Here is a 60,948-nt window from a genome sequence, read left to right on the forward strand (position 1 = left end):
TGAGATGACGAGGGAATAGCCCACACCTGTCCATGAAATAGCTTTTGAGTTGATAGTCCCATTACTTTTGGCCCCTTAAAAAGTGGGAGGCACATATTGAAACTGTTGTAATTCCTACATCGTTCACCCGATTTAGATGTAATTACCCTCAAATTAAATCTGAAAGTCTGCAGTTAAAGCACATTTTGTTTGTTTCATTTCAAAACCATTGTGGTGGTGAATAGAGGCCAAAATCTGAAAATTCTGTCAATGTCCCAATATTTATGGACCTGACTGTAAGTCTCAGTCCTTGCACATTCAGCTGCACGGCTGTACATCAGGGGAAGTGCTGATACCAGCATTAGCATAAGTCTCAGGGCCTGATTCAGAGCCGGACGCTATTTGCGGACGTTCGTTACAAAAAAGGGGCCGGCTATTTAAATTGAGCGCTCGCTCATTGCGGTTTGTTGACGCCTCTATGTCTGAGCGAGCGAACAAAAAATGCGCTCGCTATTTTGTAAAGACGCCCCTTTGCTGTTCACATCACACGTCATCTCCGGTATTTATTTGATTAATCGGGTACATCGAAAGGCATCTGAACTGCTCGCAGTGCTTGTGGTAGGTTTTTCCTACCGCTATCACTGCGAGTTCAGGTTAAAAGACAACCAAGTGACATGGTCGATGACGCTCCTTTACTAATTATGCACTCCCATTAAACGCCCTTTTTACCGATAGGCACGCCTGCGTTCGGATCTCCACTCCCCCGTTTTCAAGCACCTTCCCGTTACCACCCACAAACGGTACATTCTGTCAATCAAATTAGCAGCCCCTCGCTGTTTTGCGAGCGCACGATTTCCGACCGCAATGACTGGATTGCACATGCGCATTACGACTCATACGCATGCGCAGTTGTGCGGACATCGCTCATAGCGAACAAGCGGCCGCTTACGAGCGGCTCTGAATCAGGCCCTCAGTCCTTACACATTCAGCTGCACGGCTTTACACCAGGGAAAGGGCCCATACCAGCATTAGCATAAGTCTCAGTCCTTGCACATTCAGCTGCACAGCTGTACACCAGGGGAAGGGCCAATATCAGCATTAGCATATATCTCAGTCCTTGCACATTCAGCTGCACGGCTGTACATCAGGGGAAGGGCCGATACCAGCATTAGAATAAGTCTCAGGACCTGATTCAGAGCCGGACGCTCTGACCAGAGCGCTCGCTCTGAATCAGGGCCCTCCTACCTCAACTTGGAGCGGCCTCTTGGACGCTCGCATAGCTGTGGGTTAAGACCCACAGCTATAGCGAGCGTCCATGATGATGGTCGCGATGGTCAAGACCATCGCGACCATCGGGCTTGCGACGAGACCTGCCGCAAGCCCAGGAGTGCTTTTGGCTCTATCAGAGACAAAAGCACTCCCACTGACATTACTAGTGATGTCAGTGGGGCCGTATCCAGACGGAAGGCATTCCCATGGGAACGCCTCCATCTGGGCAGCAACGGCCCCGGCACGCCCACCTTTGGTGGGCATGCTGTCAGTCACCATCAACAGCACGCCCCCTTTGGTGCGAGACCCATAGCGACAGCCAAGGGGTCTCGCACATGCGCACGACGGAGCTCGCTCCGTCGTGCGCATGCGCATTAGGGCACCATCGACCCGCTTGCGAGCGTCCTGCGCTCGCGAGCGGGTCTGAATTAGGCCCATAGTCCTTGCACATTCAGCTGCACGGCTCTACACCAGGGGAAAGGCCAATACCAGCATTAGCATAAGTCTCAAGGCCTGATTCAGACCCGGTCGCAAGCGCTGAGCGCTCGCAACCGGGTCGATGGTGGCCCACAGCGCATGCACACTACAGAGCCGGCTCCGTCGTGCGCATGCGCGAGACCCGGCTAGCGACGGGCAATCCGTCGCTCCGGGTCTCGCACCAAAGGGGGCGAGCTGTCGATGTTGAGTGACAGCTCTCCCCCTTTGGTGGGCAGGCCGGGGGGGTGGCTGCCCAAACGGAGGCATTCCCATGAGAACGCCTGCCATGTGGGGGCGGCCCCACTGACATCACAAGTGATGTCATCACAAGTGATGTCAGTGGAGAGCTTCCGGCTCTGTTAGAGCCGAAAGCTCTCTGGGGCTTGCGATGAACGAGACCATACCACAAGGGTCTCGTCGCAAGCCCGATGGTCGCAATGGTCTTGACCATCGCAACCATCATCATGGCCGCTCGCTGTAGCTGTGGGTGGTCACCCACAGCTATGCGAGCGGCCAAGAGGCCGCTCCAAAAAAAAATAAAAGCCCGGCCCTGATTCAGAGCGAGCGGCTCTGAATCAGGCCCTCAGTCCTTGCACATTCAGCTGCACGGCTCTAGACCAGGGGATGGGCCAATACCAGCATTAGCATAAGTCTCAGTCCTTGCACATTCAGCTGCACAGCTCTACACCTGGGGAAGGGCTGATACCAGCATTAGCAGAAGTCTCGGTCCTTGCACATTCAGCTGCACGGCTCTACACCTGGGGAAGGGCTGATACCAGCATTAGCAGAAGTCTCGGTCCTTGCACATTCAGCTGCACGGCTCTACAGTAAAATGGACAGCAACAGTAAACTTCAAACCTGCACAACTTTGGCTGTTTAAATTGGATTCACTTTATCCAGGTAGATCAAAGTAATGTCAGATGTGACTAATTATGAGGACATAATTATCACCCTCTTCACGCCTTCTTAGACCGGGTTTAGCCGCGTAAAACTGCTAAACCCGTCTAAAGTCCTGGTTAGGGCGCCCTAATCACAGGATACTCACACATTTTTGCTTGCACCCTCCAGAAGGTCAGCTCAGACGGAGCAACAATTTAATTGCTCCATCGGGCGCCTAAAAAAAATAGTTGCCGGCTCCCTGTCCAATAAAAAAAACATTTGAAATATATTATTATATCACATTGAATTTCATAAAGATTTTCTAGTGCAACATCATCCACACAGTTATGTACATGACTTTCTTTTAGATTTCAATACTAGTGTAAAGAAACTGTTGCAGTACCAAAATTAGCCACAGTAGGGCGCACTATACCAAAAGTATAATCAGTACAGAGGCCTATTATTTCTTGCAATTTACCCCTGAAAACTATCATTTCTTATCACATATTAAGAAATAAGAAATTATTTTTCAGGGGTATGTATTAAAAATGTCCTTCAGGGATAGGCTCCGATAGCATAGTCTGGGCCTGATTCACTACGGATCGCAATGCAAACTCAGCACCACATAAGGACGCTCACTTTACCATACGCACATCCGCAATACTTAGCAGGATAGCGAAACCATCGGTACAACAGAGTACCATTGGACCCATACGCACAAGCCCTGACCTTACTCGGAAATTGCTAACAGCCACGCACGCTTTGCAGTGGATAATTTATGCACGCCCCTGAAACAGCGTGCGAACAGTGTTCGGCCAACCCATCCCCCCGTCACGACCCATAAACGGCACTTCCTGTCAATCACTCTGCGATGGGTCTACGTAGTCATTGCCATCGCAGTCCCGATCGCAGTAGCTAGTTCACGCACTCCGATGCATACGAAGAACGCAAAAATCGGCTGATTGTGTGCGTATTAGCAACTGCGTTCCTTGCTGAATTAGGTCCCCCTATCACTTTACTTCAAGGCTCAGACCCGGCATTCTAACTGCGCACTTGCAGCCTCTGGAGTGCCCATGTGCAAGGGGCAGTGTAACCCGTAAGCGACAATGGCTGACACCGTCTAAAGAAGAAAACCTCGGAAAACTACTTTTTTCTGAGGTTTCCCCGTAAAAACAGTTTTAATAAATAGGAATCACACTAAGGATTCATTTTGCCAAGGATTAAAGTGTATATATTTTTTTTTAAATACATTTCTAATCCCTTAGAATTACAGTATCAGTGGCTCGGTAAACAAGCGTGCAGTACCACAGAGAAAATGGCCTTTTTTTTTGTGTCTTAGACCCACACTTATTTATTAAAAATTAAAAATGTATCAAAAAAAGATCCCAATATACAGTGATCATACAGAAACGATCAGGGTTACTTCTATGCAAATGTTTGTTCTTGCAGAGAATCGCACAAAATTGCGATTCAAGATGGCAGCATCTGTGGGCGGGGTTAATAGTATGGACCAATGACAAAACATTTAGCAGGAGGAGCTTGTGTGAGCGGACAATGTATAATTAGGGAGGCAATCCCCAGCTTATAGGTAAGCGAACAACCTTGAAATCTCTGTTTAGTCAGAGAGGCTGGAAACCCAAACTTGTCCTTATACTTTCAAAGGAGATAAACCAGCAAATGCTTAACAAGTTTCTGTGTTTAATCAGATGTTCCAGAACAAACAGGGACCGGTTTTACACTATTACCCCTGCTCCCAGTGGTGATGTGAGTAGCCCTAGTGCCATCAGCACAGGGCTGGCTCTCCCTGCAGCCACAGTGTCCCCCTTGAGATACAAACAAGTGAAGGTAACCAGGTTAGAGCGCAGTTCTGCGGACCATATTTTATGTGTACGGTCATGGAGATTAATTTTACACTTTTACATTTATGGGCATAATTTTACCAACGTAATAAAAACAACAAAGTTCAAGCACCCATAAGAGGCACATTTAATACAGTTCCCATTTCCCCAAACACACGACTCATTTGAGCCATAAATCAGGGTAAATGGATCAGTACTTTAGCAGGAAAGTTTAGTTCCATGGTCTGTATATTGGACTTTGATGGATGTGTTCCTGTTTCCGGAGATCTCGCCTGCCCTCTAACGCAGCCTCAGACTGATCGTGTATGGCTTTGTTTCCAAAGACTATACACTCGATTTTTGCCTGCACCTCACAACTAAACAGAAACATAGGCACACTTGTAGGGAGTGGGGGCCTGAATTGTAGTAATAACGAAGTATATTAAATTGAAGGCAATGAAAATTCCCTTACAGCAGATGTATTTACCTGTCCTGACACATGAAATTAAAGCTGTACACATAAAATCAATCTGTTTACCTGAATAGCATACAAGAGGCTGTGGACTGAATGAGTATCAAGGAGAAGGCAGCCTATTAGCTTACCAGGAACTAGCGATGTCCCAAATGTTAAGAGCTGATAGGCTCTATGCAGATTGTCTGTGGGTGGTGGGAGGAGTGCAATGAGTAAGGCTGCCTGGCAATGCATGATGGGCATTGTAGTTTCCCGCTGGCACCTCTGTGGGATGACGACTCTTGCTGTAAGCACCATGTATAATCAATGTGTTCAGTGCCAGATTTCATAAATACTATTTATGTTTGTCCATATAAGCACCTACATCACAAGAGCCCACAGCCATGGAAAGGTAACACCCTCCCTTACTTCCCGCGCCAGGATAAAACTCAGTAAATAAAGCCACCCATTACATTTATATGCAATGTATCAATTATATACTCATCCCTGCCCATTGTCATTATATATATTTATACATACAGTGCATCCGGAAAGTATTTACAGCGTGTAGAATTTTGAGGACAAAAATGAATTTATTCCATTTTGGAATAAGGCTGTAACATAAAATGTGGAAAGAGTGAAGTGCTGTAAATACTTTCCGGATGCATATATATCAGCACTATTGGGGTTGGGGTCACAGAGGATCTTGCCTAGAGGCATCAGAATGTTAATGTGTTCTTTTATATCATATCTGACCTACATGTGTGATTTATGTTTTTTCCTATACACATACAATACACCCAGGTGGATACACACAGCTGCATGTATACAAGAGAGCAACCTCATGAAGGGCGAGCAAGGCTTTCTGCGTCTGTGAGAGGTCTCAAGCTAAAGGCTGATATGATACTCGGCTCCATTCCACACAGGTTACCCCGGGTCACATCTTACGGAAGATCAAACACTTGTTATTTGCTGGCATGTCCACCTGTAATACAGCAAAGAGCCTGGGGTCAGTGGCACAAAGGTGTGAGTGTCACAATATGGGAGGCAGACATTGGTTAGCAGTGGTCATGTGATGAGGGAGGGAGAGTCTGCCGTCTCATTCGGCGAATTCCAAAGTACAGTACTAAAATGCTATTGTGTCTGTCAATGCGAGTCAGGGGAAGCAACATTAATTGTTACACAGGGTTATGCAGCTTTTCCCTGGTAGACGATTAATCTTAAATGGTGAAGTGTCAGGGTGTTTAGATCATCAGCGTTGACATTGCCATTACCATCCTCTCCAGCGTCAGCCCGCAGGTCGTTGCCAGCTCCTGCAATTGTGAGGTGTCCCAGATTCCCCATTCTGGATTACTGCAAAGCAAAGACACATCTCAGCCTGTGCAGTGTACATACAGTAGCACTAGGAGTATGTAAGGAGGGGAACGATGGGTGTGAAAGGTTAGAGTTCCCTATAATCTATCAGTATAGAGAGCAGAGGATATAGAACCGAGATGGCACATAAGCCTCAGTCATTAGATAATGATAAAGTGATAGGCTGCATCTTGGTGAGAATTGGTTCAGCCTACAACACAACAGTGTACAGGCGCATTTAATTCAGTAACATTGTAGCAGAGGGATAGGACCAGTATGTGGAGTAAGATATCAGAGCAGGAATAACCAAGACTGAAGATTGGAAATGATAAAGTAGAGCTGCATGTGTTCCGATGTTCCAGGGACAATCCTGGTTTTGCTACCGGAAAGGGATAATAGTGGAGGAACATTATCTCAGGGTCAGCAAAGGGACCTAGTATGAGGTATTATTGGTGTAACAGTAGAGGGGTAGCACAAGGATGTAGTGTGAGGTATTATTGGAGTAGTAGCTGAGGGGTAACAATGGAATTTAGCATAAGATATTATTGGAAAAGCAGCAGCAGAATAGCAATGGGATCTAGCATGAGATATTATTGGAGTAACAGCAGGAGGGTACCACTGGGATCTAGTATGAGCTATTGGAGTAACAGCAGAGGGTTAGCACTGGAATCTAGTATGAGGTGTTATTGGAGTAACAGAGTAACAGTAGAAAGGCACCACTGGGAACTGATAAGTGACATTATAGGAGTAACAGCAGTGGGTTAGCACTGGGATCTTGTATGATGTATTACTGAAGTACCAGCAGATGGATAACACTTGAATCTAGTATGAGCTATTATTGGAGTAACAGTAGAGATGTACCACTAGGATCTAGTATGTAGTATTATTGGAGTAACAGCAGAGGATCAGCACTGGGATATTATTGGAGTAACAGCAGGAGGGTAGCACTGGGATCTTGTATGAGGTATTAGTGGAGTAACAGCAAGGGGGGTAGCATTGGGACCTTGTATGACAGGGCTTGACAAATCCAAGGGGCCAGGTCGCCATGGCTACCAGATTTTGCTGCCTGGCTACCAGATTTTGCAGTGAGGAAGGAAGCAGATCCTCATCAGCTCCCGTGGAGATTCGTGCCTATAGTATTGCGGCGTTCATTTCATGCACAGGAGTGCATGTGCTGAGTGTCGCCTGCGGTGACTGCTGTACCCGTGTCTGTTCTGGCCTGCGCTTACGACTCCTCTCCAGCCTGGTGGGTGTAGAAGGTACCACCTGGCTAGCGGTTCAAAACCGCGACAGCGGAAGCCCGGCAGAGGTGAATATCCCGAATGCTAAATAAGGTAAGTACTGCTAACCCTAACCCCCCCCCCAGTGCCTAACCCAAACCCCCCCCGTCCCCGCAGCCTATCCCTAGGTCTCCCGCGGGGGGTGCCTAACCCTAAGCCCCCCTTCCCCTAGCCTACACCTAACCCTCCCGGGGGGTGCCTAACCCTAATTCCCCCTGGGAGCCCTAAAACCTAACCAACACACTCCCTCCTCCCCCCGCACGCGCGCGTGAGGCTGTCCGCACCCGGCTTGCCTTTGTTCGGTCTGCCGGCGTAGGTCTAATTACAGGCGTCGAGTTTTCGACGCCTGTCTTTAGTACCTTGCCGGGATTTGACAGTCGGGAAGCCGGCAGTCTGGATTTAGACCGTCGGCTTCCTACATCCCATCCTGGCCTGCTCTGACCCATGCTGTCTGTCTCAGTCTACGCTGATCCTCCTGTACGTCACGGCTGTCTACTGTCTCCTATCTCTGGCTAAATAGAGCTCTCCGGTAATAGGGTCTATGCATGGCCAGGGATTACAGAGCAGCTTCAGAGAGATAGTACTGTGACCACAAGGGGAGGGGGGTTCTGTTGTAGTTTCTGGCACCATTGTTTTATATGAAACGTGGTCCGTTATTACTGGAGGGTGGGGGGTGAAGCAGAGGAGCTGTGCAGAGCAGTGAGGGGGCCTCCATGTTACTATATCCATTCAACTGTAACCATTTTGTGGATTAGTATAGTGTGTATAACAGTTGCATAACACAAAGAGCTGTGCTCCTCACTCACTCCTGTAATTTTTTTGGGGGGGCAGTGATCTGGCTCCTACACTTTCATCCTGGCTCCTAGATTTTAGAAAAATTTGTTAAGCCCTGTTGTATGAGGTATTATTGGAGGAACAGAAGAGCTATAGCACTGGGACCTAGCATGACGTATTATTGGAGTAACAGCAGGGGGGTAGCACTGGGATATAGTATGAGCTATTATTTGAGTAACAGTAGAGAGGTACCACTGGGACCTAGCATGAAGTATTATTGGAGTAACAGCAGAGGGGTAGCACTGGGACCTAGCATGAAGTATTATTGGAGTAACAGCAGAGGGTTAGGACTGGGACCTAGTATGAAGTATTATTGGAGTAACAGCAGAGGGTTAGGACTGGGACCTAGCATGAAGTATTATTGGAGTAACAGCAGAGGGTTAGGACTGGGACCTAGCATGAAGTATTATTGGAGTAGAAGCAGAGGGTTAACACTGGGATTTGCAATGGAGCATTAATGTAATGGATGTGTACAGTAGTATTGGCATATGGTATGAAGTATCATGAGGAATAGCAGAGCATATACACTAATTAATACCTGTTTTTCAAACTCTGGTGAAAATCAATATTACTCTGGGGGGTCAGGACGCCATTTACAGAGTATGGCTGTGAAGAAAACAAGTAGAATGAATCCATGATTAGGGCATTCTGAATGCAGACTTCACTGGATTATCAAGCTCAATTCAGCCTTTTATCTGCCTTATTTTAGGATTAATATATTCGGTCTGACAATATAAACTACGATGCGGTTTACAAGTGGAGATTATTTAACATTAGCTTATTTCTTAGATGATAAGTGCTAGTTTTTGGGACTGCTGAAGGTAATTTGCTTCTCTTTAAAATTAAACTAGGATTTCTTTCAAAAAGGAAAATATGAGAAATCCACTTTTTAGTAATAGGGTAGGCATTCGGTATGAAAAGCTGGCTGCCGCATGATCTGCAGTTCGATTCCCGGCAGCGGCAGCCTGACAAAATAGCAGAGCACGGCAGCGGAAGCCCGACAGCGCTGGAAATCCCGATTGTCTCTAAGTATAAACTAACCTAACCAGTCCCCCTAACCCTCCTTAGGGGTGCCTAACCCTAACCTCCCCCCTCTAAGTGCCTAACCCTAAGCACCCCTCTTCCCCGCTGCCTATACCTAAGTACCCCGGGGGGGTGCCTAACCCTAAGTCCCCCCCTGGGTGCTGGGTAAGTATAAACTAACCTAACCAACCCCCCTAACCCTCCTTAGGGGTGCCTAACCCTAACCTCCCCCCTCTAAGTGCCTAACCCTAACCCCCTCTTCCCCGCTGCCTAAACCTAAGTCCCCCCTGGGTGCCCAACCCTATGTCCCCCCCAGGTGCCCTAAACCTAACCTCCCCCCCCCCCAGCAGCTGTCCATTCGCGGCGTTGGGAAAATGACAGGCGTCTAGATTTTAGACACCTGTCATTTAACCCTAGGCGGGATAGAGGATTCGGGCAGCTTGCGGTCGGGATTGCGGCCGCCGGCTTCCTAAACGTATCCCCATAGGCAGGCCAGATAGGCTCTCCTGACGAGTGATGGCCATCGACGATTCATAACCATCGATGGTTTATGGCCGATGTTGAATGCTTTTGCCATCGATGGGGGAGAACCAGATGATTTCCCTCCATCAATGTCTAAGCATAACCAAATGCTTTTTGTTTGTTTTTTACATAGTGCCAGGACTCGGAGCATAGTCAGTCACAAAACAGGGATGACAATCAGTTGGTGAAACCATCGATGGTCATCCATTCAATAGATTGCAGCCATCAATGGCTACTTGCTATTTTGTCATCAATGGTAACACCACAGATGTCCATCCCTACTCCTGACTCTCCTATCTATTATACATAGATGACGAAACTCACTGCAGCATGGAAAGAATTTAGGGCTAGGAAGAGCCGTCTTACCCCATAGGTGAGGAGCACACCGCCAGGCTGTAGGACTTGTCCAGCCCCATTAAACAGACCCTGTTGGCATAAATAGAAGGAAGTGAGAACAGATGACTGATACAGAAAAAGGGGACAATCAGATAAGTTTGAATGGATGCAGAGGATTACTACACAGTAGTACTGTAAAACTAAGATGGAATAGATGAGATGATAAAAAAAAAAAGTGATTTGATGTCCGATTAAAGTTATCAGGCAATTACAGTATCTTACTGGAACCACAAATATAGCACTACAAAATACGTGGCTCTTTTCAAATGTCCCCAAATCATCTCCTGACCGATCCATGTGATTTTAAATTGATGGTGCCACAAAGATCTATAGATGTTATTCTCAACTGCAAAGCACCAGCATTATCATTTGAAGAGCCTACCGTGATCTCAGCATAGACGATTACAAAGTTAGATGTCAGCAGCAATTTATAAGGTGCGTTGGCTACCTGGCTACAATTGTACAGGAATAAGAGCACTGGGATTAGGGGGAGGACACACTGAGTTCTACAGCTAACACTCATAGAATGTACGAGACTCTAAGGACAACTGTGTACCTTGGTGTTCTAATAAGTGAACTCGTGTCTGACGAGCGATTGATTATATGCTGCAACGTAATGCAAATCACTGGCCATGATGTCACTGGTCCAATAGGAACAGGGACTACAGGAACAAATGGCTTAAAACGGAATAGGTATGTGGCAATAAAGATACCCATATGGCCAGTAAGATATTGAAAAGAGTTTAGAGGTGGTTGGCTTCCTATATTTATGAATGATGCATAGATACAGGAACAGAAGATAGGGGTCAGAAAGTTTACAATGCTCACTGAGCCACTGGCTGCATGCTTGCAGGCAAATACCAGAAACATACACAATTATTGCACCCTAATAAAGAAGGCTAAGGGACACATTCAGAGTTCTGCTTACAACTCCGGAAGGTGCGTTTCTGTAATTTAATAGCTCCGGGCACTTTATCTGGAACATCAGACTCTGCTAATTGAATCTGCCCCTAGCAATTGTTGGTGCGAATAAAAACTGCTAATAAAAATATTTGTGACCTGGGTACAGCTGGGCTCAGAGATGTGAATCATGTTGATGCAGACAACCATTTGCAGCGAGTTAGGCTCGAGGCCCCACGTCTTCCAGCTCTGGGAGGCGTCCAAAGTGCGGGGCTGCTCCACATTTACAAGAGACCCTTTCTGGATGTATTCAGAGATACTGTGGGGAAGTGACAAGGCAGACAAGTTCACAAGCACAATTATGCTACAGTATTTATCCTTCATACAGCCGTATTCAATTTGAGCCGAGCCGCGATACTTTTTCGCGGCCCGGACTTTTCGCCTACTTTGCCTGTTTTGTAGGCGGAAAAGTATCACGCGCGTGCCCGCTTTACCCCGTATTCAATTTGAAAGTACGCGAAAACGGGACCCAGCGAAACTTGAACAGGTGGAAAGTACTGTCAGATTTGTGGAAATCAGCCTAACACCCCCCAAAAGATGCTCTGACATAGGGGTTCCCTATGGTACCCCCTGATTTGGCTTGCTGAAGGTATTTGGTGTTTTTAAACGGGCTCAATAGCTGCTAAATAGCATTTTTCTATATGTGGTGCAGAATAGTATTCAGGAGTATTTTTTCTTCAAATAACTTATCCCAGCAAATTTGGGGTACTTGAAAATGGGGGTTAGCATATTTGAAAGTTGCTAAAGTGAAGTTAAAAAAATCGTGAAAAAATCCACCTGCCGCAAGCTCCTGCAATCCAAAAAACACTTAGGGCATACTTGGGGACCCCCCCCAGAGTCAACTTCGCTAGTTTTTAACTTTGTACCCCAACATTTATTTTTTTTTGCCCCCTTTTTCAAAGTCATATTTTGGGGTGTCCTTAAGTGTTTTTAAAAAAAAGTTTGAAAGTTTACCTTTGGGGGACTGTCTGAAGGCTGCATGAGGGTTCCCGCAACGTTGCACCCCAAAACCCCAATTCTGCACTTTTTTCCGCCTGCTATTCATAGGCAAAACTTTTTCGCCTAGTACATTGCATTGACTTTCCACCTAGGTGGAAAGTCTTTCAAATTGAATACGGGGTAAAAGCAAAACAGGCAAAAATTACGTCATCGGCGAAAAAGTATCGTGGATCCGGACTTTTCACCTCAAATTGAATACAGCTCATAGTCTATGTTCTAACCCGGCCTGTAAACTATTCTAATGCAAATTGTCAAGTCTTTCGATATATAGGTTTGTCCGTGATTGAGCAAACAGCCATTTAATTTTTAGATATTAAGGAGGGGTAGGGATACATAGGTTTCAGGCAATGTGCTGCACAGCAGTAAGTAAGTCTGGCATTGCTTACCACAGAAGTTAAGAACAAAGTAGCTGCACGTAGTAAAATACTCAATGTTGGTAGCTAATATTACTTTAAACGTCACTCAGATGTCCGCATACAAAATCCCCTTTTAATTCTAATGACGTTTGGTCACAGTAATTGCCCGGGCAATGCTGGGTACTACAGCTAGTGTTCTAAAGTAGTAAAAAGTTGTTAGATTGTTGTGACTTTTGGAGCACTGGCAACACTGTAAATATACAGGGAAAAAAAAGCTCCACTGAAGGGGTTCCACTAGCTGACACTTCTTTAATCATATCATAATCACCTATGGACCCATCATTCATCACTATGTGCTAATGAAGGTGTATGGTTATGCGTACACAAACGGAACGGGATCGATCTCATTTCGTATGGGATTATGGAGAGATAGAAATCCATCCTAGTAGTACAGATGACGTCATTGTACATCTATGGAAGGGGATCTCTTCCCATCAGGGGTGTATCTACCCATTGGCCAGGATGGCACTCACCAGGGGCGCCGATCAAAGGGGGGGCGCCGCCCGGCAGTGCCACCAGTAGCCAAGGGGTGGACAAGTCCCTCGGCCCCACAAGTGTAGGGCAGACCGCAGTGAGAGCGGTCTGCCCTACACAGTTTACAAACAGACAGCCGCCAGCGGCGGCTGTGTGTTTGTAATAGCAGCCAGCCAATGAGAGTCATACAGACTCTCATTAGCTGCTGCGTCGTCTGCGGAGGGAGCCGGCTGGAGCTCACTCATGAGCTCCGTGTTCCGGCTCCCCCCACAGCATGTGACGGGAGAGATGTCATACGTCATGACGTCTTTCCCATGCAGGAGAAGAGCGGGCTGGGACTTGGACAGCGGCGGTCACGTCAGGAGCAGGGACCAGGTAAGTTGAATTTTTTTTTTTTGTGTGTGTGTGTAAGCAGGGGGGAGGGGCACTGAAACAGGGGGTGTCCGCTACTGGGGCACTTTATGGGGGGGGTGCCCGCTACTGTATTGGGGTGGCCACTACTGGGGGCAATTTATGGGGGGTGGCCACTACTGGGGGAAATTTATGGGGGGTGGCCACTACTGGGGGCACTGTATGGGTTGGCCACTACTGGGGGCACTGTATAGGGGGTCTACAACTGGGGGCACTGTATAGGGGACTACTACTGGGGGGCACTGTTTTGGGGGGGCTACTACTGGGGGCACTGTTTTGGGGGGGCTACTACTGTGGGCACTGTTTTGGGGGGACTACTACTGGGGGCACTGTATAGGGGGGACTACTACTGGGTACTATTACTGGGGCACTGTATAGGGGGGACTACTACTGGGTACTATTACTGGGGGCACTGTATAGGGGAGTACTACTGGGGTCTACTACTGTTGGGACTGTATAGGGGTGACTACTACTGGGGCAATGCAGCATAGGGGGGATTACTACTGTGGGCACTGTATAGGGGGGGGCTACTACTGGAGGCAATGCAGCATAGGGGGGATTACTACTGGGGGCACTGGTTAAGTGGGGTAGGGGGGCGCCAGTAAGTACATTGCCTGGGGCACTTGGATCCCTAGATACACCCCAGCTTCCCATAAGTAGTAGTCATGTTGTAATGGAGCTAAAGGGCAACCGCCGGCTGACCAGGGCATGCTGGGACTTGTAGTTTGCGCACAGCCGGCGTCACGTGGCGCTGCCCCCTGTCACGTGACTCCCCAACTCGGTACCGGTCACATGACTCACCTCCTAAGGCAGAGCTGGTCCAGCTCAGACGGCAGCCAGCGCACGTTGGACAGAGCTCGGGCGAAGTGGGCAGCGTGTTGCCCGGTGCCGGAGGCCAACTCCAGCACACGCACTAGCGGGGCCGTCGGGCTTATGTACTGGCGCAGGACGCCGAGGATCGGCTCCTTGTTCCTGTCCGCGGCAGCCGCCACCAGCATCTTCCCCAGGCTCGTAGTGCCGCCTCCCAGCCTGCTGTGCGCCAGATTCAGTAATGGCGGAACTAACACTCCCACAATCCCCTAGCACAGGCCTTAAGCCGCCCTGCCTCTCAATAATCCTCATCACAGAGTGACATCATGTTACACTTCCTATATGATGCTGCTGATGCACAAGACAGTGACACTGAGTGACAATGCTAGCTGTAATGCGGCTCAGAGGCGGGGGGTCATTCCTCTACCTTAGCATTTGCACAGTCACCGACTTACAGGGGGGTATAGATGAGAATACTGACTGTAGGACCCATTACATAGAGAGTGTTATAAATGTATAGTGTGCCCTTTAGTCTAGGTAAAAAAGGCATCACTGTGTGGCCTATCTCATATGTCTTAATCCAGTGGTTCACAAACTATTTTGAACCACGGACCCTAGAGTATCAGCAATGTTTTCACGGCACCCCTAAGCCAAAAATTTGTTCTTCAGAAAAAATGTAGTAAAGTGAAGTAAATTGTGCTCCTGTCATCCTTAGGTTCAGTTATGTAGTTGTGGACAGGTTTGCGCTTTTGTTTGGCCACATATTTACATTAAATTGACCATAAATAATTTGATTTGGTGCTGGACCACCAACCTGAGGCACCCCTGCAAGTGTCCTGAGGCATCCCAGGGTGCCACGGCGCACGGTTTGGGAACCACTGTATTAACCCAAGCTCTATGTAACATTAAATGTAGATTAGACTCTGATTTGCTCTAAACAAACTCTATGGGGTATATTTACTAAAGTGAGTGTTTTAGAAGTGGAGATGTTGCCCATAGCAACCAATCAGATTCTATTTAACTAGCACCTTCTAGAAGATAATAGAATCTGATTTAAAAAAACTGACAGTAAATCTACCTAGATTAATCAACATGCCTTAAGAAAGCTCTAATATTGCTGTCCCAAATTATGTATTTACCGCAACCCTCTGGGGATACAACAGTATAATACTTTCTCAAAGGTATCAGGAGAATGTAGGCAAGTTGGCCACACAGATCCAGTTGTTGGGTAATCAATAATCAGGTTGACTGGCAGGCTGTAATTATATATATAGAGAGAGATCCCTTCTAGGTGCGGTACTCACTGCAAAAACAATATCAATAGATACAGTGTATTGACTATTTTTGTTGTGAGTGCTGCACCTGGAAGGGATCTACAATTGTGAGGGCACCGGGCATATTGATTCAACTACTGTGAGTGCCGGATCTACTTTGACTTCAATGTGAGGGCATTGGGCAGCAGCTATTTGAAGTAATTGGGAGTGCCAGACCCTGGACATATATATATATATATCAATCTATTTGATTATGCGGATATGTTCGCCTAATTAACTGTGAACTTGTGACATTGTAGAGGCACAAAGTGTACAGTATATGCCTGCAGAGACCTCCCCTACCTAGGAATACACCTCTCACACTGACTCACTTTTGGTCCATCCTCCATTTTTCATACAGCTCTTGCCTGCACTACGAGATGGAGTTCATGAGAGGGACAAATATATTGCATAAAAATGATAAATATCTGTCCACAATTCAAGCACAGCTGCAGAGAATATTGGATTGGTTGGTCTCAGTCCAACAACTATGTAGTAAGATCAGCTTAACTAACACGTTAACGCTCATTCTGCTCCATTTTGGGTCCAGATGCCTTTGTTTAGCATCATTTAATGTGGACAGATTGCGGTCAGGAGGTTGACACTATGTGGACAGTGAATATTTCAATATGACAATGCCAGCGAATGTGCCGCAAATATTTCATGATAAATAGGCCCCTTAGCCTATCAGATTTTGGGCCTGATTCAGAGGTGCACACAAAAAGCCAATGTTTTTCAGTCTGTGTATGCGTCTATGAGTCGCACTGCGCATGGGTCCTGATGGTTACCGCCGAAAGCCACAGAACGCAGAGGCAATTTCTGTGGGTGGTAACGAGTGGCTATTCAGATGCCGGCGTGTACAGCGACTTTCACCACAGTTGCACTGATTTCAGTGGCCATGTACAGACGGACATTCTACACCACCAAAGGGCTGGTGTGACTGATGTGTGGCTGATGGTGCGTTTTAATACTCAAAGTGTCGGACTAGCGAGGCAGCCGGTGGGCATCTCTGTTCCAAGCCCATTGACTGAAACATTAGCATAAAGACACAGTCACAATGCGGAAAAAGACGCTGTCGTGGCTGCATTAGCGAGCACCTCTGATTCGGGCCACCTGCGTGCTGCTACTTCCATACTCACAAAGAGGCCATGAAAGAAGAAAACCCTGAGCCTGGGGTGCATATTGGTGCTGCAGCAGTGCCCCCAGAGACTCTGGCCACCATTGTGGAAGCTGCTGGCCTTATTACTATGACCCTGCCTCCTTGTTAAGGGGCAATTACTGTGTTAGTGATAGCAGATTATAGATTTGCATAGTACATATATAGTATCCCACTACCTGTTCTTCACATTCCCTAATGTATTATAGTGGGCACATAAATAGATTCAATACAACTTAGTCTGTGGAACTGAAGTATCACCTAATTAGCAATTGGCTGGAACTGTATTAATAAATCAGCCTCTGTAATGCTCCCGAGGCTTAGCTTTAGTGAGTGTGAAACCATCTGATCTTGCTCAATACACAGAGGCCTGTCCTCACATATACTCTAGGTGGGGAAAGGTACAAATGAAACATAGACAAATAGCATATGTAATACACAATGAAAGAGTGAATACTCTTGGCAACTTGTATGTTTCTGTTCTCTTATAGAACATGTTGCAAAATGCTCAATAAACAAGAAAGATAAAAGGCTTAAAAATATGTGCCCCTTTTCCACCAAAAATCCTGGGTCTGACCTGGGATTTACCCCATTTCCATTGCGCCATCGACCCGGGAATATCCTGGGTTGACACCATTCACACTGCACCCGGGTGCAGTGCCAGCGTCTGGCGATGATGTCATAACCAAGCGCCGGAAACTCCAGCTCTACTCTGAATGCCGGAGCGGGCCGGCGACAGGGGAGGGAGTCCTTAAAGCGGGGATGGGGTAATAACTGGAACAGTCCGACTACACGGGGAGGCTGTAATCTCTCCCGGTGACAGCTGTCACACAGCCTCCTGAATGACAATCACCATGTGGGAAATGGATCCCACGTAAAACCCTGCTTGAGACCCGGGATTTTTTCCTATGACCCTTTTCCACTGAGCCGCTACCCGGGTTGACATGGCAATAACCCAGGTATTTTGGCCAGGGGAAAAGGGGTATTAGCTGCCAATTCAGTTATTGTTGCTTGTATAATATAATTGTAGCTTTTCTTTTTATTATACACGTATTAAGAAATAAATAATTTCAGAGTGACGTGGAATAGCCCCGGGAAGAAGCTCCCTGAGCTATTCAATTGACAGCACTGTTAAGTCCGACTACAGAATTTCGGCTCACACTCTCCTGTGAGTGTGAGCAGAAATCCGACTTAAGTGCCGGGCGCGATGCTGTTTTCCGGCTTAGCGCGGTGCTAACAGCCTATGAAACCTGCAAGTGACACTGTTTATATAAAGAGCGTTTGCCACTGGCACAGATAGTCTGCTGCAACTTTAGAATTTACTTCCTTTTTTTGTTTTAAAACCGGATTTAGCTCCTGACTTGTTGCATCCCAAGATGTGATTTTTATTTATTCATTTATCAGTTTTTATGTTGTTACTATTAACTAGTAACAACATAAAGGAACCCGGCATATACTAGGTGACATCAGGTCTGCATGCTCCGCCCCCCAATCTGGCCACTGCTCCGTCCACCCCCTGCACTGTTCTGCCCCCTCCCCACTGTATATACTTATCCCTTCCTGGTGCAGAGCGGTCCTCAGGCCCGTTCTGCACCAGGTCCCGTTGCTCGCTGCAGTGGCAGCCTTTGGAGGGCGTTGTACAAGAGATGATTATATCAATTATATTATTGTTTAATTTTAACAGTTGATAAACCAAAATGCCTTGTACAAAGATTATACACTTGGGGGGGAGAGTCTTCCTATAGACCAGTCTCTGATTTCCCAATAGGCTTGTGCAACGGGGTGCCACTGCTGAGGGTGGCACAGCAGACCACGGCCCCCCTTTCTTCTGTGGATCAGAGCAGTTTCTGATGTATTTTTAAATGTACCAGTAGGGGGTCATGGGCGGCAATTTGTGTGTGCAGAGAAGTTGGGGCCAACTGCTGGGGGGCAGCATAGCTTTATCTTCGGGACCAGCCACAGCCATCCATGACCGACGTGAAGGGGGGGGTAGACGGCATGCGGGATGCTGACGGTCTAAATACCGGCGCCAAAATCCTGACAGCATAGGGATCCCAAAGGTAAGCATCGCCAGCTAGGGGAGTGTTAGGGTGTGGGGTTAGGGTTAGCCACTAGGGGGAGGTTTAGGGTTAGGCACGGGGGAGGGAGGGTTAGTATTAGGGTGCGAGGAGGGGGTGGTTAGGTTTAGGCACTGGGAGGGAGTAGGGTGCGGGAAGAGGGAGGTTAGGCTTAGGCACTAGGGGTGAGGTTAGGTTTAGGCACTGGGGAGCGAGGGTTACGGTTAGACTTACCTTGTTTCCTGATGGGAGTCGGAATTCTGACTGTCAGTATTCTGATCAGCGGCATCCTGACCACCGGCAATCCATACCCAACCCATAGACAGACCCACCTGTGTATATGCAGAGACGCCCAGTAGCTGTGACAGGTGGAGCTGAATAAACACAGCCAGCTCTGGCTCCACCCGTCATGACTGCCATGGACAGCTGCATCTGTTCCTAAAGCCTCCGGGACCGAGCAGATAGGCCCAACCTCTCCGTACACACAAGTTGGCGTCCATAACATTCCCTCCCCCCATCTCCCAGCTTTTACTGCTGCATAAAAAAGCAACAGCCACTGCTGTGATGCTATGGGGGGCTGGGGCGGCCTGACTGTATGTGACCCATTGGTAATTTATTAATTCATAATTACTTTTTCATTATTTCTACTCTTATCTTAATTTTATTACTGTGAAAATCATTGAAGAATAGGAAATGTGGGAACTTGTATTAAAAAATGAAAAGATGAATCCAATAGATATTTGTGTCTGAAGATGGCGCTATAACAGTGCATATAGGAACGCTACATACATGAAAATATAAATGGGTTGGGTACAGGATGCTGGCGGTCAGAATCCCGATGTCTGGATCCCGACAAGGTTAGGATACCAACATCTGTCATTAGGTATCCTAAACCTAAGCCTCCCCCCTAGTGCCTAAACCTAACCTCCCCCCTAGTGCCTAAACCTAACCCTCCCCCCCCTAGTGTCTAAACCTAACCTCCCCCCTCCGTAGCCTAAACCTAACCCTCCCCCCCTAGTGCCTAAACCTAACCTCCCCCCTCCGCAGCCTAAACCTAACCCCCCTAGTGCCTAAACCTAACCCTTCCCCCTAGTGTCTAAACCTAACCTCCCCCCTCCATAGCCTAAACCTAACCTCCCCCCTCCGTAGCCTAAACCTAACCTCCCCCCTCCGTAGCCTAAACCTAACTTCCCCCCCTCCATAGCCTAAACCTAACCCTTCTCTCTAGTGCCTAAACCTAACCTCCTCCCTCCGCAGCCCTAACCTAACCCTTCCCCCCCAGTGCCTAAACCTAACCCCCCCAGAATTTGGATCTCCCGCATCCCGCCCACTTCCTAGTTTATAAATACCCTTCTCTCTAGTGCCTAAGCCTAACCTCCTCCCTCCATAGCCTAAACCTAACCTCCCCCCTCCGTAGCCTAAACCTAACCCTCCCCCCTAGTGCCTAAACCTAACCTCCACCCTCCGTAGCCTAAACCTAACATCCCCCCTCTGTAGCCTAAACCTAACCCTCCCCCCTAGTGCCTAAACTCCCCCCTCCGCAGCCTTAACCTAACCCTTCCCCCCCAGTGCCTAAACTTAACCCTCCCCCCCAGAATTTGGATCTCCCACATCCCGCCCACTTCCTAGTTTATAAATACCGTGAATCGCGGCTCCGTATGGAGAGTTCGGGGCTATATGATGTGAAAATGGTATAGTAACCCGGCCCCGCCCCCCAAAGTGGCCAGCTGTGTCTGTTCTTCGGGCATCTCCAGGGGAGCAGATAATAAAAGTGAGAAAGTATGACCCTTCCCCTAACTGCACTACTTACCGTTGAGACCTCAGCGGTCGGGTTGCTGGCGCCGGGATTCTGAAAGGTGTCGGGATTCCGGCGTCGGCATTCAAGAAGCGTAGTGTCGGTATTATAACTACATCCCATATAAATACTGGCACACTTCCTCTACGTTACAGTGGTAGCCAAATCATATTATAGGCAGGTGCAAGGTATTCGCATGCCAAGTGTAATTTTTTAGACCTTCTCACCCTTTATACTAATGGTGCATACACACGATCAGATTTTTCCTTCAGATATGAACGATAACGATTTAAAAATCGTTCAGTCGTTCAAATCGTTCAAAACTTTGGTCAAATCGTTCAAATCGTTCAAATCGTTCAATCGTTCAGTCGTTCATCTGACAAATCTGACCGTGTGTATGCTCCATAAGGCTGGTTTTTTTACCAGGAAAAATTACCAAGCAGAAACATCCACAGTGCAGTTTAAAACAATATTAGATTAATAATACAAGTGAAAAATATTTCCTGTGCAGTAAAAAAAATCCCAATACATCTAAGTACAAGATAAGTACAAGATAGTCTGCTTTGCCAACTATTGCCTAAAACTACTCCTAGCCTAACCCTAACCGTCCCCTCACCCTAACCTTAAAAATGTTGAAAAACCATTAAAAAAATCAACCATTTTATTGTCAACCATTTTTGTGCCGCCCATGTGAATCCATCAACCTTTTAACACTGTCAACCTGCATGTCAACCAGTTGGTGCCGACCCATTGATTATCGACTTTCACATTGTCGATCTTCTATCTGGATACCTGTGAGAACACAGGTAAATAAGTTTCTGTGGGCATCAAAATAATGCTTACTGAAAACTAGTAAAAATGCATTATTGATTAGGTTTATGTTAACTTGAAGTCAAAATTAAGTTCTTCTCATTTAAAATACTTTTTCGTTGTGTCTGACGTACTGTAATAGCACTATATATATACGGTATCCGGTTATCTACAGTAAAACGGTCGACAATGTCTAGGTAGAGACCAGATGTTAGACAGACAATAGGTCAACAGCGACAAAAGGTCAACACACTAAAGGTTGACATGTAAGAAGGTTGACATGTACAAATGGTTGACATGAACAAAAGGTCGACACAAAAAAAAACTGGTCAACGCATTTTTATTTTATTTTTAGGGTTAGGCACTTACCAGAGGGTTAGGCACTTACCCTGACGGTTAGGGTTAGGCACTAGAAGGGACGGTTAAGGTCAGGCACCTACTCCGACAGTTAGGGTTAGGCACCAAGGGGAGGATTAGGGTTAGAAAAAGAAAACCTATGTCGACCATTTTTTTGTCGATCTTTTGTTCATGTCGACCATTTGTACCTGGCGACCTTACATGTCGACATTTAGTGTGTCGACCTTTTGTCACTGTCAACCTATTGTCTGTCTAAAGCCACGTATCTACTTGCCGATTAAAATGAGTGATTGAACATAACGATATCGTTTTTGACATCAATCATCGCCTGAACATGTTGGTCGCTCTGCCGATAATGACAGATTGACCATGTTCAGGGATGAGGGAGGGTGCCTGCACTGAACGATATATCGTTCAGTGTAGGCACTGCAGGGGAAGAGTAACGACTGTACGATTACAATCTTGTAATCGTACTGTCGTTACACTATCTGCTAGTGCAGTGGTTCCCAAACTGTGCCATAGCACCCTGGGGTGTCTTGCAGGGGGGTCTCAGGTTGGTGGTCCAGCACCAAATCAAATTATTTATGGTCAATGTAATTTAAATATGTGTACAAATAGAAGTGCAAATCTGTCCAGCACCACATAACTGAACCTAAGGATGACAGGTAAGAGCAATTTACTTCACTACATTTTTTTCTGAATTTCTCAATAAAAAACATTCGGCTTAGGGGTGCTGTGATTCAAAAATGTTTGGGAACCACTGTTCTAGTGAATACGCACCTTAACATCTGGTGTCTACCTAGGGAATCAGTATGATTTACCTAACCCCCCCTTCCCCGCCGCCTAAACCTAAGTCCCCCGGGGGGGTGCCTAACCCTAACCCCCCCTTCCCCTAGCCTAACCCTAACCTCCGGGGGGGTGCCTAACCTTAAGTCCCCCCCGGGAGCCCTAACCCCACCCCCCGCCCCCCACGGCGGCGCCCGGCATCCCTTCGATCGGGATGCAGGGCACTGGTCTCCCGGCGTAGGTAAAATGACAGGCATCAGGATTTCGACGCCTATCATTTAACCCTTGCTGGGATTAAGCAGTCGGGAAGCCGGCTGTCGGCATTGCGTCCGCCGGCTTCCCCTACCTAGACATCGTCTATCTTTTACTGTAGATCTATTAATCCACAACCATATATACTGTAAGCAAAGGAGAGACATCACATTATTGCCTGCAGACAGAGACACTTGATAATGTGATCCTGAGAAGACTTTTGTGTCAGACGTATTGTGTCTGGCATAGGGAATATCCTCTACCTCTAAATTCCTGGATGATCTGAACTGTTATTGACTTTTCTGTCCCAGAGGGACAGAAAGGAAGTCCCAGAATTCCCAAACACTGTGTGCAAAGCACCCTGGGAAACAGACCTACATTTCCAAGGACGTCCTTCACCAAAGGTCATATAAGACGTGTCCTGTATTGTCTACATGAAAATTGTTAATGTGATATTTCCCACAATCCTTTCAGAGTATTTTTTGGCAAATGTATTTTTACAAACTTACAATGATACACCAATGCATATATTTAGGAAATAAAGTGTTAAATTAAAGAAATCTATATGTTTTATTGTTTCTTTTAGTGTCACATACCCGATATCATCATTTCCCCGGGAATATTATTATCACTAGTCATTTCACTTTTGTGCAGACTAGAACATGTTATCATTGGATTGGTAACGCATCCTTTTTATTTAAAGAAATTCAACATAGTGTATCTTGTTTGCTTGTCCAAACAAATGGGGATCATATGTCTTCATAACTTTTAGCCTTCAGCCGGTGTCATGTTTATCCCATTTCACATCATTAATTCCATTCCTACTAATGTTTAACCAAATGTGAATAGATCCATCACCGCCTATGTACTATAGGCCTGGTTCAACACCGATCGCAACCACAACAGCGTACGCAGATCGATCATTGGAGCAGTGCACGTGCGTGAGTTAGCTTTACGATTGCTCACGCAGAATGAAAGCCATCGTAGAGTGAGAGACAGGCTGTGAGCGTTTGGGGGTGGTGACGGGGGAGTGGACGGAGAGGCGCAGGCGTGTCTGTCCATTTGAACGACGTTGCATGGACGTGTGCGTAAATTAGCCACTGAGACGGCTTGAGTACTCACTGCATTTCTGTGGCAGGTCAGACCTGCTGTAAATGTGCGTGAGGGGCCAATGTTCCCAATCTATACGCAGGATGTATACGCAGGACTGCAAGGTATTCCGGATGTGAGATAGCGGTAGTGGGCATCTCTATGCTGGCTGTGCGATGGCTTTGTGATTGCATTCAATAACATTTTCGCAGCAGATCTCCGTGCGATTACAGAGCTGCGATCGCAATAGCGATCCGTTCTGAATCAGACCCTATGTTTGTATCATTTACGTAACGTTATGGCTGTAGTTACTGTGGTGGAAATTTCCTCATTTTCTTTTTAGTCTTCAGAATTTGAAGTCAGGTAAAAAACATCTAATAATTCACTTATAGCATGGTCGCCAAATGTAGCAATGATGGCGACTGCTCGCCCGCAGTAGTACTTACAAAGTGAATGAAAGAAAACAAAAAACTTCTATGTATTTGGTTAAAATGATTTCAACATTGGAAGTAATTTACTAATATAGGTGCAAAAGCGCTGTAATCTGCAGCCACCAATCAGCAATTAGCTTCGGTTGATCTAATACAAGGTATATCCTAAAAGGAAATGTCTGGTTGCTATGTGTTAGTATATATAGCACCTGGCCTATGTTCCATTATTTGTAGCTCCCAAACTTTCAGGGTAAAGGGTTGGGGAAAATTGGACACACCCTTTAATCTGTGCTCCTATTCTTCCAACACCACCAACAAATCGTATACATCCTCTGCAGTAAGTAATCAATGTAGAGTGTTGTAGTGAGCAGCAACAAGAGGAAAGTGACTATATTTGTGCATCTCCAGTGAGCACCTCCCAACTCTTCCCATTGGAGAATCAGTACAAGTGTGCACGATTGCAGTTGAGTGTGGACAAAATGCCGCATCAAAGCAGCTGTGAATAGCACATACTTTGATAGTTCAAATATGTGCAAGAGCTAAAAATTAATTAATATTTCATGACAGTGGATAACAGATTAAGGGGCAAACTATCATTTATCACCATCCTCTCAGGCTATGCTCTCCCTATAGGGACAGAACAGCTAAGCTAAGGTTTTCTGGAGCTTGGTAAATTGGCACAGACTGCAATTTTCACTGTCAATAACGGGGACTGCGAACTTGTGTGGAGATAGCTTGGGTTGGATTGCAGATTGTAGGAATACTAAAAAAAAACGCTTTAAGTTCTATCGGAGAAAATTGTTATATAAAAGATGTATTCGTTTTAGTAATAGTAATGGCAAATTGGCAATAAATAAATAAATGCACCCAGAAGTTACTGGGATGGGTACGGGATGCCAGCGCTCGGTCAGAATACCGACAGGGTTAGGATACCGACATCTGTCGGTCAGCATGCAGCGCCATACATATTGATGAAGGACGGAACAAGTGATCGTTCCGTCGTTCGTTAAAACGTGTAATGTGTACCAGCAATCATGCGATGTCCAGGCTGAAGGCAAATCGCCCTGAACATCAGGTACTGTTTACCCACCCTAACACAGTACCCTACCTGGCTGGCTGCTGTGCTTCCCTGAGATCCGGGGCCCCTGCAGCTCTGCCTCTCCCTCTGGCCTCTGCTGCTGCTGGTGTGTGGTAGCAAGCCTGGCAGTGGCACTGTGCAGAGGGTGATGTGCATGCTGGGGCAAGCCTCGGGCCCAGGGGCAAACGCAGTATTTTCTTGGATGGGTCTCATATATATATATATATATATATATTATACACACACATATAAGCCATTATAAAGAAACCAATACTGTCCTCAGAAAGCCAGAACACATCTCTATACATACGTGCTGTGCCTGTAATGGGCTTCCAGTCTGATGCTGTCTCTGACCTTGACTATTAACAAGCTCAGGGCCAGCTGTCATAGCAAAACAAATGTTTTTTGCAAGTCCTCATTTAACCCTTTACGGAATACTTAAAAAGGGGATTGAATTAATGGGGATTTAATTAACTAACAAATAAGATTCCCCAAAGCTAACATTTACACTAGGATGTAACAGGAGCATAATGTAAAGGACAAGTTTTTGGAAACGTCCCAAAAAAATTATACAAAATTTTTTTTTTTAGGATTATAAGCAGGTTCTATACTGTTACAACAGTGATCAGTTGTAGACAATAATATGGATGGTTCAGTCAGTAGCATGAGTCCCAGGCCTATAAGGAGGCCCTAAAGTTACCCATTCAAACTCAGTAGTGCAAGTATGACCTTTAAGTGAGATTTAGGGACCTTGGAGTTATAGGCTGTGTAGACTCTTGTGGATTTTTTATTTATTTTTTACTGTGTATTGTAAATATACATAAAACATAATGCCGGATGTATCTATTAATATATCTGGGATGGGGGGGGTCTTATTTTGTGTTCCAATTCAAACATGAATAATGAGTATATTAGTGTTACAGATTGGGGGCACAGTGTGCATTGTGGGTCTATTTTTAACTTATACGTTACTGAGGCCAGCAGGGCCATAGCTAAAACGACGTTGTCTATGGCAACTAAGCGCTACATCTCAGTACAAGACATGTGGGCAATGCTTGTCTTACACTGAATACAGAAGTCATACATTATATGAACCAGAGGAGGCATTCATGCTCAAATATCTCTACCTCAGCCTTGAATATAGGGGCAATTCAGAACAAAATTAGTGCATGTATATTTTTTAATCCATAAGGAGCATGGGTGTAATAACTACCATAGGTGCAGGGGGAGCAGCTGCTATTGGGCCCGGAGCTGAGGGGGGGCCATCTTCCTTGTCAAAGTTACAGGTGCTATATATATTTTTCACCATTGGGTGGTACTTATAAGCCCTTACACACTTTTGCTATGGGGCCTTCAATTACCTAGTTACGCTCCTGATAAGGAGGATGGTATGGTTGTACAAAATGGTATCATGCTGTGGTATCATGAGATCCATGTACCACCTCTGCCCCCAATGATCCCTACTTTTCGTCTATATTCCTAGTAGCTCACTGTAGCAACAGCTAGGTTCTATTACAATGTCTGAGCTGCAGTAAGATGGATGTAATTAATGGGTTGTTATCTCTGTCTGACAATAGACACTGATCTGATGCAATATTTGTGTAACAGTAACACACTCCTCATGTTTATGCATAATAGAGAGAAAGCAGTGTGGGTGGAATGGAGTTTATACAGAGTATATAACATATATGATCTGTGCATCCAATGTATATATCTAACTGCTAGTTCTTGGTAGACAATGTTGTATTATCATTATGCGTGCAGCATGTAACACATGGGCGGGATGCATGAGGATCACCGCAAAGGACCGATATGTCGGTAAGAAAAGGTATATTTCCCCTTCAGTATTAGTACCTGGAAGTGACGTACAGTGAGAGCGTAAGTGCGTTTCCATGACCATTCAGTCCATCAAAAGAAGAAAGTTTGCTCACCACGCTTCGGGCACGGTGGCTTGCTGCGCTCGCCACAGGTTTATATTCCCCCTCTATATCCAAGTGGATAGTAGGGAATAACGTTGGACATCAGTGGCAGATTTTACCTAGGGGCTGCAGCCCCCCCAGCAAAATCCACCACCTCAGTGTAGTCAGCGCAGTCCATGACTGCACTCTCTACACTGTGACTGGCAGCGCCACCTGCCAGTTACATATACAACAGGCAGTCCCGGGGGGAGGTGTCTCCTCCCCTTGGGACTGCCAGTCCGGGCTGCTATAGATACTCTGCCTTTCCGCCTGCTCTAACGGTCTCCTAGGGGCTGCAGACGATGCAGCCCTTTGGATGAAGGTGGCATGCGTATGCGTGGCTCTTCGCCACTAGTGCGCATGCGCCAGCCCGGCGCCTGAAAGACCGACTGCGCAGGCGCCGGGACCCGTCAAGGAGGCAGGAGCCAGTGGTGAGTGAGCTGGCCTGCCGTATAAGCGGCGGCAGCCCCCTCATCAAAGAGGGTAGGAACCGTTACTGACAGTAACTGATGACGTCAGGGTACAAAAACTGAAGGGGATCTATCCACTTCCCTGTCGGGTAAGAATGGCCCTTTCCGATGGAGGGACTTCCAGGTCCATGACCAAGAAGCCCCTCCAGCATCCTTCTGTGCATGCACAGAAGGATGCACAGGCCGCAGGGGGTGCTGGGAGGGATCAGATTGGATCCCTCTATCAGCACTCTGCGGAGAGAAGCCCATAGGCTTCTATAGTGTAACGACATCAGGAAGATGGCATTACCCACCACAACCAAGCGAGGCTTGGTGCATATGAGAAATGCATTTCTCCTCTTCCTGCATCTCGCCCAGTCTGCACAATGCACAGGCAGATGTGGTTTTATATAACTTACAACCACAGCTGATGGAGTGTAATCAGTAGTAATGTACTGAGTAGAGGAAATAGCCATCTTACTGGTGTGGTACACTAACACTACAAGTCCCAGCATGTCCAGTAGGCACCTCCAATTGGTTAGGATCTCTATTTGGCACTGCAGCACCCGTAGATAGACTATGCCGGAGCCTAGTGCACCGCATCAGTCGGCAGCACCCAGCCTGGCGTTAGCGTTACACAATGTCTTAGGTAAGCACAAAGCACATAGCAATAAGGGCTGCGGTCACTTTAACAGCGAGGAGGTGGGGGGGCGTGTCATCAGACACATGTCTCCTTAAAGCGCCAGCAGCAGCAGCAGCCACAGCGGCAGGCAGCCAGCAGCTCCTACAGGTATCAGGGGGTATCTAACCCTACAGCTGGTTCTCTCCCCTCCCCGTCATGTACACCATCACCCGAGGACCCAGCAAGCTCACCACCCAGAGGAGGACAGGTAACCCTCAGCCTGTGTGCCTTGCTGCATGCAGCCCCATAGCACCTCTGGCATTAGCAATAGGCTGACCTTGCACCTCTGTACTATTACTCAGCACCCAATACCAAAGCAGGTAACTGGGGAAGAACTGCCATCTGCTAAACTACAACAGATCACCGGGACATGGTACTCAACACAGGAGGTGCATGGTCTATTCTGTACCTATGTTTATATCTATCTATATCTCACACCATGAGTTCTATTGTAGAGAGAAGCAAATTATTATTTGCCTTGTTTAAATGTTTCTATATTAATGGTCAGTTAATACTCAGTCTTGTTTTATTGCTATGTCTGCACACAATTTTGAAGCACTACAGAATATGCTGTCGCTATATGCAGTGGGTGATACATGTGTCCTCCAATCATCATCACTATGTGTGTCCCATGCAATATCATTATGTGGGGTGCTTCATTTTCAGCAATATATTTGGAGATCAGGCAATGTAATAATTTAATGTCTTAATGCTTTGTGCATAATATTACATGTCTGCGTCTCCATTACATAAGTGTCAATTATTTACTTTCCTCCCCAGGTCCCAAGCAGCAGCTGGACACTAAACTGCAGGAGCTGAAGAGCAGACAGCAGCAGCTGCTTAGCCCCACCTCACCCAGCGCCTGTGAACCACTTCCAAGGTCAGCACATGCAGATTTATCTCTAGGGGCTGGGACGTGGGGGGTGACCAGAGTCTGCACCCTAGAACCATTGTCTGGGGGTGAAAGGCAGTGCCGCTACATGACCTTGTGCAGAGGTTACCATGTGCAGAGTGTCATTGTCACATGGTTGTACAGGGGGAAGGAGGGGGGAAGCAGGAGGGAGTGTCAAGGGCTGGGTTCTCTTAACCCTACGCTGCCTGCACTGCCGTCTTGATGGCTCATCTCAATGAATTGTGTATCCTATGTTAATAAATAACACAATTATTATATGAGGTCAGTCTGTGACGTTTTAATGTAATGTATTGCACGGGAACAGCAGTCTTCCCTCTATATTAAAAAAAGTTATTTATTTATTTTTATTTTGTTATACAGCAGAGAATAGTCGAGACCTAATATTCCCATACAGCAGTTTATAAAATATGAATTAATTTATTCAGTGTAAATTCATATTTTGAACCCTTTTTCTAGGAGCTTGCTCTTTGTTCATGCATTAGGTATTCTAGTTGTGTTACAAGTCTAACCTGTCCCTACCCGTAGGCATTACCTGTTGTCCTGTGTTATTGAGTAAACCGGAATTAGTCACCCTTTGACCTACCCAATGATTGGTCCTGCATCATGACCCTAGAGGACATTATCACCGTGTACTTTAACAAAAAATGTACATCTTACTGTAAAATACAAAGTGTATTAGTTGTCTGTGACTTGTATGGCATTCGTTTTGTATAATTACGTAAATATTAGTAATCGTCTTATTTTACACTAGTGAGTGCATTATTCCTATTATGTATTTAGACCACGGGCTTATTCACAGTCTTTATACTTTCCTTTGACCTACATCCTGACTAAACACTTGACACAGACTGAGCCTGAACAGAGATTACTATGGGTACAATGTGCTGTATTTCTCAATAGGAAACTTAATACCACGTGACGTCCCCTTAGGGCACCGTGAGCCCTGACATAAGATTCTTATGCTTGCCAGTATTTGGATACGATTTGGGGCGACAGAACAGGTGTCTCCAGGTTATTGTTGGAAAGCAGTGATGACCCCTGTATATCCAGAAGCCATGTCCCCCTGCAGGATAATCTGCCCTGTCTCCTGCCTCCCTCCCTGCCTTTATCGGAGTATTGGTATAGAATAAGCAGGACTGACCCTTCCGCACCTATAATCTGCCTATTATCTGATAATGCCTGAAAACTGCATTCACAATTGAATAGTTTCTTACTGGCCTGTTTCTACAAATTGCGTTGGCGTCTCTAAAACTGCCCTCTCACACTGCAATGTAGCCACTATTATTGCCCCATTATCACCACGTGTCGCCCAAAAAGGAGTTTGAAAATAAGACATCAAGGTGATTGCTGCAGCGTTTTAATCTTCTTGTTCGGTTGTCTTATGACAACGATTCCCTGTGTTTGTAGGACTACTGAGTTTTGTCCAATGTAGCCCAGCGCTGTCATTCTGGTGGCACTTGGCAGTATGCAGCACTGGCACTTTTTTTTTTTTTTTTTGTACAATTCTTAATTCTTCTAACTAGTGCTGGAAACAGAAAGAAATCTCTGAAATCATTTCAGTAATGAATAAAGTGTCTGGGGACTACTATAAATCCTGTAAAGATACTGGCACATTACATAAAAAAATCATGGGTGTATATTTAATGGGTGCAGTGTATCTGGGGCACACAGGTCCCTCGGCCCAATAGACCGTTGTCGTCCGCCCCTATACACAGAACCAGGTCTGACCGGTGGCTGTCCGCCCCTCATTTATTAAACAATTGCCAGAAATATATCACACTGTGCCAAATTCTTTACTATCTTCTTAACTAGCATTGGTTTGTGCCTTCTCATTGTGCGGATGGCCCTTCCTTTCTTATAATGGCTCTGTAGCTACCTTTTGTCTGTGGTCAAATAGGACCCTGACGCTTAAGTGAAGCCAAAGGACCACCCTCTGTGCCCAGTGTCCTATATATTATATATGTTACATAACATCCTCCAGTGGAAACAAAATGGCAGCTTCTGATTCCCTAGAAATAGGGCATGGGTGGCAACGATGTTATCATGTTTAAGATCATTGTGGTAATGGGCATCCTCCAGGATCTTTTGGGGTGGGATACAATAAAATCAGCTAGTGAACGGGCATGGTCAGGCTAAAGTTTAGACGCTGCCCTCCCCAATTACAATGAATAATACCCATGATCCCACTGCCCCCTAGAACATGAATAATCTGCATATCACCTCTACCCCAAGCCTACAACCGCTGCATTGATAAGTTTATCTAAAGACAAAAGTAGCAGATACCCAAGTGCTGACTGCTGACTTCATGATTGCAGTCATTTCAGAGGCTGCCTTTTATCTCTGTTTGCCCTGGTCCGTGTCAGAGCACTTATGTACGGTATATAGAAGCCTTACAATGATTAATGGGACGTTTACACCACAGCACACACGTGTTGGGAGGGTTGTATGTTACACATGATGCCACAGATAAACAGATAAAGTCATGTGATGTTTATGTGAGGGAATCCAACATCTGAGGTTTTTTTGTTTTTTTAAATGTCATCATTACATTGCTGCTCCCTACCACATCTTCCCCAGCAGTCCTGGTAATTCTATTATAAAGAAGGATGTTTTGTTTTCCACTCCGTTTTGGCATGAAAAAACTCTAGGATGTCTTTGATAATATATAGTTTCTTTTACCTACTTTGTGTTAAATAATATGAATTGTTTTCAGAGAGAGATTATTGGAGTTGTATCAAACCTTGGAGGGAGATAAAGTGGGGAATTTGCCCATGGCAACCAATCGCTTTCTAACTTTCATTTTATAGACTGTGATCGATAAATGACAGCTACAAGCTGATTGGTTGCTATGGGAAACTTCTCCACTGTATCGCTCGATAGGGTTTGATACATCTCCCCTTATGTCACTGTGAAGGAGCCACATGATATAAATACATTTCCTCACATAGTCCAGGGGACTTGGTGTATGTGTTGTTGTGGACTGACTATTACACTTTAATGTATTTTAGTATCTTTCTCCCTCTGTGCAGTCATTCTACTCCAAAACTAGTGTTCAACCGTGTGAACGGGAAGCGTGCCGCGGCAGTTAGCCCCCCTGCAGAGGACGAGATTTACACACCAGCGCATGAGGAGAACGTCCAATTTGTGTATCAGGGTAAGAGTGTTTCCCTTGTCATCTAGCAGTAGTCATGCAGTATATCCATATACCAGAAATCATGTACTTTATGGTGGCTGTAAATATAGCTTGAAAGCCCAGGTTTAAATTATTTTTTATTCTGCTTTGTATGGAATCACTCCTATTTGAGCTGGCGGCAGAAAACCATGGGCGTTCCTGGGTTGCTTGAAATTGTCACAAAATAGGGCCGTGTTATGGGCGTGTCAATGAATGCGTCTGCGTTTCACAAACACTGAGCCGCAGAGGCCATCTTTAGATGAAGTTTAATTGGAGACAGTGCACCCACATTAGAGCGTCGTAAGCATCGATGATGCGCCGATAGTGGAGTGCTTGAGGCCGTCTGTGTAATTGCTGATCGCGACACGCCCGCGTCTGGCTAGCCACCCCCGTCGCCTTTGAAAAACATCCACTGAAATTGCATGGATCTGCGCGCAATTTCGGTCTGCGTCTTTGTACGGTAACCATCGAGACGCATGCGCAGTGGGACTCTGATGCACATGCGGACTAAAAACATCGGCCACTTGTGTGCGGCTTCGACATCACGGCGCACCTCTGAATCATGGCCAATGTAAGAAGTTTTGCCCATAGAAGGATTTCCTGATTATCTCATTTTCTTATGTTGTAAACCATTGAGCTAGACACAGCAGTTACTATCGTGTTACTAGTATAGCCATCTGTGAGTGCACTACATTATACATGCACTGAGAGAGCTTCTGTGAGTGCACTACATTATACATGCACTGAGAGCTTCTGTGAGTGCACTACATTATACATGCACTGAGAGAGCGCTTCTTGTGATTACATTAAAATTGTATTGTGGTTTTTATTTGCACCAACTGTCCCACAATGCTGGCTGTGTGAAAGGATCATTGGGGTAGATTTACTAAACTTAGCAACCAATCAGATTCTAGCAATCATTTTCTAGATTTTATTTGATAAATATAAGCTACAATCTGATTTGTTGCTATGGGCAATGCCTCCATTATTCCTTTAATAAAAGTTAAAAGACTCTTGCATGCAGCATTTATGAGCCCTTATGTCTGATCTGATCACTCAGCAAAAGTAAAGATTTGTTAGTTCACTCCCGTTAATGTTCCTTTTTAAATTAGTTTATAGCAATGTATCATTAGGGGAATGTGTAACTGGTGACTGTAATTCCTATAGACTGGAAATATCCTGAGTGGAATACTAATATTACTGGTGGCTTTCAGGTCGGCAGATGGTTACTTAGACACTTTTTCACTAGATACCGTGACTTGTAGACTATCGTAGGACAGGATCTTTACCTACTTTACGATTCTTCTGCTTTAAATGTTTGTATCTATTGTATGTTGGGATTAAACTGATACCAAATGTTCCACGGTTTTGGTGTTAAAATATCTTTTCAACCTTTTACATGCGCTGCAGAAAGCATGGTAGCAGTGTGTTGTATTTCAGGGCATCAAAAATAGAAGGCACTCAAAAGGGACTTTAAAATAAAACTTATCTTCTGGAAAATAATTTTTTTTTTCTTCAGGGTCTATAGGGCTCCACAGGGGAGACAATGGAGTGTAGGTGGGGTGAGGACCGGATACCAACAGCAAAGCTTTTCAATCCCAGGATGCAATACATATTGATGCTCCGATTCACCCCATCACCCCCTATACCCCGCCCACAGCCTGAGGGCAACTCAGTTTCGTTAGTGTCTGGCAGGAGCTGGGTCACCATTTTAACAGTGGGGCTGCTATTAAGCAGCACAAGCTATACTACAGCAACATTAACAATTTCAGGCTCTGCCTTTTGGCTTTTCAACAGCTCCTCGGGTCTTTACTAAGATCATGGCAGTTATAATGGCCTATCTTTGTCATCAGGGGATCAGACTGCTCCCATACTTAGATGATCTCGTGCTGTTGGCCAGCTCCCCAGAACTTCTTCACCGCCATCTACAGGTAACCGTTGCCTTTCTATAAAAGAACGGTTGGCTGATCAACTGGAAAAAGTCTTCCTTGACACCTTCTCAAAGAATGGTACACCTGGACTCTCAGGTTCAGAGAATCTTCATAACAGCAGACAAAATCTCGAAATTACAACACCTGGTGCGCAGACTACTACACAGTCACAGAGAGGGATCCATGGTGTCCACCTTCGACATGGTGGAGTTCGCTCAGTGTCACTACAGGCCCCTACAACACCTGATCCTCTCCAGGTGGAATGGGCTGCCCCATCTGCTCAGATCCCAGATGATGGGCCTCTCCCCGGATGTTCGCCTGTCCCTAGCCTGGTGGCTACAGCCGTCCCACTTAGACAAGGGACGCCCCTTTTGGATCCCAGACTGGGCACTTCTCACCATGGACGCAAGCCTCCGCTGGTGGGGCACAGTGACCGGTCAGCACTCCTTCCAAAGCCACTGACTCCAGCCGAGGTGGTCTTACCAATCAATGTCCTGGAACTCCGAGCCATCTACAGAGCTCTCAATTGGGCTCAGGATATTCTTCAGGGCAGGCCAGTACAAGCACAGTCCGACAACGCCACGGCAGTGGCCTACCTCAATCACCAAGGAGGCACTCTAAGTCGGACAGCAAAGGCAGAAGTGTCCCGCATTCTCACATGGACCAGACGCCATCTCCGCAGTGTTCATCCCAGGAATTCTCAATTGGAAGCGTATTTCCTCAGCCGTCCCGACGTGCATGCCGGAGAGTGGTCTCTACAGCCAGAAGTCTTTCAACTCCTGGTGGACAAATGGGGTCGACCGGATGTGAACCTCAAGACACAACCACAAACTTCCAGTGTATGAAGCCAGGACAACACGGCCTTCGTATATATGTATACGCGGCCTTCCATTTGGTGTACCTCTTCTCTCCAATATAATTTCTTCCTTGGAAGTTCAAACAGGAAGGGGGGTACAGTCCTGTTGGTAGCTTCGGTTTGGCCCACACGCCATTGGTACTCTGATCCTCAAAGTCTCTCCATAGACGCCCCTCTTCAGCCAGACCTGTTGTCCCAGGGTCCATGTCTACATCCCGACCTGGCCCACCTGTCTTTAATGGCTTGGCTCTTGAGACATCCCTCCTAAGGGCTAAGGGACTTTCTAGCTATGTGGTACAGACCATGCTCTGAGCACGTAAACCGGCCTCGGACAGAATTTATCATCGGATGTGGCATACTTACTTCCAGTAGTGTGCTCCTAGAAACTATGACCCTCAGGTTTTTAAGGTTTCTAGAATACTTGCCTTTCTCCAGGCTGGATTGGATCTTGGACTCCACCTGGCATGTGGTTCTCTGAAATTGCACGTCTCCGCTCTGTCCATCTGGTTCCAGCGCAGAATTGCTCCTCTACCGGATGTTCACACCTTCGTACAAGCTGTTCTACGTATACAACCTCTTTGTCCCTCCTGTGGCTCCGTGGGAGTTGTCAGTGGTTCTCCACGCTCTTCAGGAACCTCTATTCGAAATCTTGGAATCAGTTGATGTCAAGTGGCTCACTGCGAAGACTGTTTCTTCCGGCTATAGCATCTGCCCATAGGGAATCTGATTTAGGGGCGCTTTCATGTTGCTCCCCTTTAATCTTCGATCAGAACTGGGCTGTTCTTAGAATGCGCCTGGGCTTCCTTCCCATGGTGGTTTCTCGTTTCCACCTTAATGAGGAAATTGTGGTTCCGGCCTTTCAATCACCAGACCTCTCGGCAGGTGAGGCTTTTTGGGAAGTGGTCCGTGCTCTGAAGATCTACGTTGACCGTACTAGTGCCATCAAGAAATTGGACTCCCTCTTCATCTTATATGGATTCCATAAGATGGGATGACCAGCTAACAAACACTCTGGCCAGATTGATTTGCATGACTATCTCACAGACTTATACGCAGATGGGCCTTTCTGTGCCAGCTACAGTATCTGCTCATTCTACTCGCTCTGTGGGTCCCTCGTGGGCAGCTCGGCGTGATGCCTCTGCTGAACAGCTATGCAAGGCGGCCCCGTGGTCTTCTGTTCACACCTTTCTTAGGTTTTATGACTTTGATACATTTGTCTCTCAGGATGCTTCCTTCGGGTGCCGGGTTCTGCTCTCAGCTCAGGAGTGTCCCTGTCCTTAAACAACTGCTTTGGGTCAGTGGTACAATGAGTGTCTGCAGGCAACAGTGAAGCATGGTGGAGGTTTCTTGCAAGTTTGGGTCTGCATTTCAGCAAATAGAGTTGGGGATTTGGTCAAGGTTAATGGTGTCCTCACTTCTGAGAAATACAGGCAGGTGCTTGTCCTGCTGCAGAATAAATTTGGAGCCAATCAGATGCCTTCCTGATGGTATTGCATGATGGATAACAGCCCCAAACATACAGCCAGTGTCATTAAGAACTATCTTCAGCATAAAGAAGGAGTCCTGGAAGTGATTATATGGCTCCCACAGAGCCCTGATCTCAACATCGAGTCTGTCTGGGATTACATGAAGAGACAGAAGGATTTGAGTAAGCCTACATCCATAGGAGATCTGTGGTTAGTTCTCCAAGATGTTTGGACCAACCTCCCTGCAGGTGTGCAAGTGTACCTAGAAGAATTGATGCTGTTTTGAAGGGAAAGGATGGTTACACTAAATATTGATTTGATTTAGATTTTTCTTCGGTTCATTCACTTTGCCAATTGATTTCACTTTTTGTCAATTGATAAGTTTATTTTTAACACTTCTATTTTTTTTAAAACACTCTTACTTTGCAGAATTTTTTTCCACATCTCTCTAAAACTTTTGCACAGGTGTGTGTGTGTATATATATATACATATATATATGTATGTATAAATATATATATATATATTATAGCAAAGAACAGCGGCACTCTGAGACTATCAAAATATTTTTTTTAGTGTGATACATCACATTACATAACAAAACTACCTTTCTCAGAGGGCACCGGAGCACACAACCCCATTTGAGAAGAGTGCCAGTCTATTTGTTTCTATTATATTACATACGCCATTTTCTCTATATTGATAAAATGTATTCCTCATGTTGTCCAGTGCACAAACTTGTACTGTATGACTGTGGGCACAGTACAGGTTACCGGGGCAGTGTTTCCCATACACTAACCTCCTACTGTACTTTTAAGGGTAAACATAAGTTTTGTTAGGATTAAGGTGGTTGATCCTGTTCATCTACATAATGTAACTAGCCATTTGTTCCACAACCCTAACACTAGTCCTGTGAGAACTCTTCATCATCTGCTAAGCTAGTTTTCATTTATTACTTACATGGTACATAGGTGAATTATTATGTATTTTATTTAGACAAGTCAAGCAGCCTCCAAACCAGTATATGTCTCTTAAACTGCAAAATGGTTAGTGTTCTGTGCGCAGATTACATATAGGTGGCTGCGCAACTACAAATTGAAGAAATGCCAAGTAAGCTGGGATTTCATGTTGGTGTGTTCTTGCGCAGCAGCTGGAGACTGCAGTTTGCTCATCTCTGGCCTACAGGGTACTAATGTAATGTACAGACCTTTGCCAATGTTCAGCCTTTCTTCCTACTTCTCCCCAGCCTGGCAGGAGGTGCAGCATCAGTTGGACAAACAAGAACTCGATGAATGTGGTCCCCAACAATATCAAGATCAATCACCAGATCCTTCTCTTAACAGTAAGACCAGACTGTAATAATTCTTACCAGTAACTACAGCTTCACTCAATTAGCCGGCGAAATACACAGTGGACCCCGAATTGGGGTGTCCCTGTACATTTGCTGATACTAATGTGCACTGTGTATCTATGTTTTATAATATGAGATATGGTAAGAACTTACCCTTGTTATCTCTATTTCTACGAAGTCCATAGGGTTCCACAGGATACCTTGGGGTATAGGTGTGACGTCAGTCGCAGGGCACCAAAGAGTTAAGCTTTCAGCCTCCCAGGATGCACTAGGTCCCCCTCCTATACCCCGCCCCCGGGCCAAGGCACCTCAGTTAGTTACCAAGCCATAGGCCGGAGGAGGAGAAGGAAGAGAGAGAACAAAGATCTGGACACATACAAGAATCACATTCTCACCAGAGGGAGACGGAAAACCGGTGACCAGAGCAAAGCCCATCTGCAGCACAGGTGCGACAGGGCGGGAGTCCTGTGGAACCCTATGGACTTCGTAGAAATAGAGATAACAAGGGTAAGTTCTTACCATATCTCATATTTTCTACTTCAGGGTCCATAGGGTATCCACAAGATACCTTGGGGATGTCCCAAAGCAGTATCCTTTAAGGGTGGGGACGCTCCTGTGCAGAAAGGAGAATCCGCCGCCCGAAGGAAGCATCCTGAGAGGCGAAGGTGTCAAACCTGTAATACCTCACGAAGGTATGGACAGAAGACCACGTAGCAGCCTTGCAGATCTGAACTGCCGAGGCACCACGTCGAGCTGCCCACGAAGGACCCACAGACCTAGTGGAATGAGCCTTCAGAGAAGGAGGGACCGGTAGGCCTTCATGAAGATAAGCTTCAGAAATAGCCATACGGATCCAGGCTGCCAAAGTTTGCTTTGAAGCAGGCCAACCCTTTTTACAGAAGCCATAGAGGACAACAAAGCGTCCGACTTCCTAAACAAAGAAGTGCGGTCAACATAAGTCCTTAAGGCCCGCACAACATCCAAAGAGGCCTCACCCACGGAAAGACCCGGTGAGTTAAAGGCCGGAACAACTATTTCCTCGTTAACATGAAACTGGGAAACAACTTTGGGAAGAAACTCGGGCCGAGTGCGGAGCACTGCCCTGTTCCCATGAAAAACCAAGAAAGGGGGTCTACAAGAAAGAGCCCCTAACTCAGAAACACGTCTGGCTGAAGCAACGGCCAGAAGGAAAACAGTCTTAGCTGTTAGCCATTTAATATCCACTGAGCCCAGTGGTTCAAACGGCGGTCCTTGGAGTGCCCTCAGGACCACAGCCAAATCCCAAGGCGCCACAGGTGGAACAAAGGGCGGCTGAATACGGAGAACACCTTGCATAAAGGTGCGCACATCCGGGATTGTAGCAATCCTACGGTGAAACCAGACAGATAGGGCCGAAACCTGTACCTTCAAAGAAGCAAGGCGAAGCCCATGATCTAGTCCCGCTTGCAGGAAGGCGAGAATCCGAGACAGACGAAACTCCCGCGGTGCATAACCTCTCGGTCGACACCACTGGAAGAACGTATGCCACACGCGATGGTATATCCTCGCGGAAGACGGTTTCCGAGCTCGTAACATGGTACGCACCACAGAGCTGGAAAACCCCCAGGACCTCAGCATGGCCGTCTCAACAGCCACGCCGCCAAAGACAGCCGAGTCAGGTCCGGGTGAAGACAAGGACCCTGAGACAGAAGGTCCGGTCGTAGCGGCAACCGCAGAGGACTGTCCACGGACAGACCCTGAAGGTCTGAGAACCAGTGCCGTCTGGGCCACGCGGGAGCTATCAACAGGAGCGTCCCTCCTTCCTGTTTGAATTTCCGGATTACCCGTGGAAGAAGGGAGACCGGAGGGAACAGGTATGCGAACCTGATCGTCCACCGGACGGACAGAGCATCCACCAGAGACGCCCCTTCGTCTCTTGTGCGAGACCCGTACACCGGCAACTTGTTGTTGTGCCGGGACGCCATGAGGTCGATTTCTGGAAGACCCCACCTGTCCACCAGTAGTTGAAAAACGTCCGGGTGCAGGGACCATTCCCCTGGATGAACGTCCTGGCGACTTAGAAAGTCCGCCTCCCAATTTAGCACTCCCGGGATGAAGACCGCTGATATGGCCGGAAGATTGCGCTCCGCCCAAACCAGGATCCGAGAGACCTCTACGAGAGCCGCCCGACTGCGAGTTCCTCCTTGCCTGTTTATGTAGGCCACGGTGGTAGCATTGTCCGACTGGACCTGCACCGGGTGACCCTGGAGAAACCGCTGTGCCTGCAGGAGAGCATTGAAGACCGCACGGAGTTCCAAGATATTTATTGGAAGCTCCGCTTCTGTCGGTGTCCACCTGCCCTGGAACAAGTGTGGACCCGAAACTGCTCCCCAGCCCCGAAGACTGGCGTCCGTTGTCAACAGGACCCAATTTGGAACCCAGAACGGATGTCCCTTGTTGAGGTGGGTCGTCTTTAACCACCACGCAAGGGACAGGCGAACCTCCGGGGTGAGCACAATCGTCTGGAACTTCAGAGACTGAGGCAGCCCGTTCCACTTGGACAGGATCAGGTGCTGCAGAGGTCTGGAGTGAAACTGGGCGTATTCCACCAGCATCCTTTGCTGTCCCGAGTCCAATAAGGCTCCAAGATGCAGAATCCTCCGAGACGGGATTAGAGTGGACTTCTGCCAGTTGATTAGCCAGCCGTGCCGTTGCAGCAGTGCAATGGTCAGGTCCAAGTGGTGTAACAGGAGCTCTGGAGATCCTGCCACCAATAACAGGTCGTCCAAGTACGGCAACATGCGGACTCCTTGCAGCCGCAGAGAAGCCGCCATGACCGCCATAGCGTCCTGTATGTCCAATGACACCATGTAGTCCCCAGGTTCCAGCGCCAGAATGATGGACCGTAGGGTCTCCATCCGAAACTTCGGGACCCGCAAAGACTTGTTGAGTGCTTTGAGGTTGAGAATCGGATGATATGACCCATTGGGTTTCTGTACCAAAAATAGATTTGAATAGAAACCCTGGCCCCTCTGGGAGAATGGAACAGGCACTATAACTCCAGCCTGGAGCATAGTGTGCAATACCTTCCGCAGCTCCGTAGCCTTGTTCCGGTCTGATGGTAGACCCGTGGTGAAGAATCGAGCCGGGGGTCTGTGCCGGAAGGAGAGGGCGTACCCGTGAGAGACCACCTCCAGAACCCAAGTGTCTGTCGTAGTGAACGACCAACACCGGGAGAACTGCAGCAGGCGGCCTCCCACCCTGGGATCCCCCAAGGGGAGACCCGGACCGTCAGGCCGCAGGCTTGTCATCTGGCTTGGGGGCCGGACGTCTGGTACTCCATGCCTGTTTCCGGGGCTTGACCGATTTCTTAGGGCCAGCCTGTCGAGGAAACGACTGTGGTTTGGGCCTGCCCTGGGCCCTAGATGACCGAAAGGACGATGGTCCAGAACCAGAAGGAGCAGCGGCCGACGGGAGACAAGCAGATTTGGCTGCCGCCAGCGTGGCCACAATCTTATCCAGATCCGGACCGAAGAGAACTTCTCCGGTAAACGTCAACGCTTCCAGACCTTTCTTGGATCTGCGTCCGCCTTCCAGGATCGCAGCCACAAGGTGCGACGAGCAGCTACCGCTGCTGAAGAAATTCTAGACACCAGAGTACTAATGTCTAGAGCCGCCTCGTTGATGTAGGTGGCCGAATCACGGAGATTGCCAATCAACTCCGCCTGTTCGGCCGGACAGTCGGATTCAAAAGAAGCCTCTAATGAATCCGCCCAGTGCTCCATCGCTCTGGCAACCCAGCAAATGGCCATAGCCGGCCGTGCTGCCCCCCCTGCAAGGGAATAAGCGGACTTCAGGCAGATTTCTACCTTGCGGTCCGTAGCATCCTTAAGGGAGGACATGGATGGCATCGGCAATGTGGCACTACGGACAAGACGGGTCACGTGAGAATCCACCTGTGGAGGGGATTCACACTTAGCAAAATAATTATCCGCGAACGGATAAGCCACCGCCAGGCGTCTCTGCGGCTGGTATCTTTTGCCAGGTTGTTTCCACGCCTCCTCTAAATGGTCCACCAACTGACCCGAAAGAGGAAAGACTGTGGCATCGCCCTTCACATCTTTGAAAAAGGCATACTTAGATTTAGCCGCTGGGGGAACTTCGTCCTCAATCACCAAGGCTGTGCGGACCGCCCGAATAAGTCCAGGAATATATACTTTGGACTTAGCATCAGCGTCCTTAGTATGGAAAGGTTCCTGATCGTAAGGATCCAGAATCTCCCCATCATCAGACGTCCCTTCGTCATCCTCATAAGGAGCGGACAGAGACGCCACCGGCCTTTTATGAGGCCGCATCACAGACTCCCCTTGCAACACATCCGACAAGTGCTGTACAGAACTCGTCAGGGAGTTAACCCACGCTGGCTCCTGAGAACCCGGGAGCGGGGAAATAGGGAGACTGTGGGGTACCACCAATTGTCGTGGGAACCCCTGCATGGGTGACGACACCACAGACTGCTGGGACAAACCCATCGGAGTAAACGCGGGCTGCGGAGCTAACTGGCCCACTAAAGCTGTTAACGCCTGAGCGAAACAAGCCCAGGGCGGCTCCTGTACCGGTGCTGTAACCGTAATAGGCCGCGCCATGGACAAACACTGCCGGCAAAGGCCCTCCGCGCTACCCTCCCCCTCCGCTAACGGTACTTTGCACGTGGTACACTGTAGCCGGAGGGGAAAATCACTTTCAGACATGATGGCACCACGTATGTGACCTCTCTCACCAATTAAGTATTAAATAGGCGAGAGACCACCCTGCAGCACCGCACCGCAAGGGCTTTAGCAGAAAGAACAGGGACAGTAATAAAGCTGACAGTTTAGAGAAGAAAAGTTACAGGCAGCGCTAGCACAGTCACATACAATGCAGAGAAATAACAATTCCTGCACTAACAGCGCTGATCACTCACTCAACTACACAGACACAGCGCTGCATACACAGACCTGAGCCACAGCGGAGGAGAGGTATGCGGGGGGACCCAGACCACGATGCTTCCTTCCAGACTTCCAGCAGCGTTCACCATGCGTTGCAGAGAAGATGGCCGCCGAGGAGCAGAGAGAAGCTGGCCTGGGGGAGGAGCGCTGACACAGGACCAGTCAGCACAGTGCAGAGAGGGCTGTGTGCAGCGGGGGAGGCGCCGGCTGTGAGACAGGGAAGGCGCGCTCCCCTGGCATGCATTTAACCCCTGGGACGCCGCAGCGCTACCGCTCTGCTGCGGTCCGCTGTCCCAGGGGGTAGTGGAAGCGCAGGTTGGTCGCCTGGCTCCACGCTGCAGCCAGTCCCCAGGGAGCCCCCTGCCTGGGGACTTAGGACCATGTGATCAGCGGGGACCCACCGCGGGACCCCGCTGCTTACCTCTGTCCCCCTTGAATCCGGCCATGGTCCGGAGCATCTGGGGTCACCGCTAGCTGTGACCCCAGACGCCCACCAGCATCCCCGGATCAGTACCGGCGTTCTGGTACCGGCGGGGTGTAGGGAAGACAGCATGGACGTCAGGACTGACTGTCCATGCTGTTCATCCAGATGTGCAGCCACAGCTGCATGAAGAAAAAGCTTCAGGGGCTCTTCTAGCCCCCACTCCAACAGGTGCACCCGACTCCGGCTGGGCACCAAACTAAACTGAGGTGCCTTGGCCCGGGGGCGGGGTATAGGAGGGGGACCTAGTGCATCCTGGGAGGCTGAAAGCTTAACTCTTTGGTGCCCTGCGACTGACGTCACACCTATACCCCAAGGTATCCTGTGGATACCCTATGGACCCTGAAGTAGAAAATCCCACTATAGCATATGCTTAATACATTTATTGCATAATGAGCATGTACTCGTTTATTGTGCTATTATGTTATAGAATACTGCTACACATACAATAATAGCGTGTGCTCGTGTTTGTCAGAGGAGGACCAAAGGGCCTATGGAGTGTGTGCTACTGTGCACTCTCCTTCCTCTGGCAGAGAAAGGGTTGGGGCTGATCCATATGCTCAGAACTACATTATCAGTTATTTATATGGCGCCGCAAGTGTTCCGCAGCGCCTTACAAAGTACATAAACAAATAGGTTAATTTACAGTACAATACAGGACATGGATAGTATACATTGCTACATTTGTGACCATAACACCCAGATAAGCAACAATGCAAAGCAACCAAGTGTTAGGTGCCCTAGTAGAGAGTAATAAGTAGATGAAAGTAGAGTAAGGAGAAGCACAAGAGGGTAGAGGGCCCTGCTCATAAGAGCTTTCAGTCTATATATTGAAGACTACATCTTTGGTCCTATGTCACAGTATACATGGACTGGAGATGGGGGGTGGTGGACGTGTGTGTGGGTTTTAGGCACCCCTTGGGGAAGGTTAGGCACCCTAAGAGAGTTGGGGTTAGGGGGAGAGGGGTAGGGATAGCATACTTACCTGCCATGTCTGGATCTGGGCTGCCAGTTTCGGGATTTCGTCCGGCAGTCATTTATACCGATCCTGTATATGAATTATTTTTTTCAGAGGAAATGATTGATTTGATATGGATCTTGCATGCAATAAATGTAATAGAGGATGAATTGCAATCTACAAAATAAAGTTTATCAAAAACATATAAATATTATCCATTGGCAAAGATAGGTTTTTACTTTGGGAAAATCAACAAAATGACCTATTTCATAAATAAATGTAAAGGTTTAACTTTATTATTTAGCTTAGCTTAGTTCAAGCCATTTGCAGCTTACAGTAATATTATACTACAGTATCCGGTTTCCCTTCTTGTTCCAAAGTCTGTCACTCTGGTTAATCTACAAAATAAAGCTTTCCATACAAGACTGCTGAGAGACTTCTGACATGGATTCCTTCCAGTGCTCATCTGCTAGATGGCTGCGGCAGCCCATCATATAATAGATGCCGAAACCATTGCACCTCTGTTCAGAGTTTGTTTCTTGTGACTTTTATACAAGTCGACATTTCATTCCGCCTTTCGTGCTCTTGTACTTGCAAGACAAATGGGTGAATGTGTGATTTTACAACTTCTTGCACCAGAATAGAAAGTTTGATTCCCCATGATGCAGGGTTTTAAGGGGAGATGTACCAAGCCTTGGAGAGGGAGAGAGAGAAAGTGGAGAAGTTGCCCATAGCAACAAATCGGCTTCTAACTGTAATTGATCCAGCTCAGTCTTTCTAACGACAGTTAGAATCTGATTGGTTGCTTGGAGCAAGATCATGTGAAGACGTTGCTCAAAGGCCTGATACAGATCTCCCTAAATGCATTATTGGGATTGGTATTGATTTTTAAATGACAAATTGTGTCTGGTCTAACCATTACTGTTTTTTTTTCCTCCCCCTCTACTCTCTGCAGATTTTGTTCCTCTCGACCTTGATGAGTGGTGGGCTGAACGCTTTCTGGCCAATATTGAGAACTAAGATGAGCGAGGAGACCCCTCAACCCCGTAATTTATCACTGCAGCTAAATATGCACATTTTTGCCTCTTGCATTAGAATAACAGAATGGGGTCTCAGACTGCAGCACTCGCCCCACAGCGAGAGACCGTGCAATGGACGCATTCTTTCCTGACCATACGCCTTTTCCGCATCCTTTACAAAGATTTCAGGTTTCAAGGTTACCTGAGAAAGCACAGAATGATTACGTACGGGTTACTGACCTAGAAGTGCTCCAGGAGTTGTAGTACGAGATGATATTACCCATTTGGAGGGGGGGGGGAGGGGAGAGAAAGGGGGTTAAACCGAGGTGGAGCAATGCACTACATTTTACTGAAGGGGTGATAATAATAGAAATATTTAAGTGATCTTAATCCTCAATATGACTATGAGTCTCCTATGCACAGTGGTACAACCATTTGCCGACCGTCTGCTAGAGCAGGCAGATCCTTTCTACCGCGTGGTATTCCTGTCCGTGTCAGTATGGAGTCAGGTCTTTGTCGCCTGCAGCAGACACAATGTGAAGCCCAAGACTTGTCTCCCTCGTGTCTTCTTCTTTATGTATTTTTTTGTAAAATCTGAGGGGTCTGTACAGCGCGGGAAATGTCTATTTTTCTAAATAAAGTTCGTGTTTTGCCTTGAAATGCAAATCATTGATGTATATAGAATACTAGATCTGAGTGTTTTTCTATGAATCTGCTCTCCTTATGAAATTTATCTGTGCCACTTGCTGAGGATGCTGGGTAATATCTTTGTAGAGCATTATTAATGATGAGCTGGGCTCCACCATGTGTACAGCAGCATCACTGGTAATGGGGGTGATTGATTTTCTGGAGAAGTATTCACAGCATTGAACGGCGGATAGTCCGTTGCTGCTACGTCTTGTGTGCTGCAGGCTGTACTTATAAAGGCAGAGACACTGTCTAGCAGTGTGTGCACTGATGTGGGCAAACTGGGTCCCAAATGTCCACATCAGTGGGCATTTGGGACCCAGTCGTGGAGCCGTCGGTGGTGGAGGAGAGGATCACAGCTGTTGAAACTGCAATGGCCGTGTACAAGTCAGCCTATATGAATCAGCCTGATTCTTATTGGCTATTGCTGACAGCCAACAGGGACAGCCGTGGCTTCAGGGCAGCAAGCCAATAAGAATCAGTTAGATTCTTATTGGCTGCTGCAAATTGTAACCACAATTTACCTGTCGAGTGCCTGTGGTCCATCTCTATTGATGCTTCAGCCACCCCTGTTATATGCCAACATGAAGAGAACCATTTTCTGGCCAGCTATTCATGTTAGAGATCCTCCAAAATTTTAAATGTGGTAATGTTTCTTTTAGAGAGGATGTTGCCTTGAGAAGGGTGTACAGTTGTTTTTCTTTACAAAAAAGTTTGATCTTTGCGCCATTATGGAGCTGGCAGAGATAATGAAATCTCCCTACAGTTAATATTTAATGAGATGCACTTTGCTCTGCTACAGGGAATTAAGTAACAAAACAAAAGAGGTGACATATTAAAAAATGCCATATATAATGAGGTCAGTCCCAGTCACCCATCACTTTAATATGTAATTTTAAAAAATGAAATCAACTGGAGAATAATGAAATGGGTTGTTGTAAGGATGTATGTGACATTTATAGTCTCACACAATGCTCACCTTCCGATAAATGCACAAAAAGAAGAAATACAGGTGCTCAACTCCAAATTAACTGATTGTATATAAATAAATACATTTTTGCAGTGAATAGAGGTTTTTGGCCAAGGTTATGGGCCTACCCACCACATCCGGGTAACCTCTGTTGGGTAGGTCCCTAACATACTAGGCTTCAAATCCAGAGCGCAGGACACCTCCAAACTGGCCCAGCTAAGCAGCCCCAGGGCACTGCCATAGTAAGAAAAGTGCAGTGTAAAAGAGATGGTTAAGAGCAGCCACAGCTGCATATAAAGAATGAAAATAAAAAAAGTGAGGTACATGTATATTAAACAAACAGTGAAGGGTTAAAATGTGTTATAAAAGAAAAATGTGTTATAATGCGGTGCCCTGAAACAGATCAACCAAAGCAATACAGGGGGACCCACGCCCCAAAAATGAACCAAAGCTGCACTACACAGTCTAAATATTTGCAGGACTTACCTATATTGTGCCTCTGACTGGTGTGCATATTACTATGCCAGACTCCATGCTCTAAACCAATGTAGTAGGGGTGCTAGTCTGAGTGATAAGTGTCTCAGGCTTTCCAGGTGTGCAAAGCAATGCACTGATTGGATTTATATAGGAAATGGACCTCAGACTGCACACCCTGAACATTATATATATATATATATATATATATATATACACACACATATAATTGGAGGTGCTACCTGTGGAGACAATTGATATATGCACAAAAAGAAGAAATACAGGTGCCCTGGGGCAGCTTAGTTGGGCCAGTTTGGAGGTGTCCTGCGCTCTGGATTTGAACCCTAGTATGTTAGGGAACTACCCGACAGGTTACTCAGATGTGGTGGGTAGGCCCATAACCTTGGCCAAGAATATGCCAAAAACCTCTATTCACTGCAAAAATGTATTTATTTATATACAATCAGTTAATTTGGAGTTGAGCACCTGTATTTCTTCTTTTTGTGAATATATCAATTGTCTCCACAGGTAGCACCTCCACCGCTGCCACCAAGAGAGTGGTTGTGGAAGGTTGCAGGACAGCAGACACATCGGAAGGTGAGTTTATATAGGAAATGGACCTCAGACTGCACACCCTGAACACACACACACACATATATATATATATATATGTGTGTGTTCAGGGTGTGCAGTCTGAGGTCCATTTCCTATATAAACTCACCTTCCGATGTGTCTGCTGTCCTGCAACCTTCCACACACACTCTCTTGGTGGCAGCGGTGTCTCCAAACCCGGGAAAGATGTGTGTACCTTGCAGGCAGCCATGCTGACCAGTAGCAATTTGTGGTGGTCATCCAGTGTTTGTTTCAACTGCATGTACATCACAATAGGGGGTCAGTAATGGAATAATAGCTATGTAGGCTATGGCACGGGGTCAGTAATGGAATAACAGCTATGCAGGCTGTGGCCCACTTGTAGGGGAAGACAGCTGTAGCCAGCATTATATCTCACAGGTCTCGCTGTTAGCTCTCTCCTTAAATATAGTTTGCCGAAAAGAAAGCATAACAGGAATGCTGCAAATATAATGAAAAAAAGAGGACTTATGTCTTACCTGGTTAAATCCTTTTCTTCGAACTCCATAGGGGACACATGCTTAGACCATGGGAATAGGGGGAGCAGGAGGAGTCTGGGCACCAAATAGTTAAACTTCTTCTCCCAGTACCTCTCATCCTCTACCCTAGGCAGGCCAGTTAAGTTAGCAAGGATGACGAGAAGAAAGACCGACCTACACATACTGGTCCAACACCCAGAAACGCCAAAGGAGTACTGGAAGCAAAGTAAAAAACCCTGCCATCAAGGTGGGCGGCCTGTGTCCCCTATGGAGTTCAAAGAAAAGGACTTAAACAGGTAAGACATAAGTCCTCTTTTCTTCTTCACGAACCATTGGGAACACAGGCTTAGACCATGGGACGTCCCAAAGCTATCCCATTACGGGAGGAGACGTGCCGGAGCTGCGCTGAGAACCCCTTTGGCCAAATGCCGCGACCATGGCAGTGAAGGTGGCAAATAAAGCATTGGCGAAGGGCCATAGGGCCACTCTTACGAAGCTGCTCAGCCGAGGCATCGCTGGTGAGCCACACAAGAAGCACAATCCGGTGAAAAAATCCAACTGTAAAGACAGAACAGAAAGGACCGCCATCGCAAAGGCATAACGGATCATCAAACTAAGCCAACTAGCTAAGTCCCGTGTGGAACCTGGCCTGTCCCATTTACTAAATTCGTATAGGACTAAAGTGGGGCCGTCCCATTGAGAACTCGAGTCCGAACACCAAAGACCTGGAAGTCCGGCACAATCCAAAGAAGTCTCCTTTGTAGAAAAATAGGTGCCTGAGCACAGGAACCAAACAGTCCTGGTGATGAGAAACCGAGGGACCACCAAAGGAAGGTAGCCTAAGCAAATTCAAAGGACAGCCTGATCCCAGTGAAACAACCCCTTGGGGAGGGACAAGGCAACACACCCCAGAGAAACAGTCGCCGGGAGCAGGAAATCGATAATCTATGTAAGCGAACATGTCAGCAGAGCCCAAGGGCTCAAAGGGCGACAACTGAAGAGCTTGAAGCACTAAAGACAGAGTTCAAGGATCCGAGCAGACTGCTTCTGAAGAGGACAGAAGGTGTAGGAACCTGTAACTTCTAAGAAGAAAGGCGGAGGGACAAATCCAGCCCAACTAGCTGAAGGGAGAGGACCCAAGAGAGGGAAACCCGCTGCGAATAATATTCCAGGCGGAACCCCAAGCAAAGTAAATACGCCGAAGCAGAGGAGAACTTATGGGCATACAGCATAGTACAAATAACCAACCTGGAGAACCAGGAAGTGCGCAAGACTGAGTCAAGAGCAAGGAATCTGGCCAGATTTGGATAGCAGCATGGGCCCTGAGACAGAAGAGCGTTGATAGAACATCTGCGTACCAAGCCCCATAGGAGGCAACCTGGATTGCCATGCCTCCTTCCCACTGCAGCTTGCAGAGGACCCACAGATCCACGAAATCGGAGGGAAGGCATATGAGAGAAGGAATCCTGCCAGACCGGCAAGACGTCCACCTGAAGGGCTCCCAGAACCCTGTTACGAGTAGGTAAAATCATCTAAACCTGGATTCGAACCCAGGCACCTGGCATACTATATGCTGTGACTTAGCCCTTTAAGCCACACCACATCAGCTTCATAGCAGTACCTCAATAGTCTGTGTTCATGCCGATATGCCACCAAGGCGATGTCTGGCCACCCCCAGCGAAGAACTAGGATACAAAAGGTGTGTGGATAAAGCCCCCATTCGCCTAGGTAGGTGCCCGGGTTGACCAAGGAAGCTCTGTTCCCCAACCCGGACTCTGGGGAGGAAAACTACCAACAGAGCCGGAAGCGGACACACTGTCCAGATGAGAACTCTACTCACCTTCTTCAATGTGCCGTGACTGCCACTGGTTTATGTAGGCGATGGCAGTCATGTGATCAGATTGAACCTGGATTGGACCAAGTTGTAGGAGCAGCCGAGCCAGGCAGAGGGAGCTAAAGATTGTTCGGAGATCTACAAAGTTGATCGGCACCCGGAGGCTGTTCACTGACCCTGGAAGGTTGTTGACATCGGTGGTGAGTAGAACCCTGTGTGGAATCCCAAAGGAGGCGATCCCAGTGTAAGCGGGACACCTGGACCACCAAAGGAAGACCCTAACCTCCCAGGAAGCTGTGAGCTATAGGTGGGAACTGTGCCACAGGGACCATCCTTTATCCAAAGAGGCAGTGATAAACTGGGCATACTCCGCCATGACGAATGTGGAGACAAACTAGCCCAGAATTTGAATGAAAGTGTATTGACACTTAGCGATGACTAAAAACCTTGTGAATCCTTCATATGGAACATCTCCTGCAACGGAGTCCAGGTGGAATACATCCCAGTGATGATGTTTCGGTGGGACTGGAGAGATCTAATGATACACCGATGTGTTCCTTGAACATCCGGAGACCGGCAAGGATCAGAAGATTGTTTAGAGAAGGTAGAAACCTTATGCCCATGTGGCATAAATTATTTACCATGACGTTTTTTTAAGTCTATGGGATCTGGAAAGACCAAATGGAAATGTCTGAAAATGAAAATGCTCCTCTCGTACCACCAGCCAGAGAAAATCTCTAGTGACTGGGCTGGATAGGAACCTGGAAATAGGCCTCCCAGAAAAACAAGAAGGACCCAAGATCCCACAGAGACAGAATGATGAGACCCCTTGGTTCACCAAAAAGCCTGTTGAGGAATTCCAGGTGAATAACGAAAAGACTGGCCAAAAAGTCCCACTCAGGAGGCCAGCAGGGTGTGACCAGTAGGAAAAAAACGGATCTTAGGCCGTTCCTGAAAGGCTACGTTCTAGCTCCAGGAGAGAGAAAAATTCACCCTTAGGTATCTTACACGGTGACCAACCAAGTGATGGAAACCGCAAAAGTTATCCTCCCACCCTGGGAACACCCCTAGGTGGAGGTCTGCCTAGTAAAGCACAAGCCTGTCAGTACGCCTGGAGGTAGGATAACTGATAGACTTGGGTAACCCGGACTGAGAAAGGTTGGCCTTTGGACCTTCCCTCCGAGGAAAGGAGCGAAAATTAGAAGTTCGCGTCCTAAATCACAGGAGGGGGAAGGGCGGCCTTGCACGCCATCATTGTGGCTACCATCCTGACCAAAACAGGAGCCCTCCTGAAGTCTGAGTCAGTGTGCCAGAAATGAAGCCAGAGAGTTTGCCTAACCACAACCAAGGATGCTGACACCTGAAGTCAGGACACTAGTAGCTATTGTCACCTCTTCAATACAAGAGGTCACCCTCTGATGTTCTCACCTGGCGCAGCTGAGGCTCTCCCAAAGTGCAGCCATACAACCTCCAATGACTTTAGCTACATAAGTAGAAGTCAAGACTGGATGCGCAATAGAGTCTGCAGAATATAAGACTTTTTGAGGAAAGTTTCATTGTCCTGTCCGACGGATCCCAAGGGACACCATATTTGGACTAGGAAGGGCAGCGTTCTTGACTAGGTGGGCCAAGTAAGCATTCCCTGAAGAGGTTCATTATGCCCGGTCCGCAGCAGGTAGATAATTGAAGGGGACAAGGCGCTTAGAAACCCGGTGCCTATTAGGGCGAGCCCTCCGCAGAAGGTCCACATTCTGCTCAAAAAACGGGAATGCAGAAACAGTCTACTAAAGCTTAAAAACCTTAGAGCTAGCCTTAGGGGTCTGTGGCCTACCACACCTGGTATTCGCAGGTGGTCCAAGAACTAACCAAGACCTGATCCTGTTTAGCTTATGAGATCAGACGATATCAGGCGCATTCAGAGTGGTGTGACCATAAGCCTCGGTAACCTTAAGTTAAAAACAGCTCTTATCCCATTAAACCGCGTGCTAAATTTAGCTGCGGTATCGTATAGACAAAGGTCTGAAATATTAGACATAGTGTCCCAATGAGTGAGGAACTTCCAATTACCGGACAGGAACGCAACACTATTTAGACTTGGACACAGCACTATCTAGACTGGTGTGGGAGGAAACTGGAGCACCCGGAGTAAATTTACGCAAGCACAGGGAGCATATACAAACTCCACCCAGTTAGGGCTGTAGTGGGAATCAAACTTACGACCTCAGTGCACTGAGGCAGAAATGTGCCTAAAGTGCGGTTCCTGTCCAGCCTCAGCTGAAAAGATGCAGACACCTGCGCTTACAGCGAGAAGGGCTGCATCCATGGCTCGTAAGGCAGAGTGCCATAAGGTACCCAGCTAGGCCCCAGTGGATACTAGTAAGGGAAGCAGGCCCTGGGATGGCCAGTCTGTGTGACGAACACACTGACACTGCAGAGGATGTGCACTAGTTCTTAGCCAATTGCAACCTTACCTATAAGAGAAATAATCCAGGCCGGCTTCAGGTGGAAGTCATCGCTGACTGACACTCTGCTGCAAATCTGCGAAACGCCGGACACAGAGCCCATCGTGGTACGGAGCCTGAGGAGAAAGTACAGCGGTACAAGTCCTGCCTTTACACAACACTGAAGCGCCCCCATTCCTAGGTGCTTTGCCCTCGGAGAACCTGATAAGCAATCCAGGGCAGTTCCCACACACCTGTTAGGAAAACTACTGTGTGCAAAAAAAGGGGGGGGTGCAATAAATTTGACCTCACCCCACAATAAACGGGGATTTACATAACTGTCAGAAGAAACTGAAAAATAAAATGTACTCCTGAACACAAATAGTGCATCAATGGGCAGTTAATGCTCAACAATCTATACCTCAGTTGGTAGGAAGGAGCGTAGTGTATAACCTGACCGCAGAGGAATAGGTATACATGGAGACAGGAGCCCTTTGCTGCTCTCCAGATACTGACTGAAGTAGGCACAGAGTAAAATGGCTGCTCAGTGTCTCAGTTGGGAGGGGAGAGAGAAGAGAGAATTCCTGGGGCATGGCTGTTGCAGTGAGGGAGTGCGCAAAGCGAGCGGGGGAGGGTCTGAATGGGGAGAGCCTACCTCCCCTTAGCTGAACCAGATCCCCCAGGGTAATGGCCCCTTCTAATGAAGCGCCCCATTGCCTATACCCTGGTGGTCTAGCGGAGGCGCCAGACAGCCTGGGCGACAGCTGTCAGCAGCGCTGGTGGTCTCCCACACCGGTGGTAACAGCCGCTGCAGCGCAGCTCCCTGGAAACAGGGAACCACATCTTACCCCTGAGCACCGTCCGTCCTCCTTCCTTCGCGTCCGGCTGCAGGTCCCTGTTGTGTGCTGTGGGACTGGCCGAGGTCACTGAGCCGCTCGCCAGTACCGCGGCCGCCGGCGCTGGGGGTCGGTGGAGCGGCAATGCAGGTGTCCTATAGGAGGCATAGTGCTGCCCATTCATAGTCAAAAGTAGAGAAAATAAATAAAAATTAAATAAAAATAAGTTTAGACTACTGAGCAATCTCCACATGTGACTTGGTCCCGCAGGGCATCAAACTGAATTGGCTTGCCTGGCGCTAGGGGCGGGGTATAGGGGGGTGCTCGGAGAAGAAGTTTAACTATTTGGTGCCTGGACTCCTCTTGCTAACGCTATACCCAAGCCTGTGGCAATGAATATTTCTTCCACGGAGATAAAATGGATATATCACTGTAGCAGAAACAGAAACTGTATATTATTAATATATGCAATACAATTAAAGCGTTTGGAAGCACCTATAGTGATGGTGATTGGATAAAAGATTCAGCAACAGGATGTAACTGGATGAAGACAGTATCCCAAAGTAGGAAATAAGCCAATCACATGGCACCTTTTCCAGTTCCCATTTGTGAGTCTGGCGTAAAAAAGGTCTTCCACCTTCAGATTCATTTACGGACTGATAGATGCCCTCCTGCAACTTTTACTTCTGATATTCAGGCATTTATTATTTTCATTTTTTTGTTTTTGCTTCTGAGATATGAAACAAATCTGCTCTACAGATACAAATACACTCAATGTAGAAAGCGCAGCTGAACTCTGACATATCCTGTGACCAACAGAACAGCAGTGACTGCTCATATAAATACATTGCTGAAGGTCACATAAGGAAGCTAGAAATAAAAGTCAATATATTCTGCTGACATTGCAATTACAGTACCCAGTATTTAATGTCATCTGATGGCCAACCCCTTTTAAAAAGTAGAGGGAAGTAAAGGAGGCTTCATTGCAGATCTAGCCAAAATATTGCATTTTTATAGGTCCTTTTATCTGAGTCTATTGGGGAACACTAAGGTGTAGAGTGCAGTATCAGGAGCCTCAGCACTTTAAATTATATTCAAAATCTAAAGCTCCTCATCCTGTATACCCCAGTAGCCTGCAGAGAACTTCAGTATTCTTAGAACTAAGCTGGAAGGACAGAACAAGAAACAAATTTAAAAAAAGAAGGCCATCACGTTTCCCCTAATTAACTCGGAGAAAAGATTTAACTTAGGATGAAAGAGGAATTCTATTTTTATACCTATCATACTATTGGTGGACACTGGAACACTGGGGACATCCCAAAGCTGGGAACGATCAGCTGTTGCAGTGCACAGCACCTTACGTCCAAGACTAGCAAAAATTTAGAATCTGTAGGAACCTGTGAAGGTGAGTACCAGAGACCAGGCGGCTGCCCAACAGAAATGCTCAGCCAAGACTGATTGTTGACCAACCTGGTCACCCCGTTCTGCACAATTCTCAATTCCTATAAACATAGGTCCTCAATGTTCTTAAAGTGGCAAGAGATCTCTCTTCCTATGGAGATTTAACCTTGTCTAAGGGTGGAAACACAAGTTCTGATTGAGATGGAAACCCTGACTGAAAGGAAGGTTTAGTTCTTAGAACAGCAGTGTCTTCATGAAATATGAGAAAGCCATACAGGATAGAACCCACAGCTCTGTAACTCTCTTGGATGTGGAGACACAGAAAAGTGGTCTAAGTAAGGAACGTTAACAACCCAGAATTCAAAAGGTTTGAAGGGAGGAAATGTGGGATGTAGTTAAGAGACCAGCGGCCACCGGTCTCAATCCCGACACTGGAATCCCGACAAGGGAGTTAAGATAGGCGTCGGTATTTCGACGCCTTTCTTAATTCCAAACGAAGGTAAGCCAGGCGCCCTTAGTTTAGTTTTAGCCGTGGGGAGGGGGGTTAGGTTTATGTCAGTTAGCATTAGGTTTTTTTTTTGGGGGGGGTTAGGGTTAGGCACCCCCAGGGGGGAGGGTTAGGGTCAGGCACCACTGGGGGGGGTTAGGTTTAGGCACCTAGGGGGGGAGGGTTAGGCACGAAGGGGAGAGACTTAGGTTTAGGAATGAACGGGGAGGGTTAGGCTACAAGAAGGGAGGGGTAGGGGGAGAAGGGTAAGTATACCAACCATCGGGATGCCGCTGTCGGTATTGTGACAGGAGGTATTCCGACAGCCAGCATTACATACCCATTCCAGGAACTGCTGTATGGCTGCCAACACCAGGTTGAGCTCCCAACTAGCAATAAGGTGGTTGTGCGGAGGCTGCACATGCATCACTCCTCGGAAGAAGGTCTGCACTTCATATAGAGAACAGAGAGGAGAGCTGATATTTTAAAGAACTGAGTTTCAAACCCCTTTCCAGACCCTTTGGCATGAACAACAATAACCTGTCCAACTGAAAAGAAGAGGTAGTTATGTATGTCTTCAAAATCCTGTAGTAATTCTTAATACTACAAGCTCAGGTGATGAAAGGGGTAACAGATCTGGGTCAGGCACCATGATTCTCTTACTTACATAGGGCTAGATTTTCAAAGCACGCCAGGCTTTACACTGAATATGAGTTTTCAGCACCAAACCACCGAGAGGTGACTTTACAAAGGCCAACGCTTCGTAAATATAGTCCCATGTCCTTTCGACCAGTCTGGTGCTGCCAGAATCGCCTAAACCAGTGTTCCCAAACATGGTCCTCAATGCACCTCATCAGTCCAGGTTTTATTGATATTCATGGTTGAAAACAGATTGTTTAGGCCAGGGTTTCCCAAACCTTTAACAACCTCTCTTTTCACCTTCTCAAGCACCCTTGGAAGGATTAATTTCAGTAGATCAGTTCCAAAGGGCCGACATGGCATCTACCAGAAACACCTTGGGGGTCCCATGCAGTGAAGCAGAAATGCTAATCCTGTGGAGTAACTTATCCTGTGAAAAGAATGAGCTGACTGGATTCCTTCCATGCAAATTGTTGAGTCTCCAGGAAGTAAAACATTACCTGACTTGGGCTGCCGCTCACTCAGACATCTGCAGTAGAATTGAACCGATGGTCCTGAAGAGAAGTGGATGGGCCCCCACCTTGGGAGTATCCTGGTGGGGCATCTACCAATCATACTGACTTTAGGAGCTGTTTGTGTGGCTGGCTATGCCTGTCTCATGGCCATCTTAACGTATGGGCACACTGGGCAGCTGCCCACAGCCCCGTGATTCTAGGGGCCTTTGAGCAGGGCTGGGCTGGGCTGGAGAGATCTACATGAAAGTGTGCAAAATCAGAGAAGTCCGGCACTCACAGATTATAACATTACTGACGCATGATGTAAATCGAGGGTTAATCTACAGAAACTTTTGAACATTGTAATCCTATAAAAAACAAATATTTCAACATATAAATGATAATTGCAGCCCACATATATACCCATATATACAGCCACATACATATACACATGCAAACAGTCACACACACACATACATACAGTATGTACTGTCATTTACCTATACACACATATCACACACATACTTATGTACAGTTACACACCTACATATATAAATTTTTTATATATATGGAGCAGAGGTGCAGCACTCAGCAATACGGAATTCACGAGTCCAATCGGATATATATCAGATGGTAGAATAACTACAACGGTATTCTCAAAGGATACCGATAGAAATTCTTGTACCAAAGTCACCACCCTACTAGTCTTAAACAAGGACTCCCTTATTGCAAATGATCCGAAAAAGGCGGCTCATTAATGACCCAGATGTTGCGAGAGTACAAATTGACTCGGTTATTGAGAAGTTTATATCCCGGGGTTACAATCATAATAAATTGTGTGAACTTAAGGATAAAGGGATGTCTCTATATAGACAAGATTTGTTAGTCAAATAGAAGAATAGATTACATTGGGTGAATCACTTTAATCCTTTATCTTCCAATATTAACTGTATTTCCAAAAAACATTGGCCACTTATTAAGTCTGACAAATATCTGAATTTAACTGATACGAATTTAATGTCATGTCATACTAGAGGCAGGAATTTGGGGGACTTATTGGTGAAAACCTCGGTTCTTCAAGCACTATAAGTAAAAGCTTTCTATTAAAGAAAAGACTGGGTTGCTTTAGGTGTTCCTGCGTGACGTATAGGTACATGATGCAGGTGATGTTTTCCATCACCCCCACTCTGGGAAAAAGTTTTTTATTAGACATTACCTGGACTGTAACAGCTCATATGTGGTGTATTTGATAACCTGTATGTGTGGGCTCTCTTACATGGGGAGAACCCAGTGAAAATGTAAAGAGAATGGCAGTACATTGTTCTGCCATACCAGCCGCTCTAATTAATGGTAACAGTGAGTAACCAGTAGCTAGGCATTTTACCAAGGCCAAGCCTAATGTATCCACTTTCAAATATAGAATGATTGATCATGTTCCCCTATTATCTAGGGATGGTGATAGAGCCGACATTCTGTTAAGATGGGAGGCTAATTGGATTCACAAGCTAGATGTTATTAGTGCTAGAGGATTAAATTAATCTATTTCTTTTGTCTGCTATAATTAGCTGGTTGTGTGCTCACGTTACTTAGGAATATCATATTCCACCTTATATTCTATTTTTCATTTGTCTGACTTTAGTTATGATGATATTGTTCTCTCATTTACACTTGTTTGCTTATGTTATTGGATTCCATATACAGGTTCTAATTGGCTTTATTTACATTTGCCATGCTCGATATTTGTACTTGTATACATATTGTTGTCCTTAGTGTTATTAGGATTTCTCCAAAGATGCAGGATTCTATTTCTGTAATTGTTCTAAGTATTGATGCCGATGCTATATTGTAACTTTTTGCTATTTTATATTTTCAGTATTTGTTTGTGCTTGGTTGTCACGTTGATGGGATTACACTGGACAGTCTCATTTACGGCAGTTGCTGCCTGTTAGTGAGGTATGCGTTCGGAATTCCGGTGGTCTGGATGCCGATGCTCCTATTACCGCCACTGAAATCCCATCACCGGTTAGAAGCCCGGCGCCGTCATCCCGACCGCCGCCGGGATACTGGAGGTAAGTATCAGGGTGTTCGGTTACAGGTGCAGGGTTTGGCACTAGGGGGAGGGTTGGGGACTAAGGGTGAAGGGCTATGTTCAGGCACTAGGCGGAGGGGGGTTAGGGTAGGAAGAGGGGAAGGGTTAGCATACCGACCAACAAGTGTCGGTATGTTAACCCTTTCAAGATGCCGGCGTCGGGATTCTAACAGCCAGGATCCCAAGCGCCGGCATCTCATACCAATTCCGTTAGCGATGACGTTGTTTGCTCTGCGCGGCCGAGTGGGTGCTGGGTCCAGCTTCCAGCTCAGCAGTCTCACATGTCGTGAAGCACCTTTATAAAGGTAAGACCTATTTTTGTCTTCTGTATCCTTACGAAAGTGAAATAACAATGAAACGTTTATATATATATATATATATATATATATATATATATATAAATATACCAAAAATGTGTCGGCGCCACCTTTAAGTTTTCTAGAAGATCAAATACACAAGAACCATATAAAATACGTACTCCCTTAGTGTAAAAGGTGTCAGCTAAAACCAAACGTAAAAGGACTTTTGGATGAGCCCTATTTTTAAAATGTTGCAAATGTGTTAGGTGACCAGCGACTTACATATATAGTGAAAGTGTGTAAACATAAACCAGTGAATATACCATACACTGTGTAAACTATATAATCACAATTTATTGTTATACATTTTAAAAGGGTATATATATCTCTCTCTAAATCCTGTGCATGCAAGCACAGATGATTCAAAACATTAGGTTTCCACAATGTGCAAAAGAGTGCTAATAAATATTTAAGATGACGTTATAAAATACATTTCATACTTATAAATACATCTTAAAAACAATAGGAGTATATATATTTAAAAAGCCAATAAACACAAAGGGATCAGTGGATAAAACCAAGTAAAAGAGAATATTTTAAAAATTCTTTAAAAAAGTGCAAAGCTTTTTTTAAGAATACAAATAGGAAATTTCTGCAAAAAGTGCTTATCTGTGTAGTTCATTCAGTCATAAAGGCAGCTATCCCAACGCGTTTCATCCATAAGACTTCCCTTTGATGAAGTCTTAGGGATGAAACGCGTTGGCATAGCTGCCTTTATGACTGAATGAACTACACAGATAAGCACTTTTTGCAGAAATTTCCTATTTGTATTCTTAAAAAAGCTTTGCACTTTTTTAAAGAATTTTTAAAATATTCTCTTTTACTTGGTTTTATCCACTGATCCCTTTGTGTTTATTGGCTTTTTAAATATTTAAATATAAATACATCTTAAAAACAATAGGAGTATATATAAGTATGAAATGTATTTTATAACGTCATCTTAAATATTTATTAGCACTCTTTTGCACATTGTGGAAACCTAATGTTTTGAGTCATCTGTGCTTGCATGCACAGGATTTAGAGAGAGATATATATACCCTTTTAAAATTTATAACAATAAATTGTGATTATATAGTTTACACTGTATGGTATATTCACTGGTTTATGTTTACACACTTTCACTATATACGTAAGTAAATGGTCACCTAACACATTTGCAACATGTCTCTAAATATATATATATATATATATATATATATATATATCACTTTATCCTTAAGTTCACACAATTTATTATGATTGTAACCCCGGGATATAAACTTCTCAATAACAGAGTCAATTTGTACTCTCGCAACATCTGGGTCATTAATGAGCCGTCTTATTCGGATCATTTGCAATAACGGAGTACTTGTTTAAGACTAGTAGGGTGGTGACTTTGGTACTGTAATAAATAATTTCTATCGGTATCCTTTGAGAATACTGTTGTAGTTAT

The 60,948-nt window shown here is 46.4% G+C and overlaps 2 protein-coding genes across 4 annotated transcripts; one reads left to right on the forward strand and one right to left on the reverse strand.

Annotated features, from left to right (window-relative positions):
* Window positions 1-4,458: 4,458 nt before the first annotated feature.
* Window positions 4,459-19,228, reverse strand: METTL26 (methyltransferase like 26). Of its 2 annotated transcripts, none has more exons than XM_088452083.1 (6): window positions 19,132-19,228; window positions 11,361-11,520; window positions 10,272-10,331; window positions 8,899-8,966; window positions 6,168-6,246; window positions 4,459-5,878 (listed from the first exon to the last, which is right to left on the reverse strand). In XM_088452083.1, exons 1-6 carry the CDS (start codon window positions 19,215-19,217, stop codon window positions 5,831-5,833), a joined length of 501 nt encoding a protein of 166 aa, XP_088308209.1. In that variant the 5' UTR covers window positions 19,218-19,228; the 3' UTR covers window positions 4,459-5,830. The 2 variants fall into 2 exon arrangements, with proteins under 2 accessions (XP_088308209.1, XP_088308208.1); XM_088452082.1 differs by lacking the exon at window positions 19,132-19,228 and adding an exon at window positions 14,363-14,654.
* A 9,414-nt stretch (window positions 19,229-28,642) lies between these two features.
* MCRIP2 (MAPK regulated corepressor interacting protein 2) lies at window positions 28,643-46,729 on the forward strand. Of its 2 annotated transcripts, none has more exons than XM_088451903.1 (5): window positions 28,643-28,792; window positions 29,365-29,464; window positions 32,506-32,651; window positions 38,167-38,262; window positions 45,633-46,729. In XM_088451903.1, exons 1-5 carry the CDS (start codon window positions 28,741-28,743, stop codon window positions 45,695-45,697), a joined length of 459 nt encoding a protein of 152 aa, XP_088308029.1. In that variant the 5' UTR covers window positions 28,643-28,740; the 3' UTR covers window positions 45,698-46,729. The 2 variants fall into 2 exon arrangements, with proteins under 2 accessions (XP_088308029.1, XP_088308031.1); XM_088451905.1 differs by having other exon boundaries at window positions 32,527-32,651; window positions 45,633-46,723.
* The last annotated feature ends 14,219 nt before the right edge of the window (window positions 46,730-60,948 follow it).

The sequence above is a fragment of the Taudactylus pleione genome, unplaced genomic scaffold (assembly GCF_031769625.1).
Source record: "Taudactylus pleione unplaced genomic scaffold, aTauple2 ptg000032l, whole genome shotgun sequence".
NCBI classification, from domain to species: Eukaryota; Metazoa; Chordata; class Amphibia; order Anura; family Myobatrachidae; genus Taudactylus; species Taudactylus pleione.

Bases quoted from the DNA above. Each gene is read 5' to 3' on its own strand.
- METTL26 (XM_088452082.1), bottom strand. From the start codon at position 14,559: ATGCTGGTGGCGGCTGCCGCGGACAGGAACAAGGAGCCGATCCTCGGC. The intron at 11,521-14,362 runs GTGAGTCATGTG...ACTTCCCCACAG, and splicing joins GACCAGCTCTGCCTTAGGAG to TATCTCTGAATACATCCAGA. The intron at 5,879-6,167 runs GTAATGGCAATG...GCTGTATTACAG, and splicing joins GGCTGACGCTGGAGAGGATG to GTGGACATGCCAGCAAATAA.
- MCRIP2 (XM_088451903.1), top strand. From the start codon at position 28,741: ATGTACACCATCACCCGAGGACCCAGCAAGCTCACCACCCAGAGGAGG. The intron at 29,465-32,505 runs GTCAGCACATGC...AATGTATTTTAG, and splicing joins GCCTGTGAACCACTTCCAAG to TATCTTTCTCCCTCTGTGCA. The intron at 32,652-38,166 runs GTAAGAGTGTTT...ACTTCTCCCCAG, and splicing joins CGTCCAATTTGTGTATCAGG to CCTGGCAGGAGGTGCAGCAT.